The 62,790-nt window shown below is 43.1% G+C and overlaps 3 protein-coding genes across 10 annotated transcripts; 2 read left to right on the plus strand and 1 right to left on the minus strand.

Moving 5' to 3' along the window:
• The first annotated feature begins 224 nt into the window (after positions 1–224).
• On the plus strand, positions 225–9,600 carry TTPAL (alpha tocopherol transfer protein like). 4 transcript variants are annotated; one of them, XM_081917206.1, is made up of 5 exons: positions 225–326; positions 2,892–3,346; positions 5,297–5,490; positions 6,004–6,114; positions 6,926–9,600. In XM_081917206.1, the coding sequence occupies exons 2-5, from the start codon at positions 2,908–2,910 to the stop codon at positions 7,199–7,201; spliced, it is 1,020 nt and encodes a 339-aa protein (XP_081773332.1). In that variant the 5' UTR covers positions 225–326; positions 2,892–2,907; the 3' UTR covers positions 7,202–9,600. The 4 variants fall into 4 exon arrangements, with proteins under 4 accessions (XP_081773332.1, XP_081773335.1, XP_081773334.1 ...); XM_081917209.1 differs by lacking the exon at positions 225–326 and adding an exon at positions 449–519; XM_081917208.1 differs by lacking the exon at positions 225–326 and adding an exon at positions 576–902.
• Positions 9,601–9,913: 313 nt separating this feature from the next.
• On the minus strand, positions 9,914–21,201 carry SERINC3 (serine incorporator 3). 3 transcript variants are annotated; one of them, XM_081917061.1, is made up of 11 exons: positions 20,999–21,200; positions 18,607–18,656; positions 17,046–17,207; positions 16,034–16,194; positions 15,270–15,349; positions 14,541–14,678; positions 13,779–13,948; positions 13,018–13,108; positions 12,471–12,654; positions 11,762–11,986; positions 9,914–10,730 (listed from the first exon to the last, which is right to left on the minus strand). In XM_081917061.1, exons 2-11 carry the CDS (start codon positions 18,613–18,615, stop codon positions 10,592–10,594), a joined length of 1,359 nt encoding a protein of 452 aa, XP_081773187.1. In that variant the 5' UTR covers positions 18,616–18,656; positions 20,999–21,200; the 3' UTR covers positions 9,914–10,591. The 3 variants fall into 3 exon arrangements, with proteins under 3 accessions (XP_081773187.1, XP_081773186.1, XP_081773185.1); XM_081917060.1 differs by having other exon boundaries at positions 18,607–18,659; XM_081917059.1 differs by lacking the exon at positions 18,607–18,656 and having other exon boundaries at positions 20,999–21,201.
• Positions 21,202–33,688: 12,487 nt separating this feature from the next.
• On the plus strand, positions 33,689–58,920 carry PKIG (cAMP-dependent protein kinase inhibitor gamma). 3 transcript variants are annotated; one of them, XM_081917392.1, is made up of 5 exons: positions 33,689–34,002; positions 39,926–39,996; positions 49,197–49,377; positions 57,434–57,612; positions 57,947–58,920. In XM_081917392.1, the coding sequence occupies exons 3-5, from the start codon at positions 49,238–49,240 to the stop codon at positions 58,024–58,026; spliced, it is 399 nt and encodes a 132-aa protein (XP_081773518.1). In that variant the 5' UTR covers positions 33,689–34,002; positions 39,926–39,996; positions 49,197–49,237; the 3' UTR covers positions 58,027–58,920. The 3 variants fall into 3 exon arrangements, with proteins under 3 accessions (XP_081773518.1, XP_081773519.1, XP_081773517.1); XM_081917393.1 differs by lacking the exons at positions 33,689–34,002; positions 39,926–39,996 and adding an exon at positions 48,551–48,664; XM_081917391.1 differs by lacking the exons at positions 33,689–34,002; positions 39,926–39,996 and adding an exon at positions 48,666–48,713.
• The last annotated feature ends 3,870 nt before the right edge of the window (positions 58,921–62,790 follow it).

Consider the following 62,790-nt stretch of genomic DNA (forward strand, 5'->3'; position numbering starts at 1 on the left):
CTACCTTATTAGAGCTTGGATTCCCGTCCTTTCCTCTACCCTCCCTGACCCCACGCAAGGTGGATTCTAAGCCCTGACATACATCGGGAACCGGAATTACGGCTCCAAACCAACAGACTGCGGCCCTTTGCTCCGCAACTGCGCCGCCTTCCAGGAATTCTGCGCATGCCCAGTCACACACCTAATTTACCCTCCGCCCACCCGCGCGTTCTTAGGTTCATTCAAGGCGGGCCGAGGTTTGTGATGTCACGCGAGTGCTTCCGGGTCGCGAGCGGGTTTTCTTCCTGGAAAGTGTCCCTTCAGTTTCCAGTGGAGCTGGAGCTGCGGTGAGGGAACGGGGAGACCGGAGGGCGGGAGGGAGGTGTCGGCGTCTCCTTTCCGGCTGCCCCTCCTGAGGTGGGAGCCCGGGGAGGCCTGGCGGGCGGTGGCCGGGCTCCAGCCGAGGACTTGGGCTGCCTCCTGGACGTCGCTTCGGCAAAAGCCGCGCGCGGTTTCCCAGGGAACTGGAGGCTTCCTAGGGTTACTCGCGAGGAGGGAGAGTTTTGAAACATTCCATTGAAGCATAGCTGCCAACTTTTCCCTTTTCTTGCGAGGAATCCTATTCGGAATAAGGGATTTTCCAAGAAATCCCAACTTTAATGGAGTGGTAGACAAAAATGTTTGAATACATAGAATTGGCGAAATTGACTTATAAGATTCGGAGCCAAAAAGAAGCAAAGTTCCGAAAGGATTGGAGTAAATTTGTTGAATGTATACGGAGTAATTGTAAGAATTTAAAAACTGTAGCAGGATTAATGTAAATCTTGTGATGTGGATGGAGTGTAAATAAACTGTAAGAAAAGATTTGAGACATGAAAACCATTGAAGGGATGGAAGGAAGTCCGGGCGCAATAAGGCACAGGGTAAATAAGAAGACGTAAAAATTTTTGAATGTAAGAATATTTATTTTATTTGTTGTTGTTACAAAAAAGCAATAAAAAGTATTGGGGGTGGGAAACGGAATAAGGGATTTTCCCTTTAAAAAAGAGAAACGTTGACAGCTATGCATATGGGGCTTGGGAGTCGCTCTTCGCTTCATTTTGCCTTCGGTGGGGTCGGAATTGCGGCTGGCGTGGCCTGGATCCAGCCTGATGTGTACGAAATTGCGAGGAGAGATGTGCTTTCAGAGAAGGTGGCGGTGGGCACACCGTACATCTAAACAGTGCGGGATTTACATACAAGCTAAACAAGCTATAGCTTAGGGCCCCACACTCTTGGGGGCCCCCAAAAAAATTAAAGGGGAAAAACCTGGATGTACATTTCCAAAATAGAAGAAAAAAACAAAATAAAACCTACATACAGCAACAGTGTTTGGTGTTGTGTATGGACCTATTAGGTCCATAAATTACCATATAACATATATTCAACACAAAAAACCGCAACAATTTGTTGTTGACAAAGGACAGCTGGAAATATAAAGGGCCCCATTACCTTCAATAGCTTAGGGACTCATCAAACCTAAATCCGGCCCTGGTCTGGTTCTATCCTGATGTGTACGAAATTGGGAGGAGTGATGTGCCAGGCATCTAAAGCAGCAACACCTACCCACCCCAAGAAAAAGAATATCGGGGGCTGTAGTTTTTTACCCCTCAGAGAGCTACAGTTCCCAGATTCTTTAAGGCGCAAGTTCTTTAGATATACGCGGCTAGTCAGATTAATGGGCAGGAAAACATCTGTCATTGGCTGTGAGTTATGGTAGGTATATGGCACCTAAATGCTTGGCGGAAGCATAGCTCTGTTTGACTCCTGGATTCTGGGATTCAGTGTTGGAAGGTTGCTGCCTGCATGCCCTTGCTTGTGGGCTTCCAGGAAATGTCTGATTGGCTACTATGAAAAACCGGATAATGGACTTCATGGACCTTTGGTTTCGTCCGGCAGGGCTTGTCTTGTGTTTTTATGAGTGACTGTTGTAACATGCAGTTGTAATTCTGCCTCTGTCCTCACCTGTCTTCCCCCCACCCTGTCAGCTCATAACCTTAGGTTTGACAAGTTTTAACACTTCACATTATCAAGGAATACTTACAGCTTTGATCCCCAGCACAATAACAATAAATTTGTCCATAAATTTTTGCATGGTACTCATAGATAGCCATTGGATACTGCTCTTAAATAGCACATGCTTTCCCTTTCTCTCTTGCATCAGGGATGTTTGGTTTAACGTGTTGTCTAAACCCAGGCTCATATTTTGTCTCGCTCCAGATGAACCATGAGAAGAATGCTGTTATGCTGTGCTCAGGTCCTCCTTGTGGGCTTCCCATAGGCATCTTGTCGGTTACTGTGAAAACAGGACTAGATGGCCTCATCCAGCAGGCTCTTGTGTTCTTATAAATTGTAAACCAAGAACAAGATTACAGCTCATCCTTTGTCTGAATGAGACAAACTATGAGCTTAGGTTCCTATAACACTCTTGAGGAAGAGACTTGAGGCCACAGTCTCCTCTCCAAAAGTTCACATGCTCATGTGTTTGCATTAAGCAGTAGTTTGGCTTACCATTCGTGCAAATTGAGTTCTGCATCTCTTTCTGAATATTGCATTTCTTAGTGGAAAAGCACCCTTCCCCTTGAAGTTGAAATGAAATCTTATATGCAAATTTAAGTGGTAGGTGAGATCTAACAGTATCTTGTAATAAGCAATGGGGTAGGTAGAGCTATTCCTGTACAAACATTGCTTTGAATCAGAGCTGACTATAAAGAATCTTTTAGAGTGATTCTTAAGCCCAAATAGAACCAATAAATAGGTGTTTTATTTTGGAATTCTTAAGACTTATATGGAAGACTAGGTAGACGCTTCTGACCACTTTTCCTAGATGCTGTTTGTTCATAGTATTGTGTTGTTTTTTATCTTCCTTGCAGATTTTCCCACTAACCAATGTCAGGAAATGGTGATGGCACCATTCCAAGTCCCTCTGTGGGATCTCTGTCAGAGATTGAGGTCCTGCCAGATCAGCCAAAGTATGTGTGCTCATTGTCCGCTGAGCTTGTCGCCAAGGCACGTGAAGAGCTGCAGGAAAAACCTGAGTGGCGACTTCGAGATGTTCAAGCCCTCAGAGACATGGTGTGCAAAGACTATCCTAACCTGGGAACATGTTTAGATGACGCTTTCTTGCTCAGGTTCCTTAGAGCCCGGAAGTTTGATTATGATCGGGCACTTCAGCTCCTTGTGAACTATCACTGCTGTAGGAGGAGTTGGCCTGAGGTTTTTACTAACCTGAAACCTTCTGCTATAAAGCCTGCCTTAGAGTCTGGTTTTGTCACTGTTCTTTCTCACTTAGATACTGAAGGACGCCATGTTGTTTGCATTCGCCCAGGTATTTTTTTTAATACTTCTCCCCCCTGCCTTTGGTTAACTGTTTAGGATTGCTTCTTGTGACTTGCTACCAAATTCGTATTTTTAAAAAAGATACAAATATTTCATTTGATGCTTACGCTTTCTTTCCCCTATTACTAATATTACTGCATAATCCAGTGAAATGCAGTTAATGACTTGAGAACTGTATCATTAATTCACGTACTTCAGGGAGTTCAGTTTTCAGAACACATTTTTTTATCTGTAATTTCTATATGAGGAGATGGGATGATGTTGTTGTTATTTGTTGTACTTATATAAATTCTAGAGGACTAAAATCCTACATTTCCTTTTGTTCCTTCCTGGCTTTCCATAAATATTTACTTTTTCTTCTTGTTACACCAGTCTTTTAAAGTAACACTTTAAATTGTTACTTAAATCTGAATTGTACATAGGAGACAGAATATGTTTTCAATGCTAATATAGTATGTTGTAACATAATATATGAGCTAACAAAAACAAACATCCTCAGTACATACATATAGTATTTTCAGGCATATATTATCATTGAGGAAATCACCAAAAATATTTCAAATTACAGTTGTGAGCTAAAACACTGGTGCAGACATATCTTTGAAAGAAACTCAATTTTGAGTAGGCCTGCCTTAAACAGACCATAAAGGAGTATGATATTTTTGATCTCTAATGGAATGGTTTGGACAGTGTACTGCTGAAGAAAGTAGCTGGGATTTATTTGTCCCTGATTGGTTAATCTACTGCTGTTATGTTTTGGGTCCAGTTCATTGACATAGGAGAAAAGATGTGGTGACGACAGTTTTATGGATCGAGGCTGACAATTTGGCCTCTTAGTAATTTAAACCTCCAGTCATCTTGTCCTGACATTTGGCCAACACCATGCATGGTGACAGCCCAGAGAGAGAAAACCAGGCAAGCAGTTTTGGAACTCCCGGCCTGTTGAGATCAAGCAGGTGCCTTCACTGTGCTCTTTTGGGTGCCTGCAAAAAAGCATTCTTGTTTTGATAAACCTAGCCAGGTGAAATAATTTTAATCTGTTTAAGTATTTTAACTTTTGTATGTTTTAAATTATTGTTGTGAATTGTTCTTGATTTTATTGATTTATCTTTTTGTAAACTGTTTTGAGGTTTTTTGGGGTTTTTTACACACAAGCTGTGCATAAACTTCATGCAATAAACAAATGATATAAATAATAAAATGTCCTAACCCCCTTGCCTCATGACTCAAACTCACCTTTCTCCTTTAGTATTGAGAGGGATATAATTAGATATCAACAAAATTTAGTAGTGGGTATATATATATTAAGTTTGTCTTATTCCTTGCTCCAGTATCTATATTCACTCAGTATTACATTTTTATTTTAAAATTGTTTGCATGGAATTTGAGAAATCAAAAAATACCATTAATGGTAATTGGGTGGGTGGGAGAGAGATGAAATCATGAGGATACACAAACATAAATATTTTATTATCGCATGGTGTTTTGAAACACAGTTCTTTAAGAGAGGCACTTAAAAAAGCGCAAAGTTTTGTTCTTGAGGCTGCTGTATAACCAACTGAATAATCAACAACTGTATTTTGAAATAGGTTGGAGCATTAAAATCTTTATTGTTACACATCCTTGAGATTTTGTTTTACCCATACTGTTCTACCTTTTCCCATACTGAATAATACATTATTTTCCCCCAAGGAAAATGAACATCACCTGTCCTTAAATATACGCCCTGTTTTGCTCCAGAAGTCCAAGCACAAAGCATACGAAAAGATCAGCTTCTTGAAGCATCTGCAGGTTTTATTTAATGAAGAACTAATGTGAATTAGGACAGAGACTGTTAAAGGATGACTAACCATTATAAGACAAATAGAAAATTCAGTTTTGAAATGTACTGTTGGTTTATTCAGCTTTGCAACTTATCATCTCTGTCTTATAACCATAGACAGATGGATCCCAAGTAACTACCCAATTACTGAAAATATTCGTGCCATATACTTAACATTAGAAAAGCTCATTCAGTCTGAAGAGACCCAGGTGAATGGAATTGTTATCCTTGCAGACTACAAAGGAGTCAGCTTGTCTAAGGCATCTCATTTTGGTCCATTTATAGGCAAAAAAGTGATTGGAATTCTTCAGGTAAGATCTGAATCTATAACGGGGGAGGGGGGGAATAATTATATAACCAAAAAATATTAAAAGCCATTTCACTTGACACAGGTGCTTATGGAAATGGGTGGGTTTCAACAAAGGAGTGGAATATCTTAGCTTTGAAACAGTCTTCATTTTCAATTGAAAGAAACCTGGATTTTAATTATAAGAGATCCTTATGAAGGTTCGAGTAATCGGTATCTTCTCTTAAAATATTATATTTCACCTTGGATAAGACGTGTGTGTACTTTAAAGTGTTACCTTGTGGTGGGAAGAATGAACAACACACATTTGTTCTATAATCTTCACAAATATATATAAAAATAAAAAAATTGAATCTTCACTAATGTGCCTACAGATCTTTTGTAAGGAGCTATTTTTGTTCCATTGTGAGTTCATACATCAGTAAATTAAATGTGTGTCTTTGAAAACTGGTAAAAGCTATTCATAAAGTAACCAGTATTTATAAACCTGACTGGTATTGTGTTGTTGTTTTTTTAGGATGGCTTTCCTATTAGAATAAAAGCTGTCAATATTATAAATGAACCTCGAATATTCAAGGGCATTTTTGCCATCATCAAACCCTTTCTGAAAGAGAAAATAGCTAATCGGGTAAGTGGCTATTTTTATTTATTCATTCATTTAAAGCATTTTAATCTTGCTTGTCAGCTGAAAATGCTGCCAGAGCAGCTTACATAACATCAGTAAACACAAGACAACCCTTGCCCCAAAGGCTTACAGTCCAAAAGACGCAACGAAAGTGGCTAATGTTGCAAACAGGCTGTTGTTCATTCATAGAGGTCAGACTAGCAAGTTGCATATATCTGTAGTGTAATTGTGACCAATGGAATTCTACTTGGCATAGCTGGAAGGGGCCTCGTCTTATCTTCTCCCACCTTGCACAGCTTACAATGGCAGAGGAGTAGTGGCTGTTGCAACCAGGTGGGTAAAGGTAAAGGTACCCCTGACTGTTAGGTCCAGTCGTGGACGACTCTGGGGTTACGCGCTCATCTCGCTCAATAGGCCGAGGGAACCGGCGTTTGTCCACAGACAGCTTCCAGGTCATGTGGCCACCATGACTAAGCCACATTTGGTAAAACAGAGCAGCGCACGGAAACACCATTTACCTTCCCACCGGAGTGGCACCTATTTATCTACTTGCACTTTGACAGGCTTTCAAACTGCTAGGTGGGCAGGGACCAAACAACAGGAGCTCAATATGGTAAGTTTGTTTCCTGCCATTCACCAGCAGGCCCCAGGGTAGGTCACAATTTAATATTAGGATCAGCCTGGTCTCTTGTTGCCAGTTATTTGGATACACAATGTGAATTATACTCTGAATTTCTTGAAATTGAGGTATCACATTATTATTTCAAGAATACTGAACCCGTGTTGTTGAAACTTTTGGGTTTTTCTTTTTCAGTTTTTTCTTCATGGGTCAGACTTGAGCTCTCTTCACCACAACCTTCCACCATGGATCCTACCTGAAGAATATGGGGGCACTGCAGGGAAACTGGATATCTCTGCCTGGAATGAGCTGCTGCTGGCCTCAGAGGATGACTTCCTGTATGATGCTTCTCTTCTGGCTCCCTCCAATGACTCTTCTCCTCTTGACCCACTATTGACTGGGGAGATTGATGAGAAGCAATGTGATGACTCTTTGCGAAGCTTGAAAACGCAACTCTATTCCTGCTATTAACATAGCAGTTAAAGCTTCCAAAAGGTCACCTTCCTGTTTACTAAGGGATTATGAACTCTGCCTTGTTCTTAGGTAGACTGTAGCCTAGGGGTAGAGACAGCTGAGGGAGGCACTTTACATTGGAACCAAAGCAAATTAAAAAGGGGAAGCCATGGAGCAAGGTGAAGTTCTACCGCAATCCAGGAGAAGGGTGCAGTTTTGAGGCACCGTAAACATTGCGGTTTCTTGACCCTTTGCAAACAGCCGCATCTCCTACGATTAAATGTGTCATGTTGACTTAAGGAACGTTGCTAACGCCAAGGTTTTAAGCACAATTATTTGGAAGTAAGTTGCTCTGAAATTAATGAGACCTGCTTCCAAATGAGCAAGTTTAGGGTCAAAGTGCTAGACTTTCTCAGGCTGAAAAGAGCTAAAATGGCCAACAGTTTTGACAAAGCGGAAGTGTCATAATGCATTATACTGACTTTCCCTAGAGAAGTAAGAAATTATATTGGTTGTGTGATATAATGGTAGCTGTTTTACGGCAGGCTAGTTTCTAGGAGTAAATGTCGGGCTGCCATTCTGATACACTTTGGTTTGACATGCTCTGATTATCGCTATCGTTATTCAGTTATTTCCACATATAAGCATATTCTCTTCTCTTGTAGGGGGTGTGTTGCCACTGAGATGCAAACCTTAGACTTGAATCTTGCAGACAGGGTTTGCAAATGCAGTGGGTATCCTTAAAACCACTGAAATCAATGAAAGCACATGTTCACTCTGCCTAATAGAAAGCATTAAAGAATCTGTACACCGTTTTTATGCCCATACTTGAATTTGTACCAGGACCAACTGAAAGGGACAGGTAATTCTGCTTATTAGCTTAGCTGCCAGTTAATACCCTGCCTTAGTTATAGAATTCTATTACCATAGGTCTTTGGGGGGGTGTAATACAGAAACTGTCATAGTTGTAGATGTCTGTCCAGCAAAGCAAGGATGCTTGTTTAGACGTGTTTATTTCCGAGTCTCTGTAAACCAAATGGACAGGGTATTTTACAAGCACAATTTCTGTCTTGTAAATGTAACTATTTTCCGTTCAATGTGTGTGTGGAGGGGGGGATGTTATCAGTTGGACCTCAGTGCTAAATTGGCTTCCTTTTACAAAGGTCACTTTCTGTCCGTCCTTCATGGTTGTCCTTGTTAATGTGCATTAGCGCTTTATGTCTTCCTTTTATTTGTGGCTTATCTCATATGTGTTTGGTCTTGGAGTTATGTACGCAACGTCCTCTTCTTTCATAGCCTTGAGTTGTGGATTAACTTAGATATTTGTGACATCCAGCACTTCAGCCTGAAACCTTTGTAGAGATTGAATTGACTGTTTCATGTTTAGAGGGAGGCAGGTCAACACTTATTACCACCTCATCTTTTAGCACTTTCAACTAGATGGTTGGAGCTATTTGCGGAGGCTTTTACTTAGTGCCAACTACAGACCAGAAACTGGTGCTGATTGTAAATATAAGGTTTTCAGCTGGTGGACTTTTTGTATTGTCAGTGCCAAACTTGTATTTCCCCTCACATTAAAAAAAAAAAGCATAACCATCTGCCTCTGTATTGCCAAAAGATGAAGCAATTTTGTGTGCTTGAACTAGAGGCCCCATTGATTATACTATGTGGTATGTTATCAAAATAGGCCATCATAGGCATTTGAAACAGGTTTTATTGTTATTACTCAAAGCTTTTTACAAGTGTTTTGAAATGGATATACTAGGTGTAAATATTTCTTCTGGCAGTCACAGGTAGCTCCTGTGCATGTAAGAAGTGTGAAAACACGTGATACTGAATGATGAAGTTCATTATTGTGCAGAAAAAAAATCTAAACTCATCTTTTAATTTAAACTGTCCCTCTAAGTTTGGGGCAAATTAAACAGCTAGTATAGTGTTACAGAAAGTTCAGGTATTATGTTTATACTAATGCACTAATTTTTCAAGTAGAGATATTAGCAGCTAATATATCTAATGTATCCTCGACCATTATTTAAGAAATTATTTGGTCGTATCAGGCCTTAAGAAAGAGACATTGGTAACCTACCACAACTGTCAAATTGCCTTTAAGTCTAACAGAAAATGAAAGATACTTGAATTTATACAGTGGGCTTGACAGGCACTATTAAAATTTTTGAGTTTTTTTCCAGAAGAGTAGTTGAGGTGCTTTATTTCTACTGTTCCGTCAGTCGGTTTTGGCATTTTGCTAAGTAAATTGTTTCAGTATTTGTTTTGCCTTTTGCTGTATGTAGAAGTCAGGTGTTTGGTTACAGTATACACCTGTGAGAATTTATTTTTATATTGCATTTTATAAAAGGAATAGTTTAATTGTAACTTTATGCATGAGTGGATATTAAACCATCTACCTTAAGACAATATTTCATTATTTTCATCATTATTTCAAGACAATATTTGCTTCCTTGTTAAGTCCATTTTAAATCCCAAGTGTATCAGTAACACAATGGGATTTGACTGCCTTCTAAAGCCATCAAGGTATGTGAAGTGGGGGGGGGGAGGGGATTGGATTAATTTTTTAAAAAGCAGCTCAGGGAGAGAACAACTGATCTTCCATTCTGTGGTGCTCATTACCCCAATTTCCAGACATGAATTGATTTCTCTGAACTGTGGTTTGAAAAGATACACAGGATTTTTCAGACCTCTGCCCAAAATAAAGAGACACTGAACAGGTAATTTTAATCAAACATGTTTATAGTGCAAATGCCAAGATTGACAAAATGATGCACTGGCTTTTACTCACATCACAAATATTAGACAAAAAAGCACTTCAAATTATTTTAATATAATTTAATTAAAGCATAGTAGATACTTCATTTGGAATTAACTGACAAATACTAAAGTTCAGTAGAACTTTTCTATAAAATTGGTCTTCTACAGTGATCCAAAAATTGCTGATTTGCACTTCCCATACTACATAGCATGCTGCTCCATTGAGAAAAACAGATTCTGTATGTTAAAATGCCATTTAAACATGTTTTCTTGAAGTGGAATGTACACCTGCAGTATGGCTTTCACTTCCATATACTGAAGCATTAGAATAACTTTAAAATATATTACTTTAAGCTCAAGCATTTTTTCTTTCAACTCGGTTGTTTATACTACTGGCTTTTTTACGGTATTGTACAGCACAGCTGTGGTAGACTAATGGTAAAGCTAGCTTTCATTTAAACATATCAAAATGTACAGAGCTTAGCTTTTTGCATCAAGCATTATACAAGTTAGCAGCTTTCTATTCATCTGTATATGTTGCAGGAGAAATGGCTGGAGCCTTGGCTCCAAGAAGCAATACAGACCATTTGGCTTTCAGCAGAGAGGAACTTCATGTTTCTATGCTTTCAGAGAAATTATCGTTTAATTGAAGTCCCGATTAGGAAGGACAAGAGGTGCCACTAAGGTCCACAGATAGAGGAGGAGACAAACCCAGCTGGAGGAGATCTTCACCCAGACAGCAGGCCACTTGCTTGTCAGAGTTTTGAATTCGGCATCAGGGCTGCGGAATGAATAAATGGTAAAAATGAATTAAGCCGTAACTTAGAGCCTAATTTATTCATGCAAGAAACTAGGGGTTAGGGTGACTATCAGGAGCATTGTAACAATGTCTACTCAGAAGTAAGTCCCATGAAAGCAACTGTTTCTTCCTGTCAGTGCCCAAGTGGGATAGCAGTTGATGAGATGTCATGCAGTTTGAAGCATAAGAGAACTATCTGGCTTAATGAGTTAATAGAGCTGGAATATTACAGTGGCTTAACAGGAAAAACAAAGAGAGATTCAGCTGTATGACAAGATATGTCATACAGACTGAAGCAGGTACTATGCCACTACCTTGATTTCAAACTTAATTTGGCTATGCGCATATTTATTGTACACTCAGGCATTCTAGAGACAGTGATAATTCTTTTAATTCAATCAGCAAGGCTTGGAAACGAGACTACTAATATACTTCATTAGATACTTAAGAATTCATTACAGTCAGATAGCCATCTTTAACTATGAACAATAAAAAGGGCTCAGATACACCAAGTACCCATCCTACTTTATAGAGACGCAAGTCCTACAATTTTGATACATAACTAGAAGGAGCATATTAAATCACATTGAGAGCTGGAAGCTTCTGGCTTTACTCACAGGGTATCTTTAGGTAAGCCACACACACATGGAAGTAACTGACTTTCATTATAAAGCTGTCGCAAGATTACAGAGAATGCATGTAAAGCTCTTGGCATTAAAGCAGTCAAAGAATACTATTATTCAGTAATTGTGGAAGATCAGAGAGTTTCCCTTGCATCTCTAGGCAAGGCTGGGAAAGACAATCTGAAAGCCTGGCAAGATGCTGCCAGTCAGTGTGTACAATACTGAGTAACATGGACTAATGTCCAACTTGGTATAAGGCAGATTCCTAGGTTCCCATTTTTAAAGTAAATTTTAAAATAGTAGTTAATATTTGAGATTATGATAATCTCACTATACTTGTCAGCAAAAATATTATACTATCTGATTAAATCTCCACTAGGCTATTCTTACCTGTACCAATTAGTAAGAGTCATCATGATATACAGGGAGGCAAGGAACAGCATGAAGTGGAAGAAGGCATAACTGTACTGGACACCATCCTTTTCATTATCCGGGACCCGGCGAATTTCTCCATCTTCTACATCGCTACCAGTTCCGGCAGTATCATCCAAAATGACGCTGTCACTTGCCGACAGAGTCAGTTTGTTCACTTGACTGTTGTTGGAAGATCGGATACTGCAAAACAGTTCAAGGAAGAGGGTGTTAAATGTTTCAGATTGAATAAGAAAGTTGAAATCTACCAGTAAATTGTTTAGCCTTATTCAAAGTGCCCAAGAACACCTGAGTCTATAAGTATGTAATGCAATTCTACTACAGATGCTAAGTAGACCTGGCTACGTAAGCTGATTGGAAACGAGACCACTGCTTTCAACTCTGGGAGGAGGAATGAATTACAAGTGTAAAAAATACATTAAAAATCCTTAGAACAGGTGGGAAAACTATGGCCCTTTAGAAATGGATGGACTACAACTCCCAACTTTCTTGACCACCAGCCATGCTGGGAAGAGATAAAAATTCATGGAATTCCGTTACAGTTGAAGTCTAGTTAATGTTCACCTTGATTCAAAACACAGCAGCTACCTGTTCATTACGCCTAAACCTAAGATGCGATTCTCAAGAATCTGCCTGAAGTTTTGAAACTACAGAGATCAAATGTTACCTGGAATACAAGAGACAAAGTACGAAGACTGTAAGTCCAACAACGCTCTGTGCATCCCACCACTGCAGCTTTTGTGGTCCAGGTGTAGGAACAACAGGTACAACAGCAGTTACATTTGCTGGGATGGAAGTAGGAGCAGCTATCTGGCTGATGATGTTCAGAAGACTTGGGTTACAGATGCGTTCTGGAAAATAAATTCCACAGATTTATAAAATAGTGCTCACTCTCAGGAGAGTTTATAGTCTAGTAATAAACCCAGAATCTCTTTGCCTGTCATAGTGAAAATGCTCTACAAAAAACTTGGAATTCGATCTAATTCTTCCCCCATCATGAACTCACAAAGTATATATGATTTCCAGATGTGAAGTAGCCGGACAAGAGATTATTTATTGCCTTCATACTTAACTAAACTGTGCATCTCTTAGAAGCCTGCAGGGTTCCAATTCCTAATACACTCAAAGATTCAGTATATTTTTATTCCTTCACAACTGTCTCCACTACCATTATTGTTTTGAAGGCACAATTATCTGCACTTATGAAAGCTTACCAGGCTCATTGGACATGGCTGACCAAGTGAGGTACATCGTGTAGAGAGTAATGATAGAAGACTGGAGAAGGCCAGAACGAGGCTGGTGTTCCTGTTTGAGACAAGCAAATTTTATATAACTGAACTGTCCTTAACCATGTAGATCGTTTTTTTGTTTAACTCCATGTTGGTTAGCCTTGCCTGGAAAGATTTCACTTTCACTACAACTTAAGGCTTCTGTACAGAGGGGAATATGAAACATGAGTAGAGGCACAAGACCTACTTGGGGAACTGATGAGAAATATTACAGTTTCCATGGGCAAGAGTTACTTTTCTCATGCCACCCCTACCCACATATATTATTTCATGTATTTTAGTACAGCCTCCAGACTATTCTTTCAATATCCAAAACTGTTTCTTGCAAGCAACTCTTCTATGAATGACTATGCATCTTGCTAGTTGTGTTCCCCAGCCCTCGAATAAAATGTCTGCTGTCATGTTGCGTCTCAATGCAATCAGCTAAACATACTGATCCTCAACTAGTTGTAGTTCAGTGGCACCAAAACAGTACATTACATGACCACCATTCCCTCCAGCAATATCAGCAAGTGTTATACAGCTTTACCAAAGGGTTTATAGTCTGTTTTGCTCCACACACTCACCTACTCCTCCTGAGTGTTTGCAAGATAAAAACCACATCTAACTAAGGATATTTATACAAGCCCGAATAAGTCATCCTAACCTATATCCCTCAGAATAATCCAATGCAGAATTCATCATACCTGGACTTTTGGAAGGACTGATGTGATTGACACAGCAATGCAGACAAGCATATTAAAACTGATGAAAAACTTGTTCTCAGTACAGGCATCAGGTTTTGTGTAGAAGACATAGAAGAGCACAACGGCAATAAAGGACAGGGTGTAGAAAAGGCCAGTACATGCCAACAGAGCTAAAGGAAAAGCACATTTCAACGTTCAATTGTTAAATTACAATGCAGTTTTTCAAAAGATTATCAGAACACCGATTAAGACTCTGTTTCAAATAGGAAAATATTATCCCTCTCCTCCATGGGAAATACTGACATTCCGCAGGGCTTGCATAATATAATACCACAAATTAGTTTTAAAGCATTTTCTTAGCTTATATGGCTGCCTTCACAATTATTTACTAATAAACACATTTAGTATTCAAAAGTGCTATACAATCACACCAACATCTCACGTATTTCCTCCGTAATGAAAGAAGAGCAGCTACCTGGTTTGCTCAGAGGCAGGCAAGACGTTGGCAAAGTTAAGATTTAAATGACATATCCTTCATTCCGAATGTCACAACTTCTTATGCAACGCCCAACACATACCTTGCTACAGTGATAGCATTTAAGCAACAATGTTTAGCAGATGTTGTGTGGATCCCATTTCTTTCACTGGGCCCAAACTTCTTTTATCAACAATGCTGACATGCTGGCCAATAAACACAGAATTTCATACTAAACTTCTTGCCTCTTGCTGGTTTTTGCTACTCACTAGTTAAACGGCACTTACCAGCATACCAGCATTTCGAGTTTCCTTCTTCCATTCGTTCAACCCAGGATTCATTCCAGGAGTGCGCAAAATCAACAAGCAGTACCAGCTGGATTAAAATGAAGCAGAAGGCGCCACAAGTGCCAATAGCAAACAATGCTAGAAAGAAAAGGAGAATGTTATAATCAACCTCTTAAGTTTTGACAACCTCTGGCTAAATATATTTAAAGGAAGTTATAGAGCCTTTGGGTGGAATTCAGCATCTTGCTATGATGAATGTTTCCTCCCCACAAGCATTTCAGCTTACCAGACAGAACCATCCCCGCTTTCTGTCCTCTGTACACTATTCTTGGTGTTCTCCTGAACCCCCCCCCGTCACTCTTGGGTAACAGGGGTACACAGGGCAAAAGGAGGAAAGTCCTGTTGTGTAAACTTCGGCTTACAGAGCTCATTAGGTGAATCCAGCCCTTTATCTGCTAAGTGAGTGGGCAAACGTATATGCTCCTAAAAACTTTTGCATTTAATAAGTTCCAGCTCTTCATGAACCCAATTCTTTTAAAAAGAACAGTTCAGTAAAATACGAGCTGTCACCATAGTTGCGACTACTCTAAGGAATTCATGTCACCCCCCCCCCCCGAGGCATGAGCACAACTGAATCAACGCTTAATAAGACACTTTACTGAATACCAAATGGTTCACTTAATAGCAACAGCTAAGGGAAATTCTATTTCCTCATCCATCAATGCTTACCTGTTGTGAAAGGTCCTTCTGGAATGTAAAATGCTCCAACCATGATGCCAACAATGGCAGCTATTTTGAAGAACCAAAACCTGTTTTTAAAAAAGCAGAACACTGATTAGAATAATTTCTCTTAAGCTAACAAAGCCAAGCACCTTTAAGGGGTGTGCCAAAGTATTATAAAGATAGGTGGTCACGTATATGCCTGCATAGTTACTTGGGTTGCAATCTTAATCTCACTTAGCTAAAAGGAAGCCCCATGTCTACTTCAAGATATTCATGACATATTGTCTTTTTAGACACTGTACATTTCACCTGCTCCTGGTAAATAACCCCCTGGTGATCCCTTCCTAGAGACCCTAACCTAGGGGTGAGAACATGGTCCCAGATCTCCACCAAGGCCTGCCTGCTCCATCTCACAGGAGAATGGGGAAGCACCCAGGAGCCAAGGACTGATGAGCCCCAAATGGAAGTGTTAGGTTAACATCTCAAAGGGAAGCCCCATCAAAGCTGCCCACTTAATGGCTAGTATCCAGTGAACATAAAGCCCACCCTGCCCCACAAATGCTAGAATATATTTAACTGGACTTTGCTGTTAGTCTATGAGTATCTTTTTTTTAAAGTAGAAGCTACTGGTTATACCTCTATTTTGCCTCACGGGGGCACTAGCTCCCACTCAGTAAAACATGAACCTATTCACTTGGCCATTTTCTGTGCTTATGAGTTTAATGCTCTGGGCAGAGGAAAGAAGAGACCAGTCCACATTCCCAACCTACCCATTATGTACAGAAGCCCTTGGATCTTTACTTGATTTCACTTGTATCATGATTAGTGAGAAGAGAAAGAAAAACACCGCCATGGCAAAACTGACTCGGTAGACTGCTCTGTATCCAACCAATTCTTCACAGTGAACCACCTTATCACAAAATCCAGGCACCTGAAAGAAGAGAGCAACAAATCCCAAGATTTTTCTCAGCTGAAGCAGACCTTGAAGGCACCTTACAAAATAATAACACACCATTTTACTGAACTTTCGGCATATGCTTCCATTGCTCAACAAGATTTGAAATGCTGATGAAAAATGAAAGCTGATGTTCTCTTTGCACTACCAAATGGGTGGCCCACTTTATAGTATTTTGGGGCTTCATAAAGCCCACAAACTATACTTAAATCACCCTGTGTTATGGCAGACAGACTAGAAGTTTCATAACCCCTCAGGAGGTTGTGGACTCTCCTTCATTGAAGGTTTTAAAGCAGAGGTTGGATGTCCATCAGTCATGGATGCTTTAGTTGGGATTCCTGCATTGCAAGGTGTTGGACTAGGTGACCATTCCAACTGGTATGATTTTAATGCAGTGACATAACACAAACTCATCTTTAATTGAACAGAATAAAGTAGGATCAGCTGAAGGCCCCAGGGCTCCAACCACCAACATGCAAAAGAGGTACACACCTAAGCAGGGAAAGACTACTATTGCAGCAAACCAGAGAATCCTAGTGAAATAGCATTTGAAGAGAGATTGCATTGGGCGGCTAACTGAAGCTTAGCAAAATAAATCTAAAGATCTTCAGCTTATACATGGAACATTCTTCCGATATTAGCTGAGATAGGACACTGGAATATGAGTCCAGTCAAACAATCCACTTGCCCTTCCCTTCTTACAGCAAGAGTCTAATGAAAATACTATCATCTCTTATTTCAGTCTCTGTTGCATGCCATATGATATGTAGGTGAATCTGTGCACCGTGACTTGTGTTACAAACACAATTCACAAAAAGTCTCAGTACCTTTTTCAGCTGCATTTCCATTCCTGGTGCCAGCATGATACAAGCAACAATAGTACTTAGTAGAAGCAAGAAGGCATAAATAAGTCGAGTCACCGTGGAGTTCTTGCTGTTGGGACAACAGCGACACAGCAAACATGATGCACCGCTGCACAGACATGGTATCTGTAGAATGGAAATGAAAATATTATCTTAAGTGTTAACTCCTACATACAAAGTACATACTGTGTATAGAGACACATGAATCTAAAAGGTAAAGGACCCCATGACAGTTAAGCCCAGTTAAAGGCAACTATGGGGTTGTGACCCTCATCTCGCTTTCAGGCCCAGGGAGCCGGTGTTTGACCACAGACAGCTTTCCGGGTCATGTGGCTAGCATGACGAAACTGCTTCTGGCACAACAGAAATGCCACTTACCTTCCCACCACAGTGGTACCTATTTATATACTTGCACTGGAGTGCTTTCAAACTGCTGGGTTGGCAGGAGCTGGGACAGAGCAAAGGTAGTTCATCCTGTCATGGGGATTTGAACTGCCGACTTTCCGATCCGCAAGTCCAAGAGGTTTGGTGGTTTAGACCACAGAGCCACCTGCGCCCCACTAAATCTATCAATCTATCACCACCATGAATCTATCACCACCTTATAAACCAGTCTAGTTAGTTTTTAGAAAGAGAAAGAGTATATGGTTTAGCACTATGTCCAAATTGTGTACGTAAAATAATCATAAACCACAACATGTTCCTTAATGGCTGGCAGATTTTCAGAATGGTTTGTGCTATTTCTCTACGGATAAACCATTCTCTAAATTTAAAATGGCTTTTCAAACTGTAGCTTTGTCAGATAGCGTTGTAGTTGGGGAACCAGCCAGAGCTAAAAAATGGTGCCCTTTGCTACTGACCCCATCTGCACACTGGATCAAGGAGCACCCCTAACTAGATGATTTGTAGAAAACTCTTAGAGCCATACAAAAATAAAATTGAAATATTTTAAAATATTTTATAACAAGTTATATATCTGTGCAGTCACAAGAAAATAAAGAAAACTCAAACTGGTACATCCACAAACAAGCGCTTTAAGCCTCATGTTTCATAAAAAGAACAGTCAATGTCTGGCAGCCTTTTTGGCTGATTTAAGAGGAAAAAAGTAACAGCTAGTTCCAATTTAAATTGTTGATTATAGTTTATCCATCTTGTTTTGTTCTTGAATGTGCTGCTTAACGTATATTTTATTGCTAATTCTACTCCTAGTGGAAAGCTGGCTGGAAATAAGCAAAGGCAGACCAGTGAACCATGCAGATACACTATGGGTTGCTACCTGAACAGATGAGTGCCTTCGTCTTACAGCAGCTTTTGAGTAAACTTATTTCTAGTGGCATGTTATCAGTTCTCACAGGTACATTGGAATATCCCAGCAGCCACTTTAAGAATCAATGAAGTGGATGCTGTAAAACTATTGTACTGCATGTTTATTGTTAGTTGCACATGCCCACGACTCATGCCTCAGGTTCATGCACACACACACACACTCCATTTACTCATGCCTGAAAACAAAGGAACACAATACCTTGCACATATGCACATAACTCTCTCTTGATAGGGACTAACTCCAAACTACTACTGGAAAAAGAAAAATAGGCAACTCAAACTGGTGGTGGCGAGGGTAACTCATTTCTACACTACTCTGAGAGGTGAGGATTATCTCCGTACAACTTTCTGTTCTTTTAAGCGCAAGGAACTGCTTTGCAAATGGATGCCATCATTTCAGTGAATTATGAAACATTTGATAACTTGGCAGCACAAAAAAGCTTACTTTTATGTAATAAAAAGTCTTAATATTTGGATGCACTTTGGAGGGAGTTACAGCTGCAATGTTAAGCTTCATGCCCTCTCTAATGACAAAAAATATGAAATCATCCCTTGTTCAATTGGCTATGACAGCTCTCCCTTATTTAAAGAGATGTTGCCTATTTACCATCACTGAATCTGAATTAAGCTTGCTTATTCTAATTGCCTCAGTGCTACTGCAGATGAACACACCTTCTGTATTCGAACATACCACAGTTGTGCTTGTAGAGATCCTAGTTTCCCCCCAAAAAAATTTAATAAAAATTTAGGCTGATCTACTAAACTCATCCAAAACAGCCAAGAAAGTTGATAAAAAAGGACAGTCACCTAATACTGGATTTGTAATACCTGCTTACACAGGAAAAAGCTCATGGATAAATGTTAGCTGTCAACGTGCTGAGAAGGCTATGACTCAGCCAGCACTTCCTGGATTAGGAACTAACATCATTCCTAGAGATGAAATCACAGGTCTTGGCGAAGAGAGGAAAGAGAACCACAGTCCAAATGAACTCTCCTTCCTTGCCATAAAGGCAAACAGTAGGCAAAAATAATTTAAAAAAACACAGCCCCCCCAAAAAATCCAATGTTTAGGACAGCAACCACTTCCAGAATTATTCTTTTTAAAGCTATAGATAAGAAATATTAAACATATGCCAAAAAAAGCAATTCTAAAGTATCCCACAAAAAATAAGTTTGAGAACCACTGCCATATTACAAGAGTGAAGATCCAAATACCCCATCCTGTTTCCGATTTGATGTTAACCTGCCATTACTAGTTTTCATTCATTTTTGTAATACTGGGAAAGCCCAGTATTGCAAAACGCCCTGGATCCTGTGATCATCATCTGAGGCCTTTTTTCACCACAAGAGTTCTGGAGCGTGGCATATAAGAATAGGATGGGTTCCCCCCCCTCCCTTTATGGAATACTCTCTGAAGGGAGGCTTGTCTGGCGCCTTCACGATATCTTTAGGCTGACCAACATTCTACATGGCCTTATAAATGTGTTGGTGGGAGGGGGAAGTGTTACTGGTTTGTTTTTCTTATTATTATGTATTTTGTGTGCTGAACTTTGTATCTTTATGTTGCGAACCACCATCTTTGGAGGAAGAGTGGTATACAAATCCAAATAAATAAATAAACCTGAAGTGAAGAAAGGAGCGATTATACAAACGAAACTGGATCGGCCTAACAGGGAGAAATGAAAGCATACCTACACAGAAGCAAGACTCAGTGAGCTTGAGTGGGGCTTAAAGGTAAAGGGACCCCTAACCATTAGGTCCAATCGCAGACGACTCTGGGGTTGCGGCGCTCATCTTGCTTTATTGGCCGAGGGAGCCAGCGTTTGTCCACAGACAACTTCCAGGTCATGTGGCCAGCATGTCTAAGCTGCTTCTGGCGAACCAGAGCAGTGCACAGAAGCGCCGTTCACCTTCCCGCCGGAGCGGTACCTATTTATCTACTTGCACTTTGACGTGCTTTCGAACTGCTAGGTTGGCAGGAGCAGGGACAGAGCAACGGGACCTCAACCCGTCGTGGGGATTCGAACCACCGAAAGGTCGGCAAGTCCTAGGCTCTGTGGTTTAACCCACAGCGCCACCCGCATCCCTTTGGAGCAAGAGTGGTATACAAATTCCAATAAATAAATCTGAAGCGAAGAAAGGCACGATTATACAAACGAAACTGGAACGGCCTGGTTCGGGCGAAACGAAAGCATATCTACACAGAAGCAAGCCTCGGTGAGCTTGAGCGGGCTTACTCGCGAGTAAAACGGGCTTCGGAATGTGGCATCAAGGTCCGTTTAGGTCTAGCAGCCATCAGGCAAGGGCTCTCGCGAGGCCCCCAAACCTGGACAACGAGTTATTTGTCGCGGTATTTATAGAGATATAAATGTGCTGCTAGACATGGAGGTTTCGCTTTGAACCCCAGAGGCGCAAAAGGCACCTGGGAACGTCTGTCGAGGCCGCCCCCTCAGCCTCTGTGGGGAACGGCGGCAACCCTGACACCCACTGGAGGTCGGAAACAGGGGATGGGGAACGACGCGGCCTACTTCCCTCAGTCCGGAAGCCGCCTCCCGGCGGGCCTACCCGACTTTCTCCCCTCAGGTACTTACCCAGCTGGCCAAGGAACAAACCCCTAGCACGGCCCCCATGGCGGCAACGCAGCCCCTCCGCTCTCTGCTTTCCCCCGCGTGGACGCTTCCGCCTCACTCCGTCGCCTTCCTCCCCGGGCCTGGTGCCGCCTCAGCCGCTTCTGCCGCCGCCGCCGCCGTTGTTGTTGTTGGCTCTGTGGTCGCCGCCGCCACCCTTCCGGGCCGCGCTGATTGGCCGGGCGCCACAGGCCCGATCATCGGGGGTGGGGTCTGAGCAGCCGACCAATGGAGAGGCGAGGCCCAGCCTGTCGCGAGGCCGGAAAAGGGAAAGAAACAAAAACAAAAAAGAAATAACAAGAGAGGAGGGATGTGCAGCATGGTTGGCGGTGACGCAGTGACCATGAGCGACGCTGATTGGCTATAAGGTTTTTAAAGGACAAGCGCTTATTGTCAGCGGTTGGCCTATTAGAGATCTTGGTCTCTTCGAGGGGGTGGGACGGAGGAGAAGGGTCTTTCCCCCCTCGCCTATCTTCAATGGCACTAGCCGTCGTTGGTGCGAACGGTTCCCTTAGCAACAGCCTCTTTAGAGCTTGCTTGGTGGATGGGCTGCGCTTGAAGGATGGCGTTACCCAGGACCAGGCACTTATTTCGTCATCTGCCTTGCTCTATGAATTGGGGGGGGGGCGCCCCTCCAGCAGATATCATGCACATGCTACAAAAATCAGCACAATCACTTTTGTGACTTGTGATTTGTCCCCACAAAACACTTCATCACACTTTCTTCCTATCTATTCAAAGGGCCTTTGCTGCACAATACTAAATGTAAGAATTCACTGGTAAATGTATCTATGTACTGGCTCACTGGGAAAACTTCAGAAATTCATATAGACCTGTGAGCTCAGCTACTCAGCAGCCCCTCTGCCTGAGGGATACATCCTGGCATCCTGATACTTGAGTGCCAGACAGGTAGCCATTCCAGAAATAACAAACCCAGATGAAGACAAAAGGGTGTGATTAACTTGGCTGGGAAACAGAGAAATGTAAATATCTCTTTTGTTACACTTGATGGGTGCTTGGTGGAGGTCAAGGAGAACCCTGGGGCAGGGTCCAGGATGCTCAGATTACTGCCACCAGACCTCTCCTTTCAAGATGTAACCATGATGTAGTTTGGGGGGGATGTAATATAGGGATTAGCAGCTAATAGAATTTGGGTGCTCTTTTGTTTCGGGCTTCCGTCTTGTTCCACCTTGTGGCAGGTGGGAGTCCTGTCATGATAGTCTTCAATAAAGACCAAGCCTACTGGCTGCTGTTTTGCTCTGGTATTCCTGGCTGGTGCCTTGTTTTTTGTCCAATGGAGCCCTCAGATTTCTCTGTTAACAAGGCTTAATGTTATTTCTGCAGTTGCTCCTTAGCTTCAGCCAGTGTTGCTCAAAAGCAAAGTAAAATTTTAATCTGGAAAACCAAATAAATAAAATTTAAAATAGATAGATAGATAAAAAGTTGCTTTCACATTTCTGCTCACTTGTAATGAGACGCCCGGTGGCTTGTTCCCCTGGAGGTACAGAAACCTTTGAACTGATCTCCGTCCAAAGTGTGTCCAAAATTTGTTAACAACTTTTATGATATAAAAGTGTGTTTGTGTTGTCAAATGTTTCATAAGCCACTAAAATAGTGGCCTCAATTTGCAAGCAGTTTGTTAAGATATTTCATGCTGGTCTCTGGCAACAGTTTTCCTTTTTGGATTTCCCACAGAAATGGTAAATCCGGATTAAATTTGGTTGGAGAAGTTTGGGCTAGCAAAATGTGTGGGTGCTGCAACAAACAAACAAACAAACACCTTTGCATGCAGGAACAGTGGCGATTCCATAATAAACATTCATTTGCCAGTAAGTACCCTTTATGCCATCATAAGCTTGCTGCAGCCATTTGTGCTGTTCACCAGATAACTGCCGTATGACTGGAATGTAATTCAGAAATATGTGCAGCTCAGTAAATAATAATAATAATAATAATAATAATAATAATAATAATAATAATAATATAATTTATTTGTACCCTTCCCTCCTCAGCCGGAGCTGGGCTCAGAGTGGCTAGCATCATATAAATAACACAATATGCATAAAACAAGCAATCAGTCGATTAAAATGCACCCCAAAATTAATTAAAATAAATTAAAGTTAAAACGGGACAAATGACAATCCTCAGGTTAAAATTGAAAGTGATTAATGTTAAGTTATGGGTGAACATATCAGATGACACAGCGATTCTTCAAACAGCTCTTGTTTATTCACAGGCCAGAACTGAACTGAACTGAACAGCAAACAGCTCAGCCGGCCTGCTTTTATAGGCAGCTGGCTGTCAACATTGTAGCAACAACAACCCAGGGTTTCCCACCTAAAGTAACTGACGTGGACTTGAGTGAAAACTATATGCACGATACTCCTGGTGGCCAGGGTCAGAACTTCAATACATAACAATTAATACTCGCCAGGACCAACTGTTTCCACTGATATTATAAGGACCTGTGAGTGGGCTGGGAAACCTCCTTCATGCTTGTTCTTATACAAAGAGAAAATGAGTCAGACTGAACCCTGACCAAAGGCCTGGCGGAACAGCTCCGTCGTGCAGTCCCTGCGGAAGGATGTCAAATTTCGCAGGGCCCTGGTCTCTTGTGAGAGAGCGTTCCACCAGGCTCTGGCTCTGATCGAGGCCAGTCTCATCTCCCTGGGGTCCGGAATCTTCAGGATGTTGTTATTTGCAAGCACGTAAGGTCCTCCGTGGGCCATATCAGGAGAATTGGTCCTGTAGGTCTCCAGTACTGTTAAAGATCTTAGACCAAAAGGAAGTCAACACTTTTTTGTGTGTGGTTACACTCCTTAGTTACAATCTCCTTTCTGTTATTGCTTGTACATAATATGTTGAGAGTCCTGAGATCCAACCATCCCTGCCAGATGCTAAATAGTGGCTCATGGTGTATGGGGGATACCCAGTTAAAGAGCAGTGTGCCTCTAAAGAACATGTTCAAGCTGAGAAAATAGTTTTCAGCCCCAGAATGGCGTTTAAGACAAAAATCCACTCTTCTTTTCTCCCTTAAACACCCTTCGTATCAGGCAACCTGCTTTAGAAAAGGGGGGTGTTCATTGTTGCTTTCGTTAAACTACTGGCAGTCATAAGAAACACCTTGCATAATCTATCTATTAAGGCCCATCTAGTCCAGCATCCTGTTACCACAGTGACTAACCACATGCCTCTGGGAAGCCCAGAAAGCAGGACCTGGGTGCGAAAGCACTGTTTCCCATTTGTGCTCCCCATCAACTGGTGTTTAGGGTCCATCCAGATGACCTGGTTATTGAGCATTCATCCTGATTTGCTTGCACAAAGCCTATGCAGGTTAGATTATATCCAGTCTCTATTGAACATTCTTTCTGAATCATTTGTGAGGCAGCTATATAACAATTATTCGCTTACCATTAGCCATTTGTTCCTCCCATGCTTTCCGGTGCATTTTCCCATCACTTTGCAAACCACAAAAAGTCCTATTCTTTTAAAAAGTGGGAAGTGGACAAATGGTGTTAAGAGGCCACCCACTGACATGTGAAAAACCGCACATTCACAGAGCACTAACAACAACAACAACAACAACAACAACAATTTATTATTTATACCCCGCCCATCTGGCTGGGTTTCCCCAGCCACTCTGGGTGGCTTCCAACTGAATATTAAAAACAATACAGCACCAGACATTAAAAACTTCCCTAAACAGGGCTGCCTACAGTTGCCTTTTAAAAGCAAAATAGTTTTATTATTGCCTTGACATCTAAAGAACTTCCACCCAGCAGTGACTACTGATAGAAAATGGGTTATTTTTATTTACTGCATTTTCTGTAGTGAGGAAAAAATCCAAAGGAAATATAAAAAAGAAGTATGGGCTGGGATTTTCATAACAAAGTGACACGTATTCAAAAAGAAAAAAAAATCCAAATGGTTTAATAAATGCAATCAGATATGATTTGATATGAAGTTCACTCATGTCCTAGCTAAATGGTAGATACTATGGTTATCAAATTACAGTAAGTATTAATGTGTTCAATGGAGAAGTGTGCATAAGATTTCCACCTTAGTCCTGATGAACAGCATGCTTGGAAAGGTGAAAGAGCCGTTCTGTCAAATGCTTGGAGGAAATGCCTCCAAAGATAACATCATCAGAGAACCTTCTAATGGCTCTTTCCCAACAACACAAGGCATCCTGCTTCTGTTCTGCATCATCTCCAGCTGCCCGTGTTTAAAAAGAGATAAGGGTGAAACCAGCTTTCTGACTGTTGTGGGAAAAGAACCAGAATATGCCAGAAGGTTATCCCAATCTACGAAGCCCGTGATAAATAGCTTGTCAGACAGGAATTCCTATTTGACAGAATGAACTGAGCTCCAATCCACAGTCAATTGCAGAATGAAGGGAAGATGCAAAAATTAAAGCTTTGAAATTTCTGCTGTTAGTGCTTTTAGATCTATATTCGTTCATAATATGTTTTTGCATTAAAATAGGGTTGCCATACGTCCTGAGATTCAAATGGTGAAAATAGTATCCGGGGGATATTTTAAAAATAACCATCTCAACAACGTTTTAGGTGATTTCCTGCCAAAAAGCTCAACAACTTTTGTGTTTCCTTCTAGAAATATGGCAACCTTAATTAAAGCACGGTATATTCAAAACTCTTTCATGAGAATCCTAATTAGCGACGGAAGGGAAATTCAATTCATTTCACATTTAAAAACTAGTTCATACTTTGTGAAACAATAGAAGAACTAAAATAAAGCCATCTTTCAAAATTCTCCAAATTTTGCAATGCAATTCTCCACTTAAGTAATATGTACTATTACTTTAAAAGTAATAAAGTAATAAAAAAGTAATAAAAAGAGGCACTACATGACATGGGCTGCACTTATGCCAGTTTGCAACAAACGTAGAACTAGCATCGGGTTTTAAATAACTACAGTACAATGGCCATTTTATCTTTGACAATGCTGGTCTTTCATTTGCTTTTCAGATCGCTCTAATCTTTCCAAACAGAACCAATTAAACAGTTAATAGTCACCCTGCCCCTGTAAGTAATTTAATCATGTACGCTGTCCTTGGCATCACAACTGACATTTTAGATTCCAGATTTTTGAAGGAATGTTTGGAAGCACTTAATATGCAGCACTTCTTTGAGTTGTTTATATTTTTGCAAAGAGGATGCTTCTCCCCCGGCCCCCATGAAATAGTTTCACATGCTCTCCTTAGGAGTCACATCTCTTCCCATGATTTTTGCTAAATTTGTTAATTTTGTTAAGATGAGGGGGAATCGTTTAACTTGGTGTTTCTCAACTTTGGGTCCCCATATGTTGTTGGACTACAACTCCCATCATCCCTGAGCTCTGGCCTTGCTAGTTAGGGGTGATGGGAGTTGTAGTTCAACAACATCTGGGGACTCTCTCATTCCTCGCCCTCTACTCTCTTATCCCTCTTACTTAGTGATTAAAATCAAAACCTAAATCCAGAACAATTTAGCATTCAAACACTCCTGACCACAATATCAACATGAAGTATTTCTCTTGCGGTTGGGCTTGTTTACCCAAAACTGGCTTGGTTCCAAGCCAAAAGTTCCAGAAATGCTTCTAAGTACACCGCAGAAAAATTCAGACTGGCTCATGTCTGCATTTCAGCTTGTGGATCTGTTTTATGTATCTTGTCATTGTTACTACTGTACTTGCCAATTCCACGTAGTGGTTACTGGTTAGTGAGAGGATTCAAATCTCCACTCAGCCTCGAAGCTCTGTATTTGGGCATGTGCTTTTTAACTTGTTCATGTTGAATGAACTGGAGCTAGAAATAAATAAATGACATAGGTGGAATCTACAAACATATAATAACCATTCTGAAAATGCTTTTTTAAAAAGCGTTTTTTAAAAATACATTGAATTTTCCACAAGGCTCACCATTGCCATCTAGGGTCACATTGTATATTGCACTTTAAATGTTTTATTTGCAGCTGTATAGTTGAATCCCAAGTTTGCTGATAACACCAGACTGTTCAGGGTAGTGAAAAGAAAAAATGATTGCGAGGCACTCTGGCAGGATCTCTCCAAACTGAGTGAATAGACAGGATGCCCTGAACACCAGTCATTGGGGAACAACCGTGGGAGAGTGTTGCTGGGCCTTCTTCTGGGCTTCCCATAGACACCTGGTTGGTCACTGCAAGAACAGGAGACCGAACCAGATACTGGAGGTAGGGGGGAAGCAGGGCACATTGATGCACGGGGCACATTGATACAATATTTCAATATCGATAAATGTTATTCGTGTTGCGACATCCCTAAAATGTGTCTATACATGTGTGAGTACAACGGTTGCAACTGCACCGCCTACTGGTTAGCCGTTGGTGTTCGACGAGAGTAGATGTGTTTTTAGCACAGCCAACTAAAAAAGTACGTGAAATGTAAAAGTGTTCCAACACTGTTTTACGTCATTTAATTAAGATTTAAAAATACCAGAGGTAAGTTATTCCACTCGGTAATCGGCATTACAAATGATTTTTAAATAAGTTCAGTTGTTGTTGTTGTTTAGTCATTTAGTCATTTCCGACTCTTCGTGACCCCATGGACCAGAGCACACCAGGCACTCCTGTCTTCCACTGCCTCCTGCAGTTTGGTCAAACTCATGCTGGTAGCTTCGAGAACACTGTCCAACCATCTCGTCCTCTGTCGTCCCCTTCTCCTTGTGCCCTCCATCTTTCCCAACATCAGGGTCTTTTCCAGAGAGTCTTCTCTTCTCATGAGGTGGCCAAAGTATTGGAGCCTCAGCTTCACAATCTGTCCTTCCAGTGAGCACTCAGGGCTGATTTCCTTCAGAATGGATAGGTTTGATCTTCTTGCAGTCCATGGGACTCTCAAGAGGCTCCTCCAGCACCATAATTCAAAAGCATCAATTCTTTGGCGATCAGCCTTCTTTATGGTCCAGCTTTCATTTCCATACATCACTACTGGGAAAACCATAGCTTTTACTATACGGACCTTTGTTGGCAAGGTGATGTCTCTGCTTTTTAAGATGCTGTCTAAGTTTGTCATTGCTTTTCAAACTATTTTACCTAGATCTATTTTACCTAGATTCACCTAATTTCTACTGCCCTCTTGCTATATTTCTGTGAACCATTTATATTTAGCTTCTTTATGGTCCAGCTCTCACTTCCATACATCACTACTGGGAAAACCATAGCTTTAACTACCCGGACCTTTGTTGGCAAGGTGATGTCTCTGCTTTTTAAGATGCTGATCTCAACACTAGTAGCATTGAATACAAGCCCTGGCTAGTAAAATATGCAGTGAGCCTGCATTGCAGAAGGTTGGATCCCTTCCAACTGTGACTCCATCAATACAGAATGGTGTATATTTCGGAATTATTATTTCATGTTTTATTTTAAAAGCAAAAGGATATTACCCAGTGCTCAACACCATTGGGTGAGATATTAAGACAAAACATAAAAATAGCACATAAAAAATATATCACCTTACAGTTGTGCTATTACAGCAAATGTTATACCAACGTGCTTTATGGGGTCTTTGATTTTAAAGTGTGAAGTGAAATCAAGTAGAACAATTTTTTCAGAACAAACACAATTCAGTGTCATATCTTCCAGATACGAATGATGAACACTGAAATTTGAGAAACATGTTTTGTGGCAGATAAATTTTAAAAGTTCTCTCCTTTATAGTCTTCAAAATCAAATTAATAATACTATTGGTAATGATAAGTTGCCTAGAGACTGCTTGTATTAGGTGACAATAATAATAATAATAATAATAATAATAATAATAATAATAATAATCTTAGACACACATTTTTTAAAAAAATCTGGTTAAGCAGTGTGGGAGGGAGTTTTCTTTGGGAAGTAGCTGGGATATAGTTGTGGAATGAAATTCCCCAGAGATGGAAAGCATTTGGGCCCACAAATCTTTTATCTCCACACAGATTATTAGAGCTATAAATAGCTATTTGACAGAGTAAACATTGGGGCGGGGGCGGGGAGCTCTTTGGAGTCGTCTTTAGTGCAGTTTCAAAAGTGACCATCTTTTCGCTTTGCACGTCCACACTTCCCTGGTGACAAAAACTTACAAACCCAAGATGGATAGGATGTGTTTCTTAAGGCACTTTTGTACCAGTAATTCCTTTCCTTCTTAGACACCTGGGAACCTCTGGGTCACATTGCTTAATTAAAGTGGGGTGCAGAAATTCTTGCAAAACAATTATCAATATACAAATAAAATAAGCAAAAATTGAAACCAGTGTACACAACTTGCTTACGTGTCTGGGTAGCAGGTGTTTGAAATAGTCCCAGATCACAGGTGCTGCCACACTCAAAGCTTTGACTCTGACCAGATGTGGAGTGAACATCATATGATACTTGCAGGAGCTCAGTTCGTGCACTTTTCCCCTGAAGTGTGGTTCATAAGTCTTTTAAATAAATACATCTTAAAGGACAATAGTTCCATAGTTCTACTGTGTAGGGCCAGGCTTAGCACAGGATAGAACAGATTGTGGGATACCATTAAGAGATAACCTGTTGTTAGTTGTCACCGGTGTGTGTGTGTGACACTGAAATTTGTTTGACCCAGGCACAAAAAATGACTTGAGTCATCTCCCGTATTGTTAATTTTAAAATATCATTACAGTGGTACCTTGGTTTAAGTACTTAATTTGTTCTGGAGGTCCGTTCTTAACCTGAAACTGTTCTTAACCTGAAGACCACTTTAGTTAATGGGGCCTCCTGCTGCCGCCACGCCGCCAGAGCGCAATTTCTGTTCTCATCCTGAAGCAAAGTTCTTAACCTGAAGCACTATTTCTGGGTTAGCGGAGTCTGTAACCTGAAGCGTATGTAACCTGAAGTACCACTGTATCTTGGGTTTGGGTGGAAATACCACACTTGTGGGGAAATTCTGTTTCTCCATTGGGAGTTTTCCTGGCAACGTTTCTACTTACTAATCTGATTAACATTATCTTTTCCTGCTTGCATTGGCTGAGAATTTCTATGGCTAAACGGAGGTCTGTATTAGATTATCACAGTCCATTCCTTTCTGCAGAGCAGAAGAACAGAACAGACTGAGCTGAAACAAATGTTTTCTCTGCCCCCACTCTCTGCCAGAAGAAGACAGATCTGTGACACTCCAGTTGGTGACAGGAGGTTTTGGAGGAAGGGCGACAGGGGACGTCAGAGCAATGATGTAGAATGGAGCATTGCACTTTTAATGAGTTCATATTTACTAATACAGTGGTACCTTGGGTTACATACGTTTCAGGTTACATACGCTTCAGGTTACATACTCCGCTAACCCAGAAATAGTACCTCAGGTTAAGAACTTTGCTTCAGGATGAGAACAGAAATCGTGCAGTGGCAGCATGACAGCAGCGGGAGGCCCCTTTAGCTAAAGTGGTGCTTCAGGTTAAGAACAGTTTCAGGTTAAGAATGGAACTCCGGAACGAATTAAGTACGTAACCAGAGGTACCACTGTATTTATCTCCGTCAAAATAAATATCCCTATAATAACCCATAAACAGTGCCCCCTGAATCAATTTATCATGGTCAACTATGACTCCCCAGGGATGCGGGTGGTGCTGTGGTTCGAATCCCCACGAGGGGGTGAGCTCCCGTTGCTCGGTCCCTGCTCCTGCCAACCTAGCAGTTTGAAAGCACGTCCAAGTACAAGTAGATAAATAGGTACCGCTCCAGCGGGAAGGTAAACGGTGTTTCCGTGTGCTGCTCTGGTTCGCCAGAAGCGGCTTTGTCATGCTGGCCACATGACCCGGAAGCTGTACACCGGCTCCCTCGGCCAATAAAGCAAGATGAGCGCTGCAACCCCAGAGTCGGTCACAACTGGACCTAATGGTCAGGGGTCCCTTTACCTTTATGACTCCCCAAGTGAAAAAGTCACTAAAAGGGCAGAATGGGAGCAGGGTGGGGGCAGAAGGGGGTGTTTGCAGAATTTTTCAGTGAGTTTCAATTATATGTGATTTCACCAACGTGCGCTGTGCTTTGGAACACAATCCCCATGTTAACGGGTGTCGGGGGGGTGGGCTGCCTGTATTTATAAATAAATACACCTATTACGAAATTACCAAATGCAATAGCTTCCTGTTCCCTCATTCCAAAGGAAACGGATTCCAATTAAGCACTGCTCACCACTCAGGGAATTAGGATGTGTGTAACAATATAATAATGTAACTGTTATGTACTGAAGTTCTCACCCTGGGCCAGCAGGGGGATACTGTAGATAGTTATGCAAATGAAGGATCGAAAAGTGACATTCAGTGATTGGATAGTTTTGTATGCAAATGAAGGATCGAAAAGTGATGTTCAGTGATTGGATAGTTTTAGAAAGTTGCTACAGTAACTGCTGTACTGGAGCTCTATATAAGCAGGCTGACTGAGCCCCTCAATTTAGTTCTGTTCTGGCATCTGAATAAAGAAGAGCTGTTGAAGAATTGCTGTGTCGTCTGATAGGTTTGCCCACAACTTAACAGTAACGATCTTCACAGAACAGCTCCGCAAAGCAGCCAGTATTACTATCATCCCCCACAGCTGAGATACAGTGGTACCTCAGGTTACATACGCTTAAGGTTACAGACTCCACTAACCTAGAAATAGTACCTCGAGTTAAGAACTTTGCAGGATGAGAACAGAAATCATGCAGTGGTGGCACAGCGGCAGCAGGAAGCCCCATTAGCTAAAGTGGTGCTTCAGGCTAAGAACAGTGTCAGGTTAAGTACGGACCTCCGGAATGAATTAAGTACTTAACCCGAGGTACCACTGTAATAGATAACCTACCTCAAGCCACCTATTGCTCAGGGGAAAGTTTAAACAGCAACCGCCCAGCTCACATTGAGTTGAGTTGGCATCTGTCTGTTTCGGGAGACAATGCAGAAGCGCACCTTTCGGGGGTAAAACCGTTGGAGAGTTACAGCACCTGCTGTGGCTGTAGAGACCAATAAGGGAGAGACATGTTTTGTTGCAGCGGGGGCAGATGAAAGCGTCTGGTTTTGTTGATACAGGTGCGCCATGGCCTTTTTTCTCTCTGCGCTCCTCCCAGCAGTCATTTCTCCTCTGGTCACTGTTGTGGACGCATGACCTGACAGTCTGTTGCCAGGCACCGCAGTCGTCTGCCAGGGATTCCCAAACGGCACGGTTGATGTTGCCAGCCGACATCTTTGTAACGCATAATCACTACAATATACCAGCTAACTCCACAAAAGCTGAGAGCAATTAAGTGTAAAAGGATATCTCACTACCTTTGGATCCTAGCTGTGTATGAAGCCAATTATACAGCTGGAGTGCAGCCAGCACTTAACACAGCCTCTTTGCTAGGCTTGGAAAGCAATCCAGGGTTTAGTTTCCATTTCATGACAGGTTTCAAGCAGCCACTTCTCTGGAAAAGCAGCCACTTCTCCGGAAAGAAAAGCAGATGACTTTGGAGAGCAGGGAGCTTTCTGTCCATGGGGTAACAGGCTAGTCTGAGAACTAGGGATGTACAAATCAGGCCATTTCAGTTTCTCATTTTAATATTAAGTTCAGTTCCTCACATTTCTGCATCAGTCTGCATTTTTTGTAAAATATTGCATTGAAAAAGTCCTCACAAAAACGGATAATTATCTCCCCTAATATGTACACTTTTTGCAAGATATTTTCCCTAATATGCATTATATTTTTATGCTTTTTCAAAGCATACTTCCCCCTAAAATAGGCATTCTTGCACACCTGTTTTGCTTGGAGAATAGCACTGCAATATTCAGAGAAGTGAAAATTTTGAAGGAGGGCTGTGCTTTGGTTCACATATTGTTTCAGGAAGTGTAAATTAGGCAGATACTGGACAGAATTTCCACTAATTCAGGTGACATCAGATGTCATCAGGTGACATCACCACATTTGCTGCATTGATTTTTTTTAAAAATACCGTATTTTTTCATCCCATAGGACGCACCGGCCCATAGGATGCACCTAGTTTTTTTGGGGGGAAATAAAGGAAAAAAAATTCCCCTTAATTTCCCCCCCCCAAAAAAAACCAGGTCGGGGAACAGTGGGATGGCGCCGCTGCGCCTCCCCGCTGTCCCCCGAGCTTGTGGGGCTGCCCGATGTCTGCCCGAAGCACGGGGCACTCTGCTTCAGCGCACCCCGTGCTCTGTGCAGCAGGCTGCTATCTGCAACCTAGGGAGCCCTGGGGGAACTCCCGCAGGGCTGCCTAGGCTGCAGATGTCTTCCCGCAGCACCGGGCGATCTGCTTTCAGCGCGCCCCGCGCTCCGGGAAGCAGGCTGCTATCCGCAGCCGAAGGAGCCCTGCGGGAACTCCCGTGGGCTCCCCAGGCTTGCTGATAGCTTGCTGAAGCCTGGAGAGCGAGAGGGGTCGGTGCTAGGACTCTGAGCAATTATTTAATTGGCAAATGTCTGAGACGCATTCCACCCACAATATGCCTTGATTTCGCCCATAGCTTCCTTGAGAATAAACGTTTGTCTACACCTAAACCACAGCCAGTGGGTGTATTAAAGTAGGAAGCCTCTTTTGACAAACAGAAAACAGAAGGAAGGATGTTTCAGCCCACAGCTGCTGGGAGATGAGGTTACAATGCGAAGTTAAACAAAAGCAAAGGAAACAGATCCCCTCCTGTGTGCAGGGAGATGGGAGCCAAGCAAGTAGCTGCTTGGTTGACATCACGGAGGCCGAGCATTGGATTACAACAAACAGGGACTTACTTGGCAAGGGAAGGGAGTGAGGAAACGCCTCCTGAGCCCTAGAAGTGCGACTGCATTTAGCAGCTATTAACGCAAGGAAACTGGAAGTCTGAAACTGTGACTAAGCTGTCTGCTCTGGCCCTTTGACATTCCCAGCACACTCACGCTTGGGCGAATGTGTGGGTGACCGAGCCGCACTTGAGCCTTGAGTTTTAACAGCTGGGGTTCCTAACTCGCCACACTGAGAGCTGTTGGAGCTTGGAGCCATCTTCTGTAAGTATAACTTCGCATTCTGAACAATGGTAGGCGGCAGCCGCGCTGAAACCGTCGCTTTTAAACCACAAAATGTATGGTGTTATATAGTGAAGGAGTGAGTTGAGTGATTGGCTGGGGTCCTCCCTAGAACACATTTGTTTAAAAGATCTTTTCTTCCACGTGAACTTTTCGGTGTGTGGCAGAATTGTCTTCACCATGAAATGTATAACAGCTGTGGGAGAAAGCAATGTTCTAGTGATTTATCGAAGATTAAATGAAGGGAGCAACAGTGAAATGCAGGGTGAGAAATATTCTGCAGTCGAGGGAAAATAAAGTGAAGTTTTTACAAAACTGAAATTCAACTATTATTAAAATTACTAGTTTCATGCATGTATTGTATTTGTGTGTGTGCGCATGCGTTTTTTTGACTCTGGAAATAATTGTATTTTACATGCTACACAATGACCATCATATTCTGCCAATGAAGGAGTTGGACAATGAGGAATTTTTCAATTCTATGGTTAAGAATATTGACACTATTGATTGTCAAGCTGCTTCACCTGTTGTGAATGTTAACAACTGTCACCACCAGTTAACAAGTGATTGAGAAGAGAAAGAACATTGTGATGTTCACAATGGATTGGAGGCAAAAAGTTGGGCCTAAAAGGCAGGAATGGTTGGTGTGGAGGTCCAAACTGAAAAACTCAGTTCGTCCTGGTAGCTAGCAAGCTAGCAAAGATGAATTATATATCATAATTTATTATTTATAGCATTCAATTCCTGCCCCTTTGCCAAAAAGACTCTCAGAGTAGTGGCTTACAAAAGTCCGTACTGAGGCAGTCCCTGCCTTCAAAGTTCACAATCTAAAAAGACATGGCACGTAAGGAAATAGGAATGGGAGGGAGGAGGAAAAAGCAAGCTCAAGCATTAATTCAACAAGTTACAGGTCTTATAAGTTCTTATATACAGTTCTTATGTATGAATATAAATTGCTGCTTACTTAGATATTTGTTTTGTCAAGCCCAGTAGCGGCTGACTTGCAGTAGCTCTCCAAAATACTGAACTTGGAACCCTCCTCATACAGACCACCAGATCATGGGCTCAGTCACTGAAACAGGCTCTTTGCTACAGAGATCTGTTGGCTGTGCGAATTAGACCCAGGTCTGACCAGTCCAGTGTTTCACCTATTTGAGTCTCTTCAACAGTTTTATCTCTTCTCTATATCCATCTTAATGTCTGTAGGAAAAAGTAATGGGTCCTTTGGCCTTGAAGTTTAGACCGCCTCAATAATCCCTGTGATTAGAAAAGCACCTTAGTACCCTTTATGCTGGGGGACGCAGGTGGCGCTGTGGGTTAAACCACAGAGACTAGGACTTGCTGATCAGAAGGTCGGCAGTTCGAATCCCTGCGACGGGGTGAGCTCCCGTTGCTTGGTCCCTGCTCCTGCCAACCTAGCAGTTCAAAAGCATGAAGTGCAAGTAGATAAACAGGTACCGCTCCGGTGGGAAGGTAAACGGCATTTCCGTGCACTGCTCGGGTTCGCCAGAAGCAGCTTAGTCATACTGACCACATGACCTGGAAGCTGTACGCCGGCTCACTCGGCAAATAAAGTGAGATGAGCGTCGCACCCCCAGAGTTGGCCACGACTGGACCTAATGGTGAGGGGTCCCTTTACCTTTACCCTTTATGCTAGATCCCTCTTGATGGTATCGCAAACACATGACAGTCAAAAAGTAAAGGTAGCCTTGTTGGCCTATGAGAAAAACTCCAAAACCCACATTGGGCCAACCAGAATGTCACAAAATAGTGTGCAAGCTCGAGTTCTCCAGTACTCTTAAATCAGGCTCAAAATTCTCAAAATGTCTACCCTTGGGACCCACTTACGAGGGATGAGATTTACTGTGTTGGACTGGGACTTGGGAGACCAGGGTTTGAATCCCCACTTGTCCATGGAGCTCCCCACACGACACATACTGGATGACTTCAATCTTGGGTGAGAATTTTCATAAAGAAGCCTATTGGCTGCTGCTACTGGTTAACGGAAGGTTGGAATAAACTTCACCATGAAACCCAGTGTTAGAGTAGGGGCTAACCCACGCTCCTCTTTGCCCCATGATATTTTCTATTTGTCCCATGGTTTCCAGCAGTGCCGGATTTACGTATAAGCTAAATAAGCCATATCTTAGGGCCCCACTCTCTTGGGCCCCCCCCCAAAAAAAATTAAAGAAAAAAAAAACCTAGATGTACATTTCCAAAATATAAGATAAAAAACAAATAAAATAAAACCTACATACAGCAACAGTGTTTTGTGTTGTGTAGGCTCCTATGATGCAAGTAATGGGCCCCATCTGCTAGCCTGCTCCCTAAAATATCACTGGTTTGCTCATTTCTATATACAGGGTGCCTACATTCTGCATGGACTGGTTGCATGGCCACATGTGCAAATGGCTTTAGATACCCATTAGGTCCATAAATTACCATATAGCATATATTCAACACAAAAAACAGTGACCATTTGTTGTTGACAAAGGACAGCTGGACATATAAAGGAACCCATTACCTTCAGTAGCTTAGGGTCTCCTCAAACCTAAATCCAGCCCTGGACTAGACCATGTGAAAAATGGACATAATATTTTATCTGCAGTTGAACACAAAAAACAGTGACAATTTGTTGTTGACAAAGGACAGCTGGACATATAAAGGGACCCTTTACCTTCAGTAGCTTAGGGTCTCCTCAAACCTAAATCTGGCCCTGGTTTCCAGGCATGGGTCTGAAAGGTTTTTATTTTGTCCTGCCTTTTCCCTGGGGGATCCCACTATTTATTGCTGAATCAATCTGCAGAAAACCCAATTGATGTTTGTTCCTATTCAGTAGTAAACAGTGGGGTTTCCCGGGCAAATGGTGGGACCTCTAGGACCCCGTGCCCAGAGATCATGTGACGGACAGAAATAGGGAGGAGCTCTAGAAGTGGGGAGATCTAGATTCAAATATCCACTCAGCCTTGGAGCTCACAAGATAATTTTGGGCCAGTCTCCATTTTTCAGCCTAACCCGCCTCACAGGGCTGTTGTGAGGATAGGATGAGGAGGAGAATGATATATGCCACCTTGAGCTGGAGGACAGGTGGGATATAAATATATAAAATCAATCAATATTCTTTCATAAGCCTCTGAAGGATTTTAATACTCTCTTTAGGAATACCCACACTTATACAGTAGTACCTCTGGATCCCCGTTCACATCCAGAAGCGAACGTAACTCGCGCCTGCGCATCTGCGCGTGCGCAGGTCACAATTCGCCGTTCCCGCACATGTGCGTGACGTCACTTTGACCGTCGTGACGTCAGGTTGAGCGGCGAAACCCGGAAGTAATGCGTTCCGTTATTTCCAGGTCGCCACGGAGCGCAACCTGAAAGCGCTCAACCTGAAGCATATTTAACCTGAGATATGATTGTATTGCTTCTGTCCCACTTTATTTTTTTTTGGACAAAATAATAATAATGAATAAATAAGAATAAAAATGTGCACTCCACCCCCAAGACCATTCCATTGTAACTATCCAACCTCCCAAAATTTCAACACCTCTTGCAATGGTTTGATCCCTTTCCGTTTTAACGGTACAAATTCTACAGACACCTTCCATATCTCCTCCCACTTTTAACTGTTGCGGTTTCCCTCAAAGAATGCTGGGACTTGTAGTTCCATGAAGCACCTGAGGATTCTTTGTTAGAGCTTCCAGTTCCCCATCATAGGACTGCAGTTTCCAGTGCTTTCGTAGGGAATATGCCTGGTTATTAAAGTATGTGGTATAGGTATACCTTTTCTCTGAAGTGTCAAGTATTGATGCCCACTAGAGAAAGAAATAGCAAAACAGATTAATGACCTGGCCTACACCTCCTCCAATGTTTATTCCATGAAACAAGAGATGTCCTGATGACCTTCAGATCTTGCCATCACCATGACTTATATCTTTAAAGGATTTCCTCTTTGGAACAAAAACTAGTCTACGTAGCATTTGTTGGACAGCTGTACTTCTGGAGCATCTGTACTGAGGTCATTTGTTCCATCGTAGAAATTCAGATAACAACAGTTACATCCTCCATCTATACCTATGGAACTGGCACTGTTTTGTAACCAGATATAGTTGTACTTCTGATACCTGCTGACCTAAAACCAGTTTGTCCTTTTTAGGACAGCTTTGTTAGATTTTGAAATGTGAAGGATTATATCCAGCTTTTTAGTACCTACATCATTTGCTTTCTTTTGATTCCGGAGATCAAACTTTGATTAAGAACAAAACAAAGTGGTGATGATCACATCCTTGCTCTGGAAGGCAGACCAGCTTATGTTTTCTTGTTGGTGACGTTTTTCAGCTCGGAAGACTGCACTAGACTAGCGTGGTGTAGTGGTTAAGAGCGGTGGACTCGTAATCTGGGGAACCGGGTTCGATTCCCCGCTCCTCCACATGCAGCTGCTGGGTGACCTTGGGCCAGTCACACTTCTTTGAAGTCTCTCAGCCCCACTCACCTCACAGAGTGTTTCTTGTGGGGGAGGAAGGGAAAGGAGAATGTTAGCTGCTTTGAGACTCCTGAAGGGGAGTGAAAGGCGGGATATCAAATCCAAACTCTTCTTCTTCTTCTACTTGTCAGAAACCAAAGAAAATATATTGACTGAACATTGGGAACAAGCAGCTGAAAACAAGGAAACCCAGAGAAGTTTTAAAGTGCTGAATACAAGCCAAAATCGTTAAAACCGTGGAGGGGGCGGGGATTTTTCTATGAACTTCACTGTGTTGATTTTCAGCTAACTTACCAAAGACATTTCCGGATCTCGGTCCATCTGCTAGGGAAATTCCAGAATGAAAACTCAGCTGGATACAGGCTTATTTGCATACTTCTCAAGGAACCCAGGGGGCAATAAAATAAAATGAATCAGTGAATATATCGCCCATTTTTTCCCAAGCCAGAATTAAAAATAAGGAGAAGACATTAGTGGGAAAGTTTTCCTACACCATCTTGCCACATGATTAGATAAACAGAATCTCTACATTACAGACATACCTGATACAGTATAACCGCGATTCTTTGGAATTGGAAGATGGGTACATATTGTCATGAGTGTTCTCAGTATCTCACCAAAGTATTATTCCTGGGATTTCTTAGGGGATGCTAAGATGATATAAAATCAGTATAACTTTCTAAAGCATATATGGCCCTAATAATAATAATAATAATAATAATAATAATAATAATAATAATAATAATAATTTATTATTTATACCCCGCCCATCTGGCTGGGCCTCCCCAGCCACTCTGGGCGGCTTCCATAAAAACCAAAAATACAGTAAAATCACACGTTAAAAACTTCCCTGAACAGGGCTGCCTTAAGATGTCTTCTGAATGTCAGGTAGTTGTTTATTGCTTTGACATCTGCTGGAAGGGCGTTCCACAGGGTGGGCGCCACTACCGAGAAGGCCCTCTGCCTGGTTCCCTGTAGCTTTGCTTCTTGCAATGAGGGAACCTCCAGAAGGCCCTCGGCGCTGGACCTCAGCGTCCGGGCAGAATGATGGGGGTGGAGACGCTCCTTCAGGTATACTGGACCGAGGCCGTTTAGGGCTTTAAAGGTCAGCACCAACACTTTGAATTGTGCTCGGAAACATACTGGGAGCCAATGTAGCTCTTTCAAGACCGGTGTTATATGGTCTCGGCGGCCGCTCCCAGTCACCAGTCTAGCTGCCGCATTCTGGATTAGTTGTAGTTTATTATTATTATTATTACAACCACGATGTATCTTTTAAATTTTCCATTTCCCTTCCAGTTCCCCTTCAAGTCTTCCCTTCCCTTCACACTTGTGGTCACAGAGTCCTCAGAAGGGTCCAGAATAAGTGTTTGCTAATGATTAAGGACCACATTCATCCTCCTTTCCTTTCTACTTCCTCTCCAGAACTACTTGGTGCCTTCTGGTGCATGGAGGTAGATGTCTGCCCTCAGCAGAAGGAAAATGAATTAAGTAAGGTATGTTCCCAACACACACACACACACACACGAGTTGGTGGTGTTATAAACAAAATCTGCCCTTTTCCCCTTATGGGGTATCCAAGAGCCGGTATAGAGTCCTTAACGTGGGTTCCCTTTTGGTAGGAGAAAATAACAGAGGCCAACCAGAGAATATTGAGAAGCAAAGCAGCTAGTAAGCCTGATCTTTATCGATCTGTTGCAACAGGGTGCTCCCCTCACATGCAGAAAAGGAGGAGGATCCAAAACGAAGATTTGCCTGCCCTTATATAGATATTTTAAATTCCTTGCCCTGGAGCTCAAGACCACCCCTCCATACATCATACATACATCACAGAAAAGGTGGTCTACAACAGAAATTTGAATGTTGTTGTTTTTCCTGTCTGTCAGGTTATCCAATAATGCCTTGTCTGATTGCCTTTCCTGGTAGTATGCCCATTCGTTTGAAATGGTGAATACTTAATTCCTGTAACAAAGAAGGTTTTTTTCACCTCCTCCCTCCTTGCAGAGAAACATTTGGTCAGCTTGGGAGTCAAAATGGTTTCAGGACTGTCTTCCTGTGCTGATCTATGTACGTGCTTGGTTGGTACATTTATGAACATTTATTATATATATATATATGACCTTAAATGTTATTATTACAGTGGCTGTATGCGTGTGCAAGCGCTGCACTATTGCAGATATTCATATTTGGCAGTTTGAAGCAACTGGATGCATAAAAACTGACTCCTTTTTGGAAATGAAACACTGTCAAGGCCCATAAGAACTGTCTTTAAAACAAAATGAAAGCATCATATGATGGTGGCCTCATAGCAAGCAAGCTAGCTAACAAACAAGTAAGGGGAGCTCAGCCAGCCAGTCAAGCAGCCCTTGCTATTGCAAATAGACAAACAAGTGGGAGGCCAGGCAGGCCAGCAGGCAGCCAGGTGTTGCGCTGGCCTTACTTGTGCTTGCTGTGTGACAGCCAGACATAACAGCTGTTGAGCATTTTTTGTGTGCAAAAACGGAAAAAATATGAAGCCCGGACACTGTTTCCGGCCAGCCAAATCCCTCTGGCCATTCTCCGTTGGGTCACAAAGGCTGGGGGCATCCTCTGTGCCCCAGAGAGGGAGCAGTGTGGGGAGAGGCACCTCTCTTTAGGGCAGGGGAGCAGCTCAGAGATCAGGGGCAACGACAGCTGCTGCCTGGCGGACTCCCAAGGAGAGGGGAGAGGAGACTGAGGGCACACTTCACAAGGGAGGGTGTTCGAAAAAGGGTGAGAGGCTGCCAGCTCTGCGGGCAAGGGGTGACATAATTGGGCTCTTGAGCCCCACAGGGGTGCTGCAGAAAGAATGTAGCTGGTCAAGGGAGCTGAGGACTCAAAAAGGTTGAAAACCTCTGGTTTAAGGACTCCACTTGGTGTTAAGTTGGTTTGAGAAACTGCATTGAACAGTACAGTGGTACCTTGGGTTACAGACGCTTCAGGTTACAGACTCCACTAACCCAGAAATAGTACCTTGGGTTAAGAACTTTGCTTCAGGATGAGAACAGAAATTGTGCAGCGGTGGCGCGGCAGCAGCAGGAGGCCCCATTAGCTAAAGTGGTGCTTCAGGTTAAGAACAGACCTCCAGAATGAATTAAGTTCTTAACCCAAGGTACCACTGTAGTATTTTGTGGGTTACACCACAGAGCCTAGGACTTGCTGATCAGAAGGTCGGCGGTTCGAATCCCCGTGACAGGCTGAGCTCCCGTTGCTCGGTCCCTGCTCATGCTAACCTAGCAGTTCGAAAGCACGTCAAAGTGCAAGTAGATAAATAGGTACTGCTCTGGCAGAAAGGTAAACAGCGTTTCCGTGTGCTTCTCTGGTTTGCCAGAAGCAGCTTAGTCATGCTGGCCTCATGACCCGGAAGCTGTACGCCGGCACCCTCAGCCAGTAAAGCGAGATGAGCGCCGCAACCCCAGAGTCAGCCACGACTGGACCTAATGGTCAGGGGTCCATTTACCTTTTTAAAAGAGACATATGCATTTTGGATAATGTCATGTGAACATGGGAGTAACAACTCAGCACTAGCAATGTGGTGAGTGCTACAAAGCATGCATATCTTATTCGTTCTATATGCTGCATCGGACAGTTCTTGCCAAGTCAAATCATCTGTCCCACTCATTTGCAGCACTGCACTAGGACTGAAGCAAGGGATCTAAATATAGTCCTGAATTCTCTGCCTAATGAATAGTCCACTGTGTGTAGTACGGCAAGACTGCTGGAATTTACCCTAACCCACCCTTGCTTTGTTGAGGCACACTACAGTCTTTTTGGGACATGCAGTATTTACTGTACATCCCTGAGAAAATCAGGAATTTTCCAGCGCCTTCAAAGGAGCTCAGACAAAATGAAAGCATTGTTTTAAAACAAAAACAAAAAACCAAGAAGATGGAGGAAGACAAACAACAGCATCTTGGGAGAGGAGAATGCTCCCTGCTGCAATTCAGCATAACTTCATTCCATAGTGACACCCTCTTGGGTCCTACTTTATTTCTGTTTACTGAGAGCTGCAGAGAGAACAAAGTTTTCTGCTGTCTACAGATGATTCAGATTTCTTTTGTGGGGGAAAACCAGAAGCTTTTCTTTTAGGAATAATTGGTGAAGTACCTACCGAAAAGGGGGGGGGGAGTTTATGTATGCTACCACAGCTGCTTGAATGATTTATGCCCAAAGATGGAAGCAAGAAACAGTTCTGACAAAGGAAGATTGGCAATTACAGTAATGGAAGAATAAGAAGTCAAGAGGGGAGACTTTTAAAAATAGAATGGAGGAAATTGATTGACTATTTGAAGACACATTGGAAACAAATTAAAAGCATTAGCAGGACTGATAAAAACACGTGCAGTAAGAGACAATTCAGGGGAACATAAAAGGAAAATTATAAATATATTTGAACTAGATATACACTAATAAAAAGATATGAAATAAATATCCACAGAAGGGAGGGGAGGGAAGTCGAGGGGGAAGGTAAATTAGATTTGTAAAGATTTTGGTTTTTTTGTTAAAATATTTATAAAAGCTGATTTTTTTAAAAAAAAAATATTTCCCTACCAATGGTTTAAAATTCATCTCCTACGCAAAGTAAATGTGCTGTTGGAAAGTTGCAAATTCTGCAGAATTCAAGAAGATCACACAGGGAAAAGGAGGCTATCCCAAGCTTCTCCACAATCCCCAGAATATTTATGAACTTTAAAAAGTTTCCTTTTGAAGAAAACCGAATAAGGCTACAAACCAACAGCAACACAAGAATATTCATGTGGAATTAATATTTTAAAAATATTTTAATTTTTTTTAAAATTAAAAAGATGGCCGGGCTGTCTGATGCGTTATGTGGAAGGGGCAACCCTGATGACTCAGCCAGCATTCAATTCTCCAGGATGCTTGTCCACCTTTGGTCCCCACCTTCCACTAGGGTCTCATCGAAAGCTCCTAGAAGCTGTCAGCATGCAACAGCAGCCACACCCTGGGTCAACAGGCTGGCTAAACCAGCTGAGGATAGCTAACAGATCTCAAACCCTTGGTGAGTTAGGGATTTCCCCTGTGGACAAGACCAATAGTGGGTCCAATGGTCAAAAAGGAAGTTTCTGCTTATGCATGTGCTGTAGAAGGAAGTGAGAGGTAGCCCATCTAGGAGAAGGAAAACTCTGATCCTCAACCTCTGTGACCATTCGGGATATCTTCGGGAGAAGAAAAGGCTAAGGAGTAACACCTACACAGATTTGGAGTGGAGTCCCTAAGATGGTTGGATGGTGCCTTGTACACCTCCTTCCAGCAACTCCTGAAGCCAAGCTGTTGCCAGGCATATTGCTCTGTGTTAAGTTGTGGGTGAACATATCAGACGGCACAGTGATTCTTCAAACAGCTCTTGTTTATTCATAGGCCAGAACAGAACTGAGCTGAAGGATTCAGCCAGCCTGCTTACATAGAGCTCCACTACAATGCAACTGTAACAACTTGCTGTAGCTATCCAATCACTGAATGTCACTTTCAATCCCTTATTTGCATATGTGGACCCGAGTGAAAACTATTTACAGTATCCCCCTGCTGGCCCAGGGTGAGAACTTCAGTACATAACACTCTGCTTTCCTTTGGACCACATCACTGAGGCTGAGCTCCCTGCACATTGCCCAGGCTTGCACCCCAGGGAGGTCGCTTGGGTGCTGCTAACATCGTGGTTTGACTTCACCCCTGGAGACACACTCCATTGTCTCTCGAGATAGACGGATGCCAACAGGAACAAGGGATATGAATGTATTAGCATATTAAGGTTAAACTCACCCATAATTTGTACTGCATTTATCAGATTGTAGTGACCGAAACCTTATTTTTCCTACCCCACTGTAATAAAATGTCCCTTTTGACATTTTCTCTGCTTGTGGATATGATTTTGGGGGGCTTAAGCACGTTTTCAGGACCACACACATTTTGACTCAGGTGAAAAGATTCATCTCTCTCATGTTCACATTTTTGGGTTCATGTGCGAATTGTGCTTATTATGCATTTTCCTAGAGACACATTTAACGCTGATAACTTGTTGGTATTTACCTGCGCAAGCCAAGTTGCAAAGCCAGGACCGTACTGGAGGACACACATTTGATGCCTGCATTCACCTTCCATGTCAGAGCTCTGCCCATATTTGTAATATGCGGATAATGATAATATGGGGATAATGCTGGTTGATGTGAAAAGCACAGGCTGCAGCCTGCACCATGAGAGGGAGGGGAAATATGTTTCATTTCTCCTGTGGTCCTTACTGCTGCCACCCAGTGGATATCTTTAGCTCCTGCAGGACCAATTTCTTTCCTGGGTCAACCATCTCTCTAAACTGGATAGTATGGTAAGGCAATTAGGGGCCTAATTGTTTGGGGGGCAGGAACGACACTATTTGTAGTACTGCATGCTTCCAAGATGTTCAAACCCCACCCCCCAAAAAAATCTGCAAACAAACCAAACCAAATTTAGCTTTTACTAAAGGTTTCTATAAAGCAACATATTTAAACAGCTGTGAAGTTGTTAGTAAAATGAAAATGAACATTTAACCACTAGAACAAATGCAAACTACACAGGGAAACACATCCTGGTACCCAGTTTTGACTAAGTGTTATAGCAACTCCCAGGCTTTTCAGTGTTAACTTTGATCCTGAAAAATCTGCTGCAGTCCTCTGGCTTTTTCCTTCTGGTTTCTGTACTTTTTTCTTCAATAGCACTCTAACAAGACAATCTAACGATGTCTACTCAGCTGCAAGTCCTATTGAATTCAATGGGGCTTCCTCACAGGTAAACAGAGCTAGCTCTCTTCTTTGTCCGTTCTACTTATACACTCGTTTCCAGCGCTTGCCAAACCTGTCAGCTAATCAGAAGCACAGTTTTATTTGCATTTATCGTCCTCATAATTTATTTGGTTTCTTCCCACTCCCCCAGTCCCCTTTAAGGCTTTAGGTTTCCTTTTCCCCTTTAGTGCCAAACATCTCGGCTGAACCTTTGCCCCTTCTGATCGAAGCAACTCTAAAAACATAAACCAACCGTTTTTATGATAAAGAACAGAATATAAAATGGTGAAACAATCCTCTTGTAGTGCATTTGAAGTGCTTTCAGCATCTTGAAAGCACTATATAAAAGTTAATATTTAACCTCATAGCATAGCATCAGTTCATTCTCCAATCAGTTTATGCATCAGGTCCATATATGTGAAAGTGTCTATTCCACCTCTCTGTTCATAGAGTCCAATATAGAGTTGACAGCGAAACAAGGCTTAGACTCTGTGAAAGGATTCTGTGGAACTGCAACAACCTTTCGTGTGGATTGTTGGACTCTATGAACAGAGAGGTGGAATAGACACTTTCACATATATGGACCTTATGCAGAAACTGATTAGAGAATGAACTGATCCACTGGGTCTTCTACCTTTTTCGTTGAACTTTATGAGCTTCTTCTGTTGAAATCTACAATTCAATACAATACAATGAATAGTATACATTATTTTTTCAAACGTACAGCCAGTTACGTCTTGTGTGTTTATTGGGTATGCAAGGCTTTGGCAAAGGCGGACCTCACCTTCCTATTCTGCCTCAGGTGGTGAAACAGGATGGGCTGCCCCTAACCCCCACTAGTAGCCCATGGGCAGAAGCAGTGGCGTAGCGTGGGTTGCCAGCACCCGGGGCAAGGCAAGTAATTTGCGCCCCCTAACCCATGGATTTGCGCCCCCTAACCCGTGGATTTGCGCCCCCTAACCCTAAGCCCCAGATGTTGCGCCCAGTGCGGCCAGCCCCCCCTGCACCCCCCCACGCTACGCCACTGGGCAGAAGGTAGTTCCAGAGCGATCTACCAGTAGATCTCGGAATGATTTGCAGTACTGGGTTTTTGTGTGGCAGGGCTGAGAGTTCAGTTTTGGAACTGTATGCAAATTCCTGGGCTGAGCATGTGCTCAGAGGCTAGTTTGTGCTTGTCTCAAGTTGGCAGATCTTAGGTTCTAGTAAAAAAACAAACCAACCCACACACACACACACACACACGATCCCTCCCAATTCTGAGGTCTGCCTGCCTCTGGCATACGATATAAAGCATTCAGTCTATATGCGCCATAAGCTTAGTCATATTATTCAATGGTTCATGTTAACGTGAATAATATTCATCGGTTTGCATTACAGATATTCAGGTACTTACATATATGTAAACCAGGTGCTACCCACTTGATTGACATGCAGTAATTCCTTCCATACCTGGATAATCATCTACTAATAAAATCTCCAGGGAACACGATAACCATATAGCTTTAATTGCTATTGCTAGTGAAATGTTAACAGGAAAATTTGTAGTGATTCTACTTGAAATTTGGTATCTTGGGGAAAGGCCCACAACTCTAATATTTTCCCCTCTCTTTCGAATAATACTGTCACAGTAGCCCCAATGAAAAAAGCCCAGAGGTCTTCTTGATATCCAATACTTGCATCAAATAAGATCTTAGAAGTAAGTAATCTGTACACTTTAAATCATTCAAGAGCTCCAGGGGAAAGTTTGAACACTGGCTGGAAAGGGCAGGCGGGCAGCTATTTTTAAATGCTGTTCGCAACTTTTCGAATAGTTGTGCAAATTTATAAACTAACTGTATCTTCACCGGAGATTCAGTATGCCTGTGACTGTTGAGGGCAGTTCACAAACGTTTGTTGTTTCACTTGAAAAAGCCGAGATAAGGATATAATATATGCACAGTCAAATCATGAATGGATTACACAATTCATATATTTTGTAGACCCACTTGTGAGGGTTTTAGCCTGAAAGGCAGGCTAAAAAACACAACAACAACAACAACAACAATAAATATTTAAAAAATCTGGATGCCGCCTGTCCCATTTTTTCTTGGCATCTTGTGAAGTGAACAGCATCTATTGGAAATCCACATCCAAAAAAAACCTAGGCATGGGAAAATTTAAATAAATGGCCTCTCCAGGCCACTCAAGGCTAAATTGGGCATTACATGCAGATAAGTAATATACTTCATCAGTTCAGCATCCCCCTTTTTTTACCATTGTATTTTGCATATCTGTTTTCTCCCCCCTTTTTTCCTTTTCTATTTTTTTACAAAGTAATAATCACAAATAAATAAGAATAAAAATGTGCACCCCACCCCCAGGACCATTCCATTGTTAACTATCCAACCTCCCAAAATTTCAACACCTCTTGCAATGGTTTGGCCTCTTTCCGTTTTGACAGTACAAATTCTACAAACACCGTCCATATCTCCTCGAAATTATTTCTCCTGTGTATTCCCCATCTTACCTTAATGGCACATGTTTATTTTTTTCATTAATAGCTATATCCCAAACCTCTTTACACCATTCTTCCATTTTAAAGTCTTCTTGCCCCTTCCAATTCCTAGCTACCATCATTTGTGCAGCTGTCAATAAATCTGTGAGCAAGTCCTTCACAGCCTGCAAACCTTCCACAACTTCAGCATCCTTTTTAATCCTGAAATGGCAGGTAGAACTGGAGATATTGGAAGAGAAGGGGGTGCTTAAGCCTTTCTCTTGTGAGCCTTCCAACCCTTCAATGCTTTGAATCAGTGGCTTCCAATTGGTGGTCACCCACCAACGGGGTCTGTGGCAGATACCCATCAACTGTCTGGGACATCTCATTTTGGGGGGCTGTGCTCTCACACAGGTCACATGACTCATGTGGGAGGGAGCATGGCCCAGAAGATGTGCATCCTGGTTTTGCGCCGGGTGTGTGTTGGACGGTATGGTGGCACTATTCACAAGACTACCAGAGGGATAACATTTTCAAAAGCAGGGGGTCCATGGCTTGGCTTTTGAAAAACAAGGGGTACACAGTACTTAGCTAACTGGGAACCACTGCTTTAAATGGTTGGTGTGCACGCAGGCCAGTCCACATGTGCCTCCCTTGGGGAAACAGGTCAAAAAAGAGAGAGTTGAGAAGAACTTTTAATAGCTTGTACCACCCAAGCTATTGGATATTGGTGGGGCAATATAATCCCATTCTTCTCACTCCATCCCGCCATGTCCTCTGCTCTGACAAGGCTGAATGGGGCGAAGGATTCCATTCAGAACTTGTAGAGCAGAAAGAATTGCACATGTCTGTTTCACAGTTGAGGCTGTTGGATCTTTAACTGCCAGGTCATTTAAAAAGCGGGTATGTGGCAGGAGTAATGGGGAAGGAAGTTGCTGGAATTAGATAATGGGTGAGGGGTACGCATGGGAACAAAGGGGAGCAGCTTCACACATTCATTCCCCATTAGGCCAGTTATAGGCCGAGTTTAAAGCCTAGTTTAAGCTGCCACCCTTTTCTGGAACTAAAAATGGCCACTGGCAAATGGCTGTCATGGCACAAGATGTAGGGCCTCTGGCTCACATCCACTGAGCCAGTCAGAACTTGAAGTGAAGGGAGAAAGCAAGCAAGGAGTAGATAGTACAGGTGGTTGGAGTCAGTGTGGAGCTGAAGAGAGCAGGAGCGCTTATCAAGAAAACAGAAGCTCCCTAAGTATATCTCCATACACTCCAGTTGCCCCTATCAACGGGATTTCAGTGGGCATAAACACACTGGGCTGTGCTAGACAGGAGCTCCTGATTCTAAAAAGGAGAATAGGTGGTTAGGCTGAATTACAGGGTTGCTGCAAACCTACTGTTACGTTGTTAATGCTTTTCCCAATTCCCCTTCGCTGTAGTAAGTCCAGGACTGCTGAGCCTGCCACTTTTAAAATTTGGAATGGCCGAGAAAAAAAAGGTAACCTTAGTCAAACAATGCCAGAAATGCCTCATCGACATGAATGGAGACATGTTAGATGCACAGGGTATATGTCTTCACTGCAAAGCTGAGGAGCAGCAAAAGAATCAGAAAGGCAAGAGGTAAGGCAGGGTAGAACAGCAAGGTTTGGATTAATTTACGGAACTCACCAACTACAGTCATACCTCAGGTTATAGACGCTTCGGATTGCACGATTTCGGGTTGCGCACCATGCCGAACCCGGAAGTACCGGAACAGGTTACTTCCAAGTTTTGGCGCATGCGCAGAAGCACTAAATCACACTTTGTGCATGCACAGAAGCGCCAAATCACAACCCGCGCGTGCGCAGATGTGGCGCTGAGGGTTGCGAATGTGCTTCCCGCACGGAGCACGTTCGCAACCCAAGCGTCCACTGTAGATGGCTTTTTTTAAAAAAAAGTACCATTGGAGAATGGATCTATCAATAGCTATTGGCTATGTTAACTAGACAGAGCTTCCATGCTCAGGGCCATGGGGAGGGGAAAATGGGGCGGAAAAAATCAGGCTCTGCTTATATACTTCCTGTAACAACTTGGTTGGCCAATATGGGGAAGAGAATGCTGGACTGGATGGATCTTTGGTCTGATTTGGTTCTTGTTAAGTCTGGGTTTAAGAGAGAAAAGAGGAAGCTAGAGCATTCATTCAAAGACCCTGTGACTTGGCTGGCTAGCAAGAGCATCAGAAGAGCACTTCTGCATCAGAGCAAAGGCCCATTTCATCTAGCACCCTCTTCTCCCAATGGCCAGCCAGATGTCGATGGGAAGTCCACAAGCAGGGCATGAGCACAACAGCCCTCTCCCCACTTGTGCTTCACAGCAACTGGAGTGTTACTCAACGCCTGAGAGTAATACTCAGCCATCATGGCTTGTAGCCATCGGTACCCTCAACTCCCAAGGCGTTCTTAAAGCCACCCAACTTGGTTGCTACATCTTGTGGTTACAAATTCCATACTTTGTGTGCTATGTGAGGAAGTACTTCATTCTGTCTGTCCAGAATCTTTGAATATTCAGATTCACTGAATGACTTTGGGTATTATGGGAGAAGGAGAAAAAACTCCCATCTATCTCCACACCACATATAATTCCACACACCTCTATCATGGCCTCTCTTACTTGTCTTTTGTCTGAACTAACAAACTTGCAAATGCTTCCCTTTCCTGAACCCTTTCCAGCTCTGCAGTATCCTTCTTGAGGTGTGGCAACCTATTCCAAATGATTGTGAACACAGAATTTGCCTTCTTCAAAGCTGCCATATACTAGGCCACCGTTACCACCAAGCTGTCTACTATTATTCCAAGGTAGTCTTACTCATCATCGCCACTTCAAACCTCACTAGCACATCTATGAAGTTTCAGGATGCACATCACTTTTTACCTGGCTTATCTCTTTGCACGTTGAATCACAGTTGCCATTTTAATGATCATCAGCCCAACTGAATGAGAAACTGAAACCGACATATTTGCTCACCCTTCCTCCTGAAGCTGTGATCCTTCATATTCTAAGCTGTCGTCTCTTAGCTTCTTTACCCAAATCCCAAGATTCTGCTGGCAAGATTCTGCTGGCAAAATTCACGTTTAAACAGAAAAATCAAGCTTGGTTGGAATTTTATTTCTAACTTTCATTTTAAAAAATGCAGCAGTAGCAATGTTTTATATCATTTTCTGTTTATGATCAAATATGCATCACATCTCTATATAAGGTAAACGGTAAAGGACCTCTGGACAGTTAAGTCCAGTCAAAGGCGACTATGGTGTGCAGTGCTCATCTCGCTTTTCAGGCTGAGGGAGCTGGTGTTTGTCCGCAAACAGCTTTCCGGGTCATTTAGCTAGCAGGACTAAACCACTTCTGGTGCAACGGGACACTGTGACGAGTGCCAGAGCGCACGGAAACGCTGTTTACCTCCCCGCTGCAGTGGTACCTGTTTACCTACTTGCACTGGTGTGCTTTCAAACTGCTAGGTTGGCAGATGCTAGGACAGAGCAACAGGAGCTCACTCCGTCACTTGGATTCAAATTTCAGACCTTCCTATCAGCAAGCCCAAGAGGCTCAGTGGTTTAGACTACAGTGCCACATGTGTACCTAGATGCAGATACCAACACCAGTGCTCAAAATTTAAATATTCAATGCCACCTCAGTTTCAAATGACCGGGGCTATGACTTTGCACTCAGTGAAATATGCACGCTGGAACTGATCACACCTTTATATCCTGCAGATAAAGTTCTGGGCTCGTGTTACCAAGATACTGCCAAGTAGGTGAAATGAGATTGCAAAACTGATCAGATCAGATCTAGTACACCTCCGTGGCCAATCTTCTTATATGCACCTGCTTCTATTGACAAATTTTGAAATTTCAGAAGTGAAGCCAATGAAAGAACTCCTTGTGCTTGCTTCACACCTCTTATTCTCTAGGACCAACTTAGCATTATGGATGACCTGTTTATTGTGCATTGATCCTGATTTGCTCACAGGGAGGCTAGACCAGTGTTTCCCAACCTTTTTTGGGCAAAGGCACACTTCTTTCATGAAAAAAATCTCGAGGCACACCACCATTAGAAAATGTTAAAAAAATTAACTCTGTGCCTATATTGACTATATAAAAAGTACAGTGGTGCCTCGCAAGACGAAATTAATTCGTTCCGCAAGTCTCTTCGTCTTGCGAGTTTTTCGTCTTGCAATGCACGGTTTCCCATAGGAATGCATTGAAAATCAATTAATGCGTTCCTAGGGAAACCGCCTTCAGACCAGGTCCGGGGACAGTCTGTCCCCCGACCTCTTCTGAAGGCTGGGGGGGACGGGGACAAGGGCTTTTCTTCCCACTGCCAGCCTTCAGAAGGCTGTTCTGAAGGCTGGCGGTGGGAAGAAAAGCCCTTCTTCCCACCTCCCGCCCCGCAAGCTCCGGGGACAGGAGGGCTTTGCTGCCAACCGCCAGCATTTTAAAAGCCCCTGCTGTCCCGGGGCGATTTTAAAATGCTGGCGGGCGGGAGCGAAGTCTCCGCTGCCCCGGGGAGATTTTAAAATGCTGGGGGTCGGCAGCGAACGCTTCGCTCCCGCCCGCCAGCATTTTAAGATCGCCCGGGGCAGCAGAGAAGTCTCCGCTGTCCCGGGAAGGCAGGCGGGGGGAGCAAAGACTTTTGCCCCCGCCTGCCTTCAGAAGAGGTCCAGGACCTCGTTCCGATGCCGGGCGGCGGGGGGAGAGGTTCCCGCCCCACCGCCCGGCATCGGGGCATCGTTCCGATGCCGGGCGGCGGGGGGAGAGGTTCCCGCCCCACCACCCGGCATCGGGGCATCGTTCCGATGCCCGGCGGCGGGGGGAGAGGTTCCCGCCCCACCGTCCGGCATCGGGGCATCGTTCCGCCCCACCGCCCGGCATCGGGGCATCGTTCCGATGCCGGGCGGCGGGGGGAGAGGTTCCCGCCCCACCGCCCGGCATCGGGGCATCGTTCCGATGCCGGGCGGCGGGGGGAGAGGTTCCCGCCCCACCGCCCGGCATCGGGGCATCGTTCCGATGCCGGGCGGCGGGGGGAGAGGTTCCCGCCCCACCGCCCGGCATCGGGGCATCGTTCCGATGCCGGGCGGCGGGGGGAGAGGTTCCCGCCCCACCGCCCGGCATCGGGGCATCGTTCCGATGCCCGGCGGCGGGGGGAGAGGTTCCCGCCCCACCGCCCGGCATCGGGGCATCGTTCCGATGCCGGGCGGCGGGGGGAGAGGTTCCCGCCCCACCGCCCGGCATCGGGGCATCGTTCCGATGCCGGGCGGCGGGGGGAGAGGTTCCCGCCCCCCCGCCCCGCTTCGGAGCAGCGTTCCGAAGCGGGGCGGCTGGGGCAGGTGTTCCCGCCCCCCCGCTTCGGAGCAGCGTTCCGAAGCGGGGCGGCTGGGGCAGGTGTTCCCGCCCCCCCGCCCCGCTTCGGAGCACCGGGAGAAGCGATCTCCCCGCAGCCCCTTGCTTCAAAAGAGGTCCGGGGGCAGCGGGGAAGAAGTGCTGCGCTTCCCGCTGCCCCCGGACCTCTTTTGAAGCAAGTGGCTGCGGGGAGATCGCTTCTCCCCGCAAAGCCTTGCTTCAAAAGAGGTCCGGGGGCAGCGCTTCCCGCTGTCCCCGGACCTCTTTTGAAGCAAGGGGCGGTGGGGAGAAGCGATCTCGGGCGCCGCGGCGTGCAGGCGCACTGCTCGCTCCTCTTTCCGCGCAGGCGCCTTCTCTCGCTCTTCCCACGGCACACCAGGCAAGGTCTCACGGCACACCAGTGTGCCGCGGAACACCGGTTGGGAAACACTGGGCTAGACGAAGTTGCATCGAAGCAAGTGATATCCTACCCTTTCTATTGCATTTGCCCCTAACTTTCCATATCACAAAAAGTTAGATCTCTTGAGGAAGTAGGTTTGTTGCCCAAGAGCTCCAAATCAATTTAATTTGCCAGCATGTGAATCCTCCCTGAAAAAAACCCTCACACCTTGATCTCCATTCTATCACCACCTCTGGCCTCAGGGAAAAACAAAGCAAAACTCAGTTATAACTATCGCTCCAGAGCTTTTGGAGATCATCAGCTGAAACATCAGATGAATTAGAGTGGGATACATTGCCACTTTCCCTCCTCACATTACAAAAAATAACTTTTCTTTCTAGTTGGTGTCCTACATTTCTTCCATCAGATTCTGATGGCCTCACTCTCAGGCTTAGCTACAGCAAGATGAATGCATCATGTATCTTTGGACCATGCCTTTGGACTTCAGTCTTGCTGCTTGAAAACAAAAACAAATAAGCACCATTTCATGTGAGAACCTGTTTGATTAATGCCGCTTCCCATACAGCTTAGCCAATTGCCATGCTGCTTATTGAGAGCATCCACAACCTGCTGCAGAACATGCGAACCTTGTCAAGATCCCATGTTTTACTGTAATGGGAGTTAAACATAACCCAAAGACTCCATCTACTGGCCATACAATGTACTCAGTCCTGCACACCAGACTTCTCTCTTCTCTGTCTTAACAGGAGCCCCAGTATTTCCTAACTAGAACTCTAATATTTTAACCCCAAAGATATTCCATGAGCAATGAGTCCTGTCAAAATCTATCTAGCAAAATAGGATGCAGCCCACAAAAGTGTATCTGACAAGAAATTTATCATTCTATAAGGTGCTATTGGACTCTGTTCCTCTGGAACTACTTAAATAGTAATCTCCTGAGAGGACTTTTACATTTTCCAGCAAATATATTTATAAGTTTTTTACCATGCCTTTTTTCTTATTAAAATCAAGGTTATTTAACACATATCAAATGCTAAACAAAAACCAATGATAGGAAATGGTGCATGAATTCTGGGAGGGGGACTAGCTTCATTAGCTACTTCTTTGTGAAAGCCACGGTGGGTAGAGGATAATCTAGTTAAAAATGGAAGGAGTCAGAGAAGCTTATCACAGTTTATTGTGGGCCCAGTGCTGCAAGTCTTTCACATTGTACACACAATGTTGTCCTCATCAAAATGCCACACACACCCATACCGCCCCCCCACAACCCAGACTTACCACGTCCACATGTATTTTCCATGGATATGATGAATCCAGATTAAACAGGAAAATAATACAGGGCCTGACTTTGATGAGGACAATGCCATGTGGAAAACACGGTGCAAAACATGCTTGCATGAGCAGCACCAAGACCACAGTCAGCTGCTGTGTATGGAGGCACCCAGTGTCATATGAAGAGTGTGTGTGGTTGGTGTGCAAAACAAAAAAAAAGGTTGATAAGTGGTTTGTTGAGACCTCCAGCATTTTTCAAGTGCTCTGATAAAAGAATAGTTTGAGAACTGAGGCAATAGGGTGTCTAGATGCAAAGAAAGGACATCTTTAAATGACTGTAAGAAGAGAAAAAGTGCAGCTTGTCATATAGTTACCGGGAACCAGGCAGAGGGCCTTCTCTGTAGTGGCAACCGCCCTGTGGAACGCCCTCCCACCAGATGCCAAAGAGAACAACAACTACCAGACTTTTAGAAGACATCTGAAGGCAGCCCTGTTTAGAGAAGCTTTTTATGTTTGATATATTGCAGTATTTTAAAATTTTGTTGGAAGCGGCCCAGAGTGGCTGCGGAAGCCCAGCCAGATGGGCGGGGTATAAATAATATATTATTATTATTATTATTATTATTATTATTATTATTATTATTATTATTATGATGGGGAAAGCTGCTTCATGGTGCATTTCTAAGTTATTGGAACCAACCCGACATTCTCACTATAAGTTGCCAGAAATACAACCAGCAAATGACTAGTATCTATAGTAGCTGCTGTGAAAGCTTACAATAAGAGGAAACACATGTTCTCTTTAGTCCTCTCCTCACAACTTCCCTCATTTCTGCAATTCATCGTAGGCTTTATGGTGGGATTGTTGCAGCTTTGACAATTATTTGTTTTTAATTTGAGTCCCGAGGGTGTCTTTTAATGCTAGGTGCATGTGCGCCGCCCTTTTCCAAAAGCCCTTTTCCCATCTCACTGGTCCCTGATTGCTGTTCTTGAATACAGCTGTTAGGTCAACTCTGTGTCACCTTCTCATATCAATGTAGCAACCTGATCTGTTAGTTTGCCACAGTTTATAGCATGCTTCTTCCAGGAAATAGCTCCAAAAGGACAACACCACAACTCAGAATGTAGGCGTGTATTCTCAGATCCTGAAAAAAGAAATCCAGATCTGGACAAGAGGAAAGACAGTGTGAATTCTATGGACTTCAGGAGTTCAGTTCAGGTCTTTCCATTTTGGACTTCAGACAGATAATATTTCTTGAGGTGGCAGAATGCCCCAGTTGGAGAAAGGGCATCTTTGTAATGCTGAAGGTGAATACATTTCTCAAGGGTAATCAGTTTTTAGCTCTGTGTTCCTTTAGCTCCTCATCAATCATGGACTTTACAGCTGAGCTTGAGGGGAAGGAGGGCAGGGGAGAAAGGATGTTATGCCTGGCAGTATTTTTGTACCAAACCTGCTAAGCTTAGTAGGGTGGTGGGGCCCCTCCCGATAACCTGTGTATTGAACATTCCTCCCAACAGTGGCCAGCTTTTTTTTTACCTTCTGTGTTGCATGTTCTCATAGGTTTGAGGTTCGATGCTGATGCCACCCCAGCCCTGTGCCCTAATCTTTGGGGCTGCTGGAAGCAGGGCACCAAAGAACATTGAAAGAGCCAGGCACTTTCAGGATTCTCCCTCTCTCTGCTTTTAAAAATTCAGCCATGGGAGACTGAAATCAGGAATGGCAGCCTGGCTGGAGTGCAGAGATGGGCTGTTTAAATTGTTACCTTCCTTTCCCAGGTGATGTGCAGGACTAGGAGAGAAATTTGGTTCAGTTCACCTTTAAAGGTGAATCTACCTAATTTATGCCTTCTGGAACAATACATTGCCATCTTTTGAAAGCCGCACTTCTCTGAATTTTGCAGTACAATTCTCCAGTCAAGAATATGCATGTGTTGGTGAAAACAGCATACAAAAATGCACTGCATTAGGGAACATTGCTTTGCAAATATGTATATATTAGGCAAAGTTGCATATTTCTTAAGAAATGTGCATATTAGGAGAGATTTGTACTAAATTGAAGAAGTTTCATGAGGACTTTTAAAAATTGCCACCTGTTGTGGATATGTGGAGAACTCAGCTTAAGAATAGAAAAATGAGAAATCAACATTGAGTCACCCATTCCTACTTCCCATTTTTGTGAAAATGGAAGTGAAAGTAATCTCTTCCCCTGCCAGCCCTCCAGCCCTGCTTTTAGCCTTCTGTGGGTACTTTTCATACACACACACACACACACACACAGGTAGGAGGAAGAATCATAGCAATGCAGTGCCCAACCCCTGGCCCCAATATACAGAACTGGGTTTACTCTACTGGCATCCTAAGAGGCTTTCTGTTTTCCAAATTGTATCTGGCACTTCCTACTGAGCTAGATGGACACGTGGTCTGCCAATAGGAATTTCCTCTTAAGGCAGTGGGTCTGGCTTGCAACTCCTGAGCTATATGGAGAAAGTGAAAAGGGGTAATTTCAAAATGGCTCCTTGATTACATTGGCTAGTGACAGTGGTTTCATATGATGCTTATGAATTGTTCAGTGAAAATGGACCTCGTGTCCCTTGACGTTTTCTCAGCCGTACACATCTCCGTTACACAGGGATCCTGCCTCATACAATGTGAATGAGACGATGGAGACCGAGCCTGCCTATTCTGACTTCATCAGCTGTGACCGGAGTGGCCGGAGAAACGCAATACCCGACCTTCAAGGAGACGCAGCTGCTCTTAAACTGGAGAAACTGGCAAGCACCATGGAGGATATCGCTATTGCAGGGGATGGTGAGTCCCTCTTTGCCCAAGTCCAACTTGAGCTGCTTCTCAGGCAGCTGATCTAATCAGGAAGCTCAGATGAACATGTTCTCTGCAAAACACACAGGGCTTATCTAAATCACTGCACAATGTATACCAGTTGCATCATGTAATGCAGATGGGACATGGGTATATGCTACTAACATCCAACTTCTCACACTTCTTAACACGTTGCTGAAGAGCTAGCATTCTGCTGGTACCACTGAACCATTGGCAATAGCCACACTAGCTTTATCTGCTAAATAAATCAATTTCCATCGGATCCAATTCACACAACTCTCTGTTTGATCCTTTATTTTTACAGAAAACCAAGATTCGGCCGATGCTACCGAGAAGGAATCTGGACTGACTCCTAAGAGCGAAGACGGCAGCCCGACCTTGTGAGAGCTCTGATTTAGGCTGCGGAAGGGTGGACGACAACAACTGCGGCTCTTCCATCTGTTAAGAAACCAAATTGCAATAAGGAGTCCCCACTTAAAGGTTTCTGCCATGGCCATTTGGCTTTTACAGTCACTTTCTGTGGCAGCTGGTACCTTCAGAGAACTGTCTCTCTCTCACTCTGCAACACTACACACCAAGAGATGTTTAGTGACTTGAGCCACTCAGAGAGCCTTTTGGCAACTATCTTCCTGTATAGGAAAAACACAATTTCAGTAATAATATATAGACTTCAGATTTTATCCTACAAGGTACATTTTGCTCACACGATAAACTATTATTTATTCCTATCTCCCTGTAGATTGTTAGGTGACTTGTGGTATCTATCTCACTTGTGCACATGCTGCATCTCAGAAGTGCTGATATTTTTGGGGCTGTGAACATTGGTGAAGAGAAGTATGGGACATAATCCGCCAGCCACTTCTCCAACATGGACACCATTGAAACCAATGACGGTTGGTTCTTTTGTGGCATAAGGGCAGGTGCAGCCTTGCACAACACTAATTCAGTTCAGTGGCAATTCCACAGGAAGTGTTCTCCATGAAAGAGGCACCAGTGACATACCACTTCTGATTACGTCGCTGCTTCTTTCTGGTATGCAGAAAATAGGATTTCAGAGGCACAAACCAGGGGATTCAAAAATTGGTTTAATTGTGCGTGCTAAAAAGAGAAGGCAGCACTACTTCAAGCTAACTCATAAGCAAGTTCTAGAGTTCCGATGCCTCTGGTAAATTGTTGCATCCTCTGTTAAGAGTTGTATCTTGTGGTGAAACTTGTATGCAGATCCATAAACCTGTTGTCCCCCCTCCCCAGCAATTAAAACTAAATGAGTTCTTTGTTCATGTGTTTTGCTCTTTTCTAGCACTTTATGCCCCAGACTTGCAGGGTTTTCATTTGGTCTAATAACCAGTGCTTTTTTAAAAAAAAAAAATACTTAACATTTCCTCTCATTTTCCTACTCATATTGAAATACTGCCCCTCAGTGAGGCCAAACTTAGAATCACAAAATGTTTAGGGGTATGCGTACCTCCAGGAAAAAGCACTGCTTATAACCCAATCTTAACTATGAGTGTGCCAGAAAACGTTTGCGTTAATTGGAGCACTCCAATTCCTGTGCCAATATAAGTTACTGCTGCAGTGCTGCAGGGACAGATATTTACGATCAGAGTTGTTGTTTAGTCGTTTAGTTGTGTCCGACTCTTTGTGACCCCATGGACCAGAGCACGCCAGGCCCTCCTGTCTTCCACTGCGTCCCGCAGCTTGGTCAAACTCATGCTGGTAGCTTCGAGAACACTGTCCAACCATCTCATCCTCTGTCCTCCCCTTCTCCTTGTGCCCTCCATCTTTCCCAACATCAGTGGTCTTTTCCAGGGAGTCTTCTCTTCTCATGAGGTGGCCAAAGTATTGGAGCCTCAGCTTCTCGATCAGGTCTGATTTCCTTAAGAATGGATACGTTTGATCTTGCAGTCCATGGGACTCTCAAGAGTCTCCTCCAGCACCATAATTCAAAAGCATCAATTCTTCGGATCGGAGTACAGACAGCCATGTCTATCCATGGAATATGGCAGGATTCTCAAACTGGCCTCTGGGGGGCATTAAAGCACTGGTCTATGTGTGCACACCTCAAGCAGGGTAGGGTGGAAATGGCAGCTGGCTGCCCCCTCACAGCAACAGGATTTTAGCTGTGTGAGTGTGGCAATCTAAGAACAAAACTTTGTTGGATCAAACCCAAGGCTATAGCCTAGCATTGTTTTGCCCAGCAGACAATGAGCTTGACATGATAGCCATAGCCCTCTCCTGCTGCTGGTATTCAGAGACATACTGCCTTGATTATATTCTAGTGTTAGCCACTGAATATCTTGTTCTCCATCCATTTGTCTAATCTCATTTTAAAGCCATCTTAAATTGTTGGCCATCTCCACCACAGTCTGTAGAAGTGAATTGTTGTTGTTTAGTCATTTAGTCGTGTCCGACTCTTCGTGACCCCATGTACCAGAGCACACCAGACACTCCTGTCTTCCACTGCCTCCCGCACTTGGTCAAACTCATGTTTGTAGCTTCGAGAACACTGTCCAGCCATCTCGTCCTCTGTCGTCCCCTTCTCCTTGTGCCCTCCATCTTTCCCAACATCAGGGTCTTTTCCAGGGAGTCTTCTCTTCTCATGAGGTGGCCAAAATATTGGAGTCTCAACTTCAGGATCTGTCCTTCCAGTGAGCACTCAGGGCTGATTTCCTTAAGAATGGATAGGTTTGATCTTCTTGCAGTCCGTGGGACTCTGAAGAGTCTCCTCCAGCACCATAATTCAAAAGCATCAATTCTTTGGCAATCAGCCTTCTTTATGGTCCAGCTCTCATTTCCATACATCACTACTGGGAAAACCATAGCTTTAACTATACAGACCTTTCTTGGCAAGGTGATGTCTCTGCTTTTTAAGATGCTGTCTAGGTTTGTAGAAGTGAATACCACAGATTAACTCTGTGCTGTAGGAAGTTCTTCCTTTTGTGTGTCCTGAATCTATCCCCATTCAGCTTCACTGGATAACCCTGGATTCTGGTTATTATCAGGGAGAGCACAAAAATTATTTCTATATTTTCTCCACACCATGCATTAATTTTATACAACTGTGTCATGTCTGTCCATACATTTCTAAACTAAGCAGCTCTGGACATTGTAATAAGAGAGTTGCTGATCATAAGAGAGTTGCTGATCATTTTGGCTGCCCTGTTCTAGTTCTACATTCTTTCTTTCTAAAAATATATATTAAGTTTTCAAATTTACAGTTCTCAAAGAAAACACCATTGCCATATGTAACACAGGAACAGGGTTGGGGTGGGGATAAAAGGAGGAAAGGGAGCAGAAGAGAAAAAATGGAAAGGGGGAGGGGTCAACAGGACAACATTCATTCACACAAAAAAGAAAATACAGAAAATCTGACAAATATGGCTGTTGTTAAGGGATGGGATGGGATAAAAGGAGATGTTTACAGTTATGAATTTAAGAAATTATTTCTACATTATTCTGAGCTAAGACCCAAACTGTACATAGTGTCAAATACGTCTACTGGATCACTCCTATCCATATGAACCCACTCAAAATAATTCTAAAGGTTTACTGAGACTGGCTGGACTTACCGTTGCGGAAGTCTTGCTGATTCTTCTTCAGCAAGGCACGTTCTCCTAAATGCTTGATAATTTTTTTCTTTCATATCTTCCAGTAATTTAGACATTAAGTTACTGGGTATGTAATGTTTTACACACACACACACACACACACCACCCTCCAGATCCACTGTAAAACTGGTGTTACTTTGGCAGCTGTCCAGTCCTCTAGTACATTAGGCCAAATGACACATTTCTGTTAGAAGATTACCAATTCACATATGCTTTAAAAACACTTGGGTGGATACCAGCGATGTGTTAATTTTTAATTGACCAGTAATTCATTTATGTAACTTTATTGCCAACGCTATTTGTGTCAGCTCTTCAGACCTACTTCCTGAAGAAGTCAGATCAGGCTATCTACCTCAGGCATAGGCAAACTCGGCCCTCCAGATGTTTTGGGACTACAATTCCCATCATCCCTGACCACTGGTCCTATTAGCTAGGGATCATGGGAGTTGTAGTCCCAAAAACATAGGGAGGGCCGAGTTTGCCTATACCTGATCTACCTCAATTCTTCCATGACTCAAGAGTTGGAGTGGGACTATTAGATCATCTAATACAACTGCCTACTCAATCCAATCTCTCTCAGTAACATGCCAGTCACTCCTCCTCCTTCTAGAAAGCCAAGAGGCTTTGTGTTACCTCTTTCAATAAGAAACCAGTCTCTGTCCTTTCTCCTTGCCCTTTAATTGGGGTGAAGAGTTAGAGGATGGTGTCAATAAGGAAGAGCTTTCTGGGACATAACCAACAGCAATTACCCTGTTGAGCAAAATGAGTTTTCCTGTTTCAGTCTCCTATGCAAAACCCACATTGAGGGAAAAGAGGGACAGTAGGTTATTCACTAGTAACTGTGATATCACAGGAGACATGCTAAACATAGTGCTTCTAGCCTGTTAAGTATGCCTGGGTTAAGTATTATATTTAGCCAAATCCCCTGTGAGCTGGTTCCAAGCTACTTCAACATGAAGTTTCAGTGAGGAGTTAACATATGAAGAACATTTGCCAATGGTACTGAAATATCATGCTCTTTTAAATCATGTAACATCCTGTTTTCCAAAGGCATTTCCCACTGAATGACATGCAGCCATTTATTATATCCGGGTTATATAGTATTTCCTAGTTCCTTACTATATAAGTTGGCAACCAAAAGTTGATGGATCTTGCATATGTAGCTGTATAGAAAGATGTGAATATTCAGTTTCAGACTTCATAGAATCATAGAACTGTAGAGCGGGAAGGGACCTCAAGGGTTATTTAGTCCAATTCCCTGCAATGCAGGAATCTCAACTGAAGCATACATGAAGGATGACCACCCAACCTCTGCTTAAAAGCCTCCAATGGAGAATCCACCACCTTCCAAGGCAGTCCTGTAACTTGTCTGTTGGCTTGCATTACATTGGCCTCCCAAAGCACCATGTTACCTGCTGGAATATTTGGTGATGCAGTGACCATTCAAACTCTTCTAAGTTTTATCTGCTCTGTCTATTGGCAACCACTTGGTCCCCCTTGTAAGATGTTTCCCTTTGACTGATGTCCTTTTTGGACAAAA

Source organism: Podarcis melisellensis (assembly GCF_964234715.1).
Source record: "Podarcis melisellensis genome assembly, chromosome: 6".
In the NCBI taxonomy this organism is placed as follows: domain Eukaryota; kingdom Metazoa; phylum Chordata; class Lepidosauria; order Squamata; family Lacertidae; genus Podarcis; species Podarcis melisellensis.

What these genes read in the sequence shown, in the direction of transcription:
- TTPAL (XM_081917206.1), top strand. Translation starts at nt 2,908, where the DNA reads ATGTCAGGAAATGGTGATGGCACCATTCCAAGTCCCTCTGTGGGATCT. An exon ending in AAGTGATTGGAATTCTTCAG is followed by an intron (nt 5,491 to 6,003) that starts GTAAGATCTGAA and finishes TTGTTTTTTTAG; the next exon opens with GATGGCTTTCCTATTAGAAT. An exon ending in AAGAGAAAATAGCTAATCGG is followed by an intron (nt 6,115 to 6,925) that starts GTAAGTGGCTAT and finishes TTTCTTTTTCAG; the next exon opens with TTTTTTCTTCATGGGTCAGA.
- PKIG (XM_081917391.1), top strand. An exon ending in AAGAATCAGAAAGGCAAGAG is followed by an intron (nt 49,378 to 57,433) that starts GTAAGGCAGGGT and finishes TCCGTTACACAG; the next exon opens with GGATCCTGCCTCATACAATG. An exon ending in TATCGCTATTGCAGGGGATG is followed by an intron (nt 57,613 to 57,946) that starts GTGAGTCCCTCT and finishes TTATTTTTACAG; the next exon opens with AAAACCAAGATTCGGCCGAT.
- SERINC3 (XM_081917059.1), bottom strand. Translation starts at nt 21,037, where the DNA reads ATGGGGGCCGTGCTAGGGGTTTGTTCCTTGGCCAGCTGG. An exon ending in CTCGAAATGCTGGTATGCTG is followed by an intron (nt 13,949 to 14,540) that starts GTAAGTGCCGTT and finishes CTTTTCCTTTAG; the next exon opens with CTCTGTTGGCATGTACTGGC. An exon ending in AGCCATGTCCAATGAGCCTG is followed by an intron (nt 12,655 to 13,017) that starts GTAAGCTTTCAT and finishes TTTATTTTCCAG; the next exon opens with AACGCATCTGTAACCCAAGT.